Source organism: Capsicum annuum, chromosome 3, assembly GCF_002878395.1.
Source record: "Capsicum annuum cultivar UCD-10X-F1 chromosome 3, UCD10Xv1.1, whole genome shotgun sequence".
Lineage (NCBI taxonomy): Eukaryota > Viridiplantae > Streptophyta > Magnoliopsida > Solanales > Solanaceae > Capsicum > Capsicum annuum.
The window spans coordinates 264520614-264581977 of NC_061113.1; the positions used below are offsets into that span (position 1 = coordinate 264520614).

General features: G+C 32.8%; 5 protein-coding genes and 1 non-coding gene across 10 annotated transcripts; 5 read left to right on the forward strand and 1 right to left on the reverse strand.

Annotated features, from left to right (window-relative positions):
* Positions 1–19267: 19267 nt before the first annotated feature.
* Positions 19268–24644, forward strand: LOC107862208. Its single transcript, XM_016707700.2, has 4 exons — positions 19268–19892; positions 19991–21271; positions 23924–24001; positions 24083–24644. The coding sequence occupies exons 1-4, from the start codon at positions 19698–19700 to the stop codon at positions 24221–24223; spliced, it is 1695 nt and encodes a 564-aa protein (XP_016563186.1). The 5' UTR covers positions 19268–19697; the 3' UTR covers positions 24224–24644.
* Positions 24645–30187: 5543 nt separating this feature from the next.
* Positions 30188–44144, forward strand: LOC107862210 (probable serine/threonine-protein kinase SIS8). Of its 5 annotated transcripts, none has more exons than XM_016707701.2 (13): positions 30188–31272; positions 32861–33298; positions 35042–35145; positions 35555–36813; positions 36910–36950; positions 37904–37972; positions 40754–40854; positions 41016–41094; positions 41211–41309; positions 41397–41465; positions 42731–42780; positions 42963–43139; positions 43685–44144. In XM_016707701.2, the coding sequence occupies exons 1-13, from the start codon at positions 30814–30816 to the stop codon at positions 43809–43811; spliced, it is 3072 nt and encodes a 1023-aa protein (XP_016563187.1). In that variant the 5' UTR covers positions 30188–30813; the 3' UTR covers positions 43812–44144. The 5 variants fall into 5 exon arrangements, 3 of the variants coding, with proteins under 3 accessions (XP_016563187.1, XP_016563188.1, XP_016563189.1); XR_001671951.2 differs by lacking the exon at positions 43685–44144 and adding an exon at positions 41704–41833 and having other exon boundaries at positions 30233–31272; XR_001671952.2 differs by lacking the exon at positions 43685–44144 and adding an exon at positions 41704–41794 and having other exon boundaries at positions 30233–31272; positions 42963–43050.
* LOC107862211 (peptidyl-prolyl cis-trans isomerase FKBP17-2, chloroplastic) lies at positions 43687–45668 on the forward strand. Its single transcript, XM_016707704.2, has 3 exons — positions 43687–44720; positions 44816–44860; positions 45088–45668. Exons 1-3 carry the CDS (start codon positions 44359–44361, stop codon positions 45449–45451), a joined length of 771 nt encoding a protein of 256 aa, XP_016563190.2. The 5' UTR covers positions 43687–44358; the 3' UTR covers positions 45452–45668.
* Positions 45669–46900: 1232 nt separating this feature from the next.
* On the forward strand, positions 46901–48709 carry LOC107865891. Its single transcript, XM_016712084.2, has 2 exons — positions 46901–47328; positions 48113–48709. The coding sequence occupies exons 1-2, from the start codon at positions 47130–47132 to the stop codon at positions 48295–48297; spliced, it is 384 nt and encodes a 127-aa protein (XP_016567570.2). The 5' UTR covers positions 46901–47129; the 3' UTR covers positions 48298–48709.
* An 810-nt stretch (positions 48710–49519) lies between these two features.
* On the forward strand, positions 49520–54480 carry LOC107862212. Its single transcript, XM_016707705.2, has 4 exons — positions 49520–49978; positions 50950–51348; positions 52501–52912; positions 53628–54480. The coding sequence occupies exons 1-4, from the start codon at positions 49720–49722 to the stop codon at positions 53827–53829; spliced, it is 1272 nt and encodes a 423-aa protein (XP_016563191.2). The 5' UTR covers positions 49520–49719; the 3' UTR covers positions 53830–54480.
* Positions 54481–55012: 532 nt separating this feature from the next.
* TRNAL-CAG lies at positions 55013–55093 on the reverse strand. Its single transcript has one exon. It is a non-coding gene; the product is annotated as a tRNA-Leu (tRNA).
* Positions 55094–61364: the final 6271 nt, after the last annotated feature.

Here is a 61364-nt window from a genome sequence, read left to right on the forward strand (position 1 = left end):
AAAAATATAATTGGCTATCGTCGACACAAAACTCTGGACAAAGAGAGTAGCATATATTATTAAAAAAAATTATATAAAAAGTATTATAAATTACAATAGTTAACAACTTAAAATGTCTAAAAACAATTTAATATGTTATATATTTCAAAAAAAATTACATGAAAAATACTAGAAATCGCAATAATTAACATCTTAAAAGATTTAAAAGATATAAAATATTTGGTCGACTCTTGAAATTATATTAATGTCAGTGAAATTGGAATAAAAGAAAAGTATTATAAATCACAATAATTAAAAACTTAAATTATTTTTAAAATATAATTGACTATCAATGTCACAAAAGTTTGGACAAGAAAAATAATACATATTATTTGAAAATTACATTAAAAATATTATAAATTACAATAGTTAACAAATTAAATTGTCTAAATACCTATTAAAAGTATGATTGATTGTCTAAAATCTATTTGTGTCATATAAATTGAGATAAAAATTAATATATTGAACTCGTGCTAGATCTCGAATGAATCTTAAAATGTATATGCAATTCTTTAAAAAAACTTTTATTTAAATATATCAAAATCAAAAAGGTTAATTTTAATGCAGCATGTTAAAAAATGTATAAAAACTAATGTTAACATAAATAATACCAGCATTTACTAATAGAAGCATTACTAATACAAATATTACTAATTTATTCTATTCAAAAAGAAAATTTATACACTATAACAAACGACTCCTACGTTTCAATAGAAGGAATATATTCGAAAGAAAAGTTTGATAAAAAATTTACAGAAATATATTTTATAAGTATATTTTATCGTACCAATGAAAACATTTTACTGCTCAAACTTCTTACTCTAACATAAATTCTAAAACTTAAAAATTACAATCTACATATTTTATTGTTGGGTCCATGCTGACACGGGTCTTACACTTCTAGCAGCACGGGCCTTGCACTTCTAGTCTTTTCAATAAAACAAAAAGCATTGGGCCCCAAAAAAATTTTAATAAAAGCCTCCAACATATTTCTCAATTTTGATACCTTCTTCATCTTCTTCTCCACCCATCTTCCTCATTCTTTTTTTTTCTTCTTAAAACTTAATTCTACTGGTCATCCAAAAAAAGGAATAATCCATAAAAAAAAAACTCAAAAATTCACACAAATCTGAATCCATTCACCACCCAAAACGCTAATTCAACTAAATTCGCGAAATGGTAAACAGCCCAGCTCGATCCAAAATCACAAAAATCTTGATGAAATTCATAATCAAAAACTCTAATTCACCAAAAGGGTCATCCAAAAACGACCAAAAACGCTAGTGAATGATAAAAATATAAAATGATATTAAATGATACTATTCCCTGGAATATGTGTGTAAAAATGATACTATTTCCTGGGTATGGTTTAACAACTGGGTTGGGGTTAGATTCGTTTGTTGAAGCTTTGTTGGTGCATGTGTATGTGAATTGTGACTGTTTGGGATGTGCACGTAAGGTGTTTGATAAAATGCATGAACTAGATGTGGTTTCTTATCTTAAATCTGATCATCGGAAAAATGGAGAAAAGGCCTTGTGTATATGTATTAGAGGCCTTTTCTCCATTTTGAAGCATAAAATTACGAAAATCATTTATGGGTTCATGTAATAGAATAAATTTAGAATGGTAGAATTTTGGAGTTGATTTTCCGGCGAGTCTCGCCGAAAAATGTCTACCGTGTTGCTGTTCTCGTGTGTGTGTGAACTGTGAAGGACGATGAGTGTGTGTGAACTGTGTGTACGCCGGGGGAGGGGGTGTGAAGATGACGACGGGGTGGGGGTGAGGGATGTTTTTTTTTTTAAATTAATAAATTATTATTAAATAGAATAATAGAAAAAACAACAATTTCACGTAATAATTTATTTTTTGACACATGTTTTTTTAATTGGTTAATTTTACGCGAGTGTAACACACTCTCTAGGTACCTTTTGTTGTTTGTGTAAAAAGGCTCAATTGGATCAAAATTCGGGGGTTTTAGGGGTCTGATAGGTACAAGCCTTAGTTGAGGGATCTAAGTGAATTTTCGAAACAAGTTTGAGTCTCTGTCGATGACTTTGGCGTGACATCTGAATGTATTACTTCACCATATTTATGACATCTTGATAAAGAAATGGACTTTGGGCATAACTCAATCTCAAAAGCTAGCTCACGAGGGAAGGATTGCCCAAAATCATATAAGGAGACCAAAGACCCTTTAACCCACCAATGTGAGACTCTAACACCCCCGCACGCCCAGGGCTGAACATCTGGAACATGGACAATATAAGACGGGGGTCAAACATCGAAAACAATGAACTGAGTGGACCTGACTCTGATACCATGATAAAGAAATGGACCTTGGGCCTAATTTAACCTCAAAAGCTAGCTCATGAGGGGAGGATTGTCCAAAACCATATAAGGAGACCAAGGACCCTTTAATCCACCAATGTGGGACTCCAACACATCTCAACAATTGAGAAAAAAAGAAAGGTTTATAACTATGTTATTTTTTCCACGATAACATTATTTGTTTTGATTCTTTTACATGTTATAGTAAATATACAATATGATATTACATTAAAGGTTGGTTTCAAATAAAACATGGTTGTTGCAGTGTATGTTATAGATTTTATGAATTTGAATCCTATTTTTTCGAGAATTTAGGATTTCATATAATTCTCATCGCTAATGATAAAGAGATGCACATATAGCTCGGTGTGGAGTTGTAAAAAGTTAGCTATGAATGAATTTAAGAGAGATATTGGAATTTAGAGATATATCAAAGAAATATTTGAGAGAGATTAAATGAGTTATAATATGGTTGCAGTTTATCGATGACACATCACACTAGGTAGTAAGGTGCAACTATCGTGAATTAAATTAGAAGGTTAGGAGGTCGAAGTATATTCACACTAGTAGGTACGACTGTTGTCCTTATTGTAAGTGAAATATTTTATTTCAAAAGAATTTAATTAATATGTTTTAGAAGTTTCTTTAATTGGAGGGAAAGAGAAAAAAAAAGGAAAAGAATAGAAAAAGAAAGCCATACTTGGAGAGAAAGAAAAGGAAAAAAAAAAAGAGAGAAAGAAAAAAGAAAATCATTTTGCCGCCTCAATGATCTCTCTGTTTTGCAAAAACATAAACCAATAGCATATACTTCCCACTCTATCTAATTTCTTTTCCTTCGTTTCTTAGTTCAAATTTAATTTAACATCACCTTATTATTGTTTATGCTTTAATGTTTTAACTTATTGATATTTGTATTAATAATTTTATTAATTCCTATATTCTTTAATTAATTAGAGAATACTTATTTAACTCAAAATATCCTCTAATTAATTAGGAAAGTGTTTGTTTAATTCTGAGGAAATATTTCACACTGTTGAAATAGTTTTTTAGGGCAGTACCTAGCACGACTCAAGTATAATTAATATATTACTTAAAATCATATCATTATAATATTTATTTAATATTCAATATTATTAATTTGTTTAAAATTAATTGTATTATTGTTACTGTTATTATATTAATTATAATATTATTATCGAAGTAGCAATATTATACTCTATTGTACTACTATTATTATTATTATTATTTATTATTATTATCATTATCATCATCATTATTATTATTATTATTATTATTGTTATTATTATTATTATTATTATTATTATTATTGTTGTTGTTATTGTTGTTATTATTATTGTAACTTGTTGATACTACTACAGAAGAAATATTACTATTGTTGTAGTTTATTTATTTTCACAATTGATAGTAATATTTACTATTTCATCTTTGTCTCTTGTTGATATAAGTTATTAAGGTAGATCACTTGTAGTATTATTTTATGGTAGTGTTCTATTACTATGTTGTTGTGTTACTCCTTATTATCTTTAATATTTTGTTTATTTTTTTTTTCTTAACTGTATTTTCTCTTGTGAGGTCTACCAAAACAAGCTCTGTACCTTACTTCTAAGATAGTGGTACGTACGTATACACTCTATTCTCCTATTTTCCCCAGATCTCAGTGTATAGGAATGCATTTGATATGTTGTTGTTGTCTCTTCGGACTTCGCTAGTGTATGGCCATAGTTTTTCAGGTTTTTGAAATTTGTCTCCTTTTTTTTTTTCAAGTTTGAAAAATTGGTCTAAGCCAATTTCTGGACTCTCACTCATGAAACTTTAAAAAAATTTCAAGTAAAAGATTTGCATATCCAAATGCAATTTCAAAATACACGTAACACATCTACTAACTTAAATAAAGCACAAATGAAACCACGTTTATTTTTATTTTTACTTATTAAATAATAGTACTTGTTTTTTGAGTTTTCGTTATCTTAATTGTGACACTATATTTCAGCGTAATGCAATAATTTAGTTTTTCCACTTTTTTTTTTTTTTTTTTTTGAAGCTTCACTTGACAATTGCATCTTAACAAGAAAAAATAAAAGTTGAATTGAAATTGAAATTTCAGTACCCAAAGTATGCGAGCCTAATATTTGAATTGAAATTGATAAAAATGTACACATGACTTAAACTTTTTACTTCAACTCAAATTTTAAGTAAAATGACCTAGAAGACCCTTATACTCAACTTAGATTGTAATCCAAACCCTTTGATTTACGTCTTTGTCAACTAGATACTTAAAACATATTATTTTAAGTTATGTTGTTCATAAGTGACTCTCAAGCACGCTAATGTGAATAATACATCAATATCCGCATCAGAAAAAAATAGCCACATCATTTTTATCATTACAAATACCATCATCTAATTTAATATTTTTAAAATTAAAATTATCACCCTCGCTCACTTTAAAATGTGTGTAGCCCTGTATTTCATTTGATTCAATAAAATAAATGCCACATAAATTTAGTCGACGGTCAGAGGGTTTTAAAATAACGTGTTTTAATAATTTTAAGTGTCCAGTTGACAAAGACATGAATAGAAGGGTTCAAATTACAATCTCAGTCAAGTACAAGGGCCTCCGAAATCTATTTCACTTAGGTTTTATCTAAATGCATACTTAGGACCTGTCTTGCCATAGATATCTCAAGTAGTTTTTGAAATTTTTTCTAGCAAAAAGTGTTTGGCCATAGAATTTATTGTTTATTGATAGATATTTCTGACAAATAACCTAATTTTTTTTAAAAAAAAAATGATATTTGGGTCAAATTCTATTATTTAAGAAATTTTAAAAATTTGAATTTTACCCAAAACTTTCATATTTTATAAAAACATCCCATTATGTATAAATCCAAATTATTATTTAATCTATGAACTAATCCAACTAATAAATTTTGTTAAGTAGTATGTGATGGTATTATTGCCTAGAACTTGTTAACGTAATATAAAGAGAAAAATTGAATGCTCTTATGTGAATTGCGAAAATATCAATAGCCCATACATTGATCTATAAAACTATTTATAACCATGTTATAGCTTATAATTAATTAGTTTGATTTTTATTACGGAATATATTCATTATAAAATGCTAATATAAAGTTGTGAATATTTTTTAATATTTTTTAGAATTTATAGGTATAAAAAAATTTTCTTAAAAAATATAAATATTTTTGTAAATACTATAACTAAATATACGATGAAAGTTTAAATAAAAGCATTGGTGAATTTTGTTCCCTCCGTCCATCTTTGAGAAAGAAGTCCAAGTTTACTTGTATAATTTAAAAAAACTAAGAGGTATTTATTTTATTTTATTATTTAGTATTATTCAAAAATATTCTTTGTTGATATTTAAATAATTAATAAGATGATATTGTAAAGTTACTTTTTTATTATTATTAATAAGAGATGTGTCAAATCAAACATAGACAAACAAAAATAAATGAAGGAAGTACGCTTGTGTTTTATTTATTTGGCCTTTAATTAAATATAATTTTCTTTTCATTTATTTGTTCATTTTAATAAATTTTACAAATGTTTGTTATTTCTGTCTTTATCGTTAAATAATTATACACAGTATTAGCAGATAAATATATTAAATAACTATTTTCTTCGTCTATTCTGACCTGTTCACTGTAGTAAAAATATATGTTCAGTAATATTTGTCCAATTTGAAAAATCAGTGGATAATTTACACTTTTCTACCCAATTTTCCTGTTATTTATTACTCAATATATTTTTTAAAATATTAAAAATTATTATATTCAAAAGGTAGTGTAGTAATTTTACTCCATCACTATTGTTTCTTAACTTGTATACCAAGTTAATAGTGGTCAATTATGGGACGAAGGAGTACATAAAATAGTACTCTTTCTGTTTACTTTTACTTGTCACTGTTTCACTTTTCGAGGTCAGCTTATGTGAACCTTGACCAATATTTTAAGTTGTGTATTTTGATATTTTAAATTTAAAATTTAGATGGTCAAAAATAATACGTAAATGTTATAAGTTGCAATCCTTCTCATATTGATATGATTAAAAAATACATCTTAAAATATAAATCAAAATTCATGCAAATTGACCTCGAGACACGAAACAGTAACATGTAAAAGTACTAGAGGAGCATGACCCATGTCAGCACGGGCCCAATGTTAAGATATTTTTATCATGTACAGTAAGTTAAATTGATATTAATTAGAATTATGAATTATAAAACATGAATATACAAAAAATATTAACAACTTGGTGGTATTGTTCACGGCGTTAAGTCTTACAAGATAATTATGTATAACTACTCATATAAACAATAAAATTTGATGTATTTAAAAGTTTATATCTTTAATCATATGATTGAGATTTGTTACATTGAGTAAAAAATTTGAGATTAAAAATGATACATGAGACTTGAGAATAAGTGTTGAAAAGGATAAAGGGTTATATAGTCATTACATATTACATCACATGCGAATTGCAATTAATAACCCGCATTATGTTCCCTTACTAAGTTGCCATAAACATCACTTGCTTTCATTTTTCCCTTCTCTTTTATTTGTCACCTTGTTCTTTGAGGTTAAACTGAATTAATATTTTAAATTCAAATTTTAAGTGTTTCAAAAATTATATAGAAAAGAAAACTATAAGTTACCATCTTTCATATTAATTTAAATGATTTGACTTTGAGAACACGATAAAATATACTTATGTAGATATTTTATTGAACTTTGCTTTTATATATGTTCCTTACATTGAAACGTGAAATCTTTTGTTAGATACAAAATAATGCCGATAGAATGTATTAATAATGTTTGCATTAATAATGCTTGTATTAATAATATTGGTATTACTTATGCTAGCATTATTTCTTATGCACTGTTTGATGCATAGTATTAGAACTTGTATTTTCAATTTTGATATATTTAAACAAAAGCTAGAAAAAAAAAAGGTTGGATTGCATATAAATCCTACGAGCCATTCGGGATCTAGCATGAGCTTAATATATGTTTTTTTGTCTCAATTTATGTGACACAAATTAAATTTCGATAGTCAATCATACTTTTAATATGTTTTTAAATATTTTAAGTTGTTAATATTGTAATCTATAATATTTTTTATATAATTTTTAAATAACATATGTTACTCTCACTATTCAAACCTTTGTGGCATTGATAGTCAATTGTATTTTTAAAATAATTTAAAATTTTAATTATTGTGATTTATAATATTTTTCTTCTATTTCAATTTAAGTGAAACTGATACAATTTCGAGAGTCAACCAAATATTTATATCATTTAAAATTTTTAAGTTTTTAATTATTATGATTTATAGTATTTTTTTTAAGTAGTTTATAAAAATACATAATAGGTTAAATTATTTTTATATATTTCAAGTTTTTAATTATTGTAATTTATAATATTTTTAATGTAATTTTTTAAAAAATATACGCTACTCTCCTTGTCCAGAGTTTTGTGTCACTGATAGTCAATTATATTTTCTAAATATATTAAAATTATAATTATTGTGTAAAACTTTTTCTACTCCAATTTAAGTGACATGATGCTTAGATGACTATAATAATTAATTAGAGGTGATGTAGTAAAATCACGATTGAAGCAACGAAATAGACATGTCTTAAATGACTCACAACAACTAATTAGAAGTGATATAATAGAATTTCTATAAAAGATACTTGTGAAAAAAAAAAGTAAATGAAATCTCACTTAAGACGTCAAATTATTTTAAAACATCAAGAGTTGACTTATCATTTTATATCTATTTTATCTTTTTAATTAAATATTATTTATTTATTTAATACTTAGATGACTTATAATAATTAATTAGAGGTGATATTTAGTAAAATTATGATTAAAGCAGTCGATGCAGACATATCATAAATGTCTATTCTATTGTTTTATTAGATATTATTAATCTTTTAATATGTAAATAATTTATAATAATTACTTAGAAAAGATATAGTAAAATCACGGAGCAAATAACTGAAGCCGACAGATCGACGGAGAGTTGCTTTAAATATTTAGATGACTTATAATAATTATTTAGGGATGATATTTAGTAAAATTACGATTAAAGCAGCTGAAGCAGACATGTTATAAATGTCTATGTTACTTTTTATATTAAATATTATTAATTTTTTAATATATAAATTATTTATAATAATTCATTAAAAATTATGTAATAGAAAGTAAAATTACGATTGAAACAATTGAAATAGTCATGTCATAAATGTCTGTTTTTTCAAAATTAAATATTATTTTTTTAATATATAAATGTCTTATAATAATTAATTAGGGACAATATAATAAAATCAAGATTGAAGCAGTTGAAAAAGACAAATAAGCAGACATATCGAAATTTTCTCTTCTATATATTAGAAAAAAATTAAATTAGGTGAAATTGTACTAACAAATAAGAAAGAAAGTAAATTATATGTTTGATATGAAATTAAATAGAGAATGGAATTTATTTAATTGTATCAATAATTAATTTTTACAATAAATTATCATCTTACTAATCAATTTACTTAAATATTATATATTTGAAATAATTTTATACATAAAAAAAGATAAATAAAAATTAAAAATAAATGGAAGATAGAGGGGCCCACATATGTGGAAATATATGGAAGGCCACATGTGATGTCTTTATTGTAAATTTCTTACATAGTATTGTTGGTAATTAAAGAGAAAAGAATGAGTTTTTATTAAAACTTTAAGGAGGTTCAAAAAACAAAGCACAAAAGATTATCAAATTGAGTTTAAAACTTATTTTAAAGACCTTAATACCCTCAATATTGAATTTAAAGACAAAACTCATATGTTGAAACCACCTCTTTTAATATATAGAAAAATGGAGGAAGTACTAATGGTCAAACTTAGAGTATTAATACATCATTAATAAGATCCAATGAAGCGTCAGGTCAACGTGTTGAAATTCACCTTCAACTAAAACTTCTTTTAAAGTTTTCTCGGTCAATGAGTCAAATAATATTTTCTTAAAGAAATTGTCAAAGTCAATAATGACGATGCAAATGAAATAGAGGAAGTAAACTAGTTCACTCATTCATTTTTACTTGTTCATTATATTGAAAACGAATCTCCAAACGCCCGTTTGGTCATAAATTTTTTTTCCTTTTAAATTTTTTTTTTCACTTTTTCAAAAATTGTGATGTTTGGCCATGAAACTCCGAAAAATTATTTCAGAGTTGGATTCCAAAAAGTGAAAACAACTTTTTGTTGTTTTCACAATTTTTCACTCCCATATTCAACTTTCATTATTGTTATTATATATAACCCCAATCATTAAATTTTTACATAAACACCTCTTGTAACTACAACCACCAAGAAAAAAATTATTACTTGTTTTCTATGGTACAACATCATTTTTAATTGTTACATATATTCTAATCTCTTTTTCTTCTTTTAATCAAAATTTACTAACGTAGAGTAAAAAATAATAAATGACAATCTATGGCGAAAATATATCAACTTTGTTTTGAATGAACTATATTATAGAAATATATAAGACCTAATACATTATGTTATTGAAAAATGCAAAATTTAATATTTTTTTCTTGTCATTCTAATTTTCTATATATGTCATATAATGACTATAATGATTTTAATAAATTATTAAAAAGTGGTCAATAAAGTCGCATATCAAATATAACGTAAGAGTCCATATTGACGATTACCTTATTTTGGTTTTATGAATTTTGAACAGAGGCGAGTGTGATAATTAGCTTAACAAAAGTTGGTTCTCTCTACCAAGAAAAAAAGAACATATATATTCAAGGAAAATCAATATCATCAATAAAGAAAAAACAAAAAAATTAGCACTAATCTATTCAGAAATAATTCATTCGTAATTTTTTTAAAAAAGATCAAATTCAATAAAATAATTAATTCCAGTGAAAGTAATTAAGAACTTTCATCAACGAATTTAAGAATATATAAAATATATTTATATCGATTAATCATATTTATCAAAATATATTTTCTCTATTCAATCGATTATGGTTAGATAAACTTATTTAGCTCGTGTTTGTGATGTTTTTATTCAAATTTTAGAAGAATAACAATCATAATAATTATTAATTATTTTATAAATTGAAGACATATAAATTATTTTCTCAACATTTAGTTGTATGTTAGTAGGTAAATTACTAGTTGAGTGATTTTGATAATTTTTAAAAGTAGAGGGCATAAAATCATATTTTAAAAAAAAAATCAAAAGTCTGAAAAAAATTTCAAAAAGACATGGCCAAACACAACTATAATTCCAATTTCATCTTCAACTCCAACTCCAACTCCAACTCCAACTCTAACTCCGAAAAAAGTAGTTTTTATGGCCAAACGACTACTTATTCAATCTAAAAAAACTAGTGAATAGTTTCTACTCTGATCCAACGCATTACACTACTATTTATAATTTTTGAGTGTTAATAAAATACTCTCTAGGCAAAATGACTTGAAGACTGTGCTTCACTCAAATTGTAATTTACGTCTCTGTCAATTAGACATCCAAAGTTAATAAAATACTTCTTTTTAAACCCCGTTAACCACATATGTTTGGTTAATGACCAAAATAATTTAAAATAACGTATTTTAATAATTTTAAGAGGTCGTTTGGTAGGATGCATTAGAAAAAATAATGCATGCATTAGCTTTATGTATTACTATTATTTTATTTGATACATTTTTTTAACCCATGTGTAACTAATGCATTAGTTATATATTCTATTGTGTATTATACTATGCATGACTAATACTCCCTTCATTTTAAATTAATTGAATTATTGGGAGTATGTCACACGAGAAAGTTGAAGGAAAGATGTCTTTTAAATCTTGAATGAAGGATTGATGACATTGACCAACTTAAAGGGTCAAACATAATCAGGAAACCTGATTAAGTTAATTGTGAACTTGATTAATATTTTTAAAACTTTCTAATCTTTTCAAAAATACTAATCAACCCAATCCACACTCCTCTTCAATCCAAATCATCGACCGTCTCTCTCCTCTCTCTCGACGGCTTCTCTCAACCAACAGTTCTGCAAATTTCTTCTTTCAATCTCCGGCGACTTCAACCTCCGCGAAGAAAAAAAGTAAGTGGTAAATTAGTCATATTTTTTTTCATTTTTGTCCTTTTCAAACTCCAAAATATATATGATCATGCTAATCACTCTCAATACTCTCTTAAAATATTCATTTATTTCTAGTACTATGTCAAAAAAATGATTCTTAGAATAAATATATTAATTGACAATAATTTTTTTGAGGTAAAATCTTAAAAATTTAGATAGAGCTAAATTTAATTATTTCAATCGACTCTTCAAGATAGTGTCTTGAACTTTTTCAATCAAGTCTTTCAGGATCGTGTCTTGAATTATTTCAATTGAATCTTCATTCATGATAGTATCGTGAACTATTTCAGCCGGTCAAAATCAAATTCATAAAATCTCTTAACTCTCTTCCAAATTTGATGAAGATGATGAGAAAAGATGGGAAGATGTGAAATGTCATAGCCAATGAAAACTAAGCTATATTAATGTAAGAAGCTTCCAAGAAAATTAACGGCCCGTTTGGAATTGAAGTTACAAAACTGTTTATTTGAGAAATACTTTTATAAAATGACATTTCAAAAAAGTGATTTTAAAAAAAGTTGTTTGTGTTTGGTAAATTCATTCGAAAGGTGCTTTTGATAATCAAATTATGTTTGGATAATCTTTTTCAAGAAGTGTTATTTTGAGACAAATAACCAAAAAGGACATCTATCAATAAACTTTTATTACTAAAAATAATTTATAGAGAAAAAATATTTTAAATATCTATTATAATTTATTTATTTATTTAAAAAGTACGTACCCTAAAATTTTCAATCAATATTTATATACATAAATACATTAAAAAAAAATAAATGGTGATAAATTACTTAAATATTACTTAAAACATCAAACAAAAATGAATACAAAAGTTATTTCATAAATTAAATCACTACATATGAAAAAATTAACGACAAAAATAATTAGCCCTTCATACATCACAAAAATTGTCAACGATTTCATCCCTAATTTTCTCGCGCAATGTCCTCATACTTATAGAATATTTGTCTTGTATTTCTAAAGCATACCAAAAGGCTGATCTGCTTCTTCGATCTCTGTGATGATGTCTTCGTTAGCATAATAGTTAAAATCTTTATCAGTAGTAAAGTGTTGTCGTATGAAATTATGTATAGCCATAGTAGTTGTAACAAGATGAACTTGAGTTTCAAATTTAAAAGATGACATTAAACGTATGAGAGCAAATCTATTTTTTCAAACTCCAAATGGTCTTTCAATTGTACATCTCAATCTGGAGTAAAAAAAATTGAAAGTCTCATTTGAATTTCTGAAGTTAGAATTACATCTAAAATCAGGGAGATGATAACGCTCCCCTTTATATGATCCTAAATAACCAATCATTGTTGGATAACCCGAGTCTACTAAATAATATGTATCTACATCAATATAAGAAAAAATAATTAATTAATATAAAAATAATACAATTTATAAAAAAATGCAAAACATAATATTAAATTCACTAACCTGGTGGTGGATGAGGAATATTAAGATCTGATCTTTTAAGCGCTTGATCAAATATCCTAGCATTATGTGCAGTACCTTCCCATCCAGGCCATACAAATGTGAAACACACGTCCCAGTCACATACCGCCATAACATTTTGAGAAGTGAAACCTTTTCTACCAATGTATTTAATTTGATCCTTCGAAGGGACAATACATGACATATGTGTTCCATCTATAGCTCCAAGCCTCCAATGCAATTTTTAAAATATGGCCATTACCTTTTATCTTCTTTTAGTTTGGGATGTATATCATAAAAGGTTGAATCTTTAGGTTTAATAATGTCCAGAGCCAATTTCAGACATGCATATAAAACATGACGAAAATGTCTACTAACAGTTTCTCCCGAATGTTAAAACCTTTCCTGAATCATTCGATTTCCAACACCATGACCTACTACCATTAAAAACATAGCAACCATCTCCTCTATGGTCATATTTCTTGTTGCTTTTAAGCCATATTGTTCATTTAAAGTCTTGCACAACTCAAGAAAAATATGTTTTTTAATTCTAAACATTTCGTAACATCATCGATCATGTCCTTCAAGTATTTGTTTAATGAAATAAAAACCTGTATGAAGAGAATTTCTGCATGGAACCTTTAAGCAAAACTTCATGAAATATTTTTTTGCTAAAGTGATGCTGAAAATTGCCGCATCAAAGACAATATTATTATCATTATTTCTCTTATTTTTAATTAAAACCTCTTCATCAGAAACATCATCATCAGACGCATCACAATTAATTCTAGCTAATTACATATCGAAAAAAAAAATATTATTAAATTTAATAATGTAAGATTGACAATTTATTGCTCATAGAATCATAATGTAAATTATTCAAATACAAAAACTAAATAACTTGAAAAACAAACTTTTATAGCTAAAAAAAACTCAATTGAAAGAAAAAAATTTATATGTTTTAAAAGCAAATCATAATAAATAACGCCATAAATCTAATCCTTATGAAGCGTGGTCTTCCTTTCCAACCACTGCAATTACAATTTTGTATCTTCTTGTACTAAGAACATTTCTCTCATTGATTGTTTGACAAGTAAATCACTTGCTTTTCACCATAAATGACTACCAACAATCATACCAGACAAATTGCAAACTATACTCATTGCACTCTTAATACTAAATAAACTTTCTCTCAACTACGTTAAAGTGTGTGATTCAATGGTGTCAGTAATTTTCTCAATTGATGAACTAATTTTCTAACTAGGATTACTTTTTTTTGTTTATGTTGATACCTTTCTTTTTCTTCTAGTATCACTCTCACTGTTACTTTTTTTTTTTTAGTTTCAATTAATTCTTCTAAACCATCAAAAGTTATAAATTCTTCATTATTTATTGGAGTATCAAACTCAAATGGTTGCTCAGATTGAAATCATCTACTCACTTGTATACCATCTGGTAAATCTCGAGATGATGGTGCCCATGCATGTTCTCCAGTAGCAACAACATGTCTCCATTTGAGTTCGATACTATAAGCCTTTTTGTTTAAATTTTTCTATAGCTGAATTTTCCTACAATAATGAGAAGAAATAAGATATGTTATTAGTGACCGAAAATAACATAATAACTTATCAAGTTTAATTGAATAATATGCAATAAGATTAGAATTATCTTTATTTTTCTATCCCACCATTCAACACTCGCTTGAATGGTTTTCTTCTCGCTATCCCATCCTAAATAGTTTTCTTTCCAAATAAAGTGTCCCATTCTTTTCAAGTGTTTTTAAGATTATCCCATCTATTCTTCAATTTGACTTTGTCATAATTTTTTTTCGATTCTGACATTGAATTTTGTCACCAAATTAGTCTATCCAGTTTTGTTGAAGTGGGTAGCAGGGCGATTTCCAGCAATAACTTCACCCACACATAAATTTTAAAATAACTCTACGTTTTCTGTACTCCATTTAGACTTCTCAACATTACTCATTTTCTATGTATTAGAGATATATGATTACTAATAATAACATTACACAAAATAGTGAAATAAAAATATTATTGTCAAAATAAAACTTAACAAAATCTAAAAATTTCATAGACAACGATATTATTACATATGCTCTTATATGTATGCACATAAAAAACCTAATTATATCATGATAATTATTAAAAAACATACCTTAAAATGAGAAAATAATTTTGATTCAAAAAATAACTTATTAATAATAGAGATGATTTTATATTTCCGAGAGCAGTAAAGTATATGTATATATGATAAATATTATCTGTATTTATAGACGATGAAGAAGGTGTGCAATACGATAAACTCGTTGAATGAATAGAAGGTTTGAAGAAAAGGTCAAACAAATATTTGATTAGAATCTACCTTTTTTTTGTTACCTTGTTTTTTGGATTCATTTTACTGTGTCAAATTTACTAAAAGTTAGCAAACACTCTATTCATGCTTACAAATATCTAAATGAGATAATATTTATTATTTGTTACCTTTTATTTTGGATATGTTTTTACCGTTTCAATTCTAAAACTAAGTAACCAAATTCATATACGTATACTACCTGATGACAAATATTTAAAATAAAATTCTATCTGTTATTTGTTATCTTTTTTTAATATATTTTTACAGTGTCAAAATTTACTACGAAAAAGTAATCATCATATTCTCATATATATACACTATATTTTAAAAAATATGTCACTTTATGAATTATTTATTTAAAATTAAATATTCGAGAAAAAATTTGTATGTGATGTCAAAATATAATTTTGTAACGTGATTCATCTGTCAATTGTTATCATTAATAATAATAAAATAATTTATATATTCTTTAGTCATCATCATCAATGATATTTTCAAATTTATTTAAAGAAAATGGGTGAAAATAAAATAAAAATATATAAATCATAAAGAACTATGACGTAAATATCAAATGTAAAATTTTAAAAATCAAACGTTAATCAAACTTGTAAATTAATAAGGTATATGTATGTATGTATATATATATATATATATATATATATATATATATTTGTGTGTGATAGGGATATTTTTGTCATAAAAAAATAATTTTTTGTTTCTGCTTTTGTGAGAAGCAGAAATTTTCTACTTCTTCCCAAAAACAGAAAACTATTTCTGCTTATTTTTAAAAGTACTTTTGCACGTTTATCAAACACCCTTCTATAAAAAAAAAAACTTTTTTCCTCAAAATAAGTGCTTATTTTTTTATAAATAAGCAATCCAAACAGGCTATAAGTATCTTGAAACCCAACTTAAATAATGTAAATAATGATGGGTAAAATTGAAAAACTTTCCAACATGTATCTTGATTAATGACCAATTCTATTATTTTGAACATTAAAAAATATCTCAACAATTCAATTGTTTTGAGACACAGGGAGTAGATGAGAAATTCTTGATATTAGCAATGCAAGAGACTTTAATGCATATACTAGCATGGGTAAAGACACAATGCCCCTCAAAACCTATTCCACACCATTTTCATTGTATTTATAGAGATGCTTTTATAAATATTTTTTTTATTTAAACACATGTAATGCGAGTTATATTAATACACCAAATCAAACAATGCATAAGAACAATCTCCCCATAATTAGTGTAAATATAACTAATACTTGCATTACTAATGAAAATATTACTAATACATCATATTTTACACTATTTTTATACGCGATACAAAACGTTCCCGGAGTTTCTAGTTGACAAAGGCATGAGTACAAGGTTGAGATTACAACCTGAGCCAATTACAAGGACCTCCGAGGTCATTTCACTCAGGTTTTATCTAAACGCATATTTAAAATTCGTTTGGCCGTAGATATTTTAAATAGTTTTAGGGAGAAATTAGGCAAAAAGTGTTAGTCATGTAATTTGTCATTAATTGATAATCTTGTTGACAAATAATTTAAATTTTCAAAAACTTTTTAAGAAGAAAAGGTATATGGGCCAAATTCTATTATTTAAAAACTTCTAAAAGTTTTAATTTTACCTCAAACTTTCATATTTTATAAAAACTCTCACCATTTATTAATCAAACTAATATTTACCGATCAACCAACATGACTAATAAACCTTGTTAAATATGTAATGCCATTGTTGTCTAAAACTTGTTAAAGTAACGTAAATAAAAAAAATTGATTGTTCCTTTGTGAGTGGAGGAAACTTCAATAGCTTGTTTATTGATTTATAAAATTATTTATAAGCATGTCAAATTTTATAATTTATGAATTTAATTTTTATCACAGAATATGTTCATTATAAAATGATATTAATATAAAATTATAAATATTTTAAATAATTTTTACAATTTATGAGTATAAATTATATTTTTAATAAAAGTCAAATATTTTTTTTAAATATCATAATTAAATAAATGATAAAACTTCACTCAAATATTCATCTAAAAATAACTTGTCAAAAATATTTGAGAATCTTAAGCGCTTTAAAAAATTTCTTATTATAAGTAGTTGTTTGCCAAGTATAATAGTTGCAAGTGTTGAACACGTGGGACCTACCAAGTATAAAAGCATTGGTGAATTTTGTATCCTCCGTCCAGGGAAAAAAAAAAAAGAAATATATTTAAATTTATTTGTTTAATTTTAAAAATTAAAAATATCTATTATTTTATATTTATCATATTCTTAATATTTATTTATTATTCAAAATTATTCATTTGCCGATATTTAGCTGATTAATAATTAATAAAGGTGACATTGTAAGATTACTTTTCTAATTTATTATTTAAAAGAAATGTGTTAAATCAAACGTAGATAAATAAATATTGACAGAGAGAATACACTTCTATTTTTTTTTTGTTTGGCCTTTAATTAAATAATTCTTTTTACTTATTCATTTTAATAAATTCTATAAATGTTATATTTCTATATTTTATTATTAAAAATAACTATATAGGATATTAACATATAATCATAATATATTAAATTAATATTTTCTTCATCTATCTTTATTGTTCACTATACGAAAAATAGATGTCCAATAATATTTATTCAGTTTGAAAATTCAATAGATAATTTATACTTTTCTACCTAATTTGCCTATTTTCATTACTCAATACATTCTTTAAAATATTAAAATTTTATTTTATTCAAAGAGCAACGTAATAAAATTACCTCCATCATGTATTGTTTGTTAACCAGTATGTCAAGTTAATCGTGGTCAAGTATTCTTAAACGAAGGAGTACATAAAATAGTACTCCATTTGTTTACTTTTACTTGTTACTGTTTCAATTTTTGAGGTCAACTTATATGAACTTTGATCAATGTTTTAAGGTGTATGATTTAATATTTCAAATTTAAAACTTAGAGGGTCGAAAACAATATGAAAAATGTTATAAGTTGCAATTCTTGTCGTACAAATAAGAACAGAAAATACATCTTAAAATGTAAGTCAAAGTTCATGCAGATTGACCCTCAGAAGCGAAACAGTAACATCTAAAAGTAAATGCAGAAAGTACTAATAGTAAAATCTAGAGTTTCAATACATCATTAATAAGATTCAATAAAGTATCCGGTCAACGTGTTGAAATGTACCTTCAACTAAAACTCTTTTTAAGGTTTATCTGGTTAATAGGTAAACTAATATTTTCTTAACGAAAATGTCAAAGTCTATACATACGCTGTAAATGAAATAGAGGAAGTAAACTAGTTCACATATTCATTTTTACTTGTTATTATACAACAACAATAACAACAATAAATCCAGTGTATTCCCACAAAGTGAGGTCTGGGGAGGGTAAGATGTACGCAGACCATACCGCTACCTCTGAAGAAGTAGAGAGACTGTTTTCGATAGGCTCCCGGCTCAAGCTAAATTTTTTACTTGTTATTATATTTAAAATAAATCTCCAACAATATTTATTAAATCAAAAAGAATCAACGAATAGCTTTTAGTGTGATATAACACAATATCTTATTATTTATTATTTTTTAAGATATACTTTTTAAAATTAGTAATAACGAAAGAAAAATAAACAGAGGAAATATTTAAAATGGTTTGGCATTGAATTCATTAACTTTCAAAGTGAGGGCAAATTTCAAGTTGCCTCCGCATTTCAAAATTTCATGAAATTTTTTGAAATTCCGCCATGTAAAAAGGGAGGTAGATTCAAATTTAAGTCAAATTAATTTGAGTGAAGCGGTCCAAAAATAATCCACGAGAAAGCAATAAAAAAAGGTGAGGAGGGCTGAAAACGAAAATACATAAATTCAGATCTAAATCATAATAATTTCATTTAATAAAAAGGAAGAGCAGATAAGGACATACTTCATCATCAGCATAAAAATTAAATCCAATAAAAGTTTCTTTTTAAGTCCGATCTTACCTCCCCCCCCCCCCCCCCCCACCACCCTTAGCCCTTAGGTCTTTTTTTTCGGCTGTGATTTTACGCCCCCCCCCCCCCCCTTATATCTTTACCCCAACACCACGCCCACGCCCACCCCTACCCCCACCCCGCTCCTCCAACGGTCCAATCCAAATCCATTTCCTCACCAAATACCCATCTAACCCTTGTTCCCCTCTTTTATTTTTCTCTCTCTACACTTCTTTTTCTTGAGATTTCTCTCATATTTCACCATTTCTGTATCTCCTAAAAAGCTTATTTTATAAAAAATCTATATACCATTTATGCCCTTATGGACCCATCATCCATGGATCTACCGACGACCATCGAATCGACGTTTAACCCTGGAGCTCAACTCGTTAACCATGACCCTATCCCTACCCCTACTACTACTACTACCACCTTCCCCCCTCCTCAAACCCTACCCCCACCCCAGCACCAGCCCCCGTCCCCTGATTTCTCCTCTACCCATCCCGATTACGCTGAGGTACAGATAAATTTTATGGTGGGTTTGGTTATTTTCTACTTCTTGTTGTTGACTAATGGTTGATTTTTTTTTATTTGGTGCGTGCGTGTGTGTGACAGCTGATAACGGCGGCGATAACGGCGTTAAGGGAGAAAGAAGGGTCAAGCAGGATAGCTATAGCCAAGTACATAGACCGAGTCTACTCGAATCTTCCACCCAATCACTCGGCCTTGTTGACTCACCATCTTAAGCGTTTGAAGAATTCTGGCTATCTAGCTATGATTAAGCACTCTTATGTCCTTGCTGCTCCTGGATCTGCGCCGCCGGAGGCGGCGGCGGCGGCGGCCGTTGATTCTAACGGGAACGGGACTGATGTCGCTAAACGAAAACCTGGTCGTCCTCCTAAGTTGAAGCCTGAGGCCCAGTTTCATGCTCAAGCCCAACAAGAGCATCAAGCCCAGTTTCAAGATCAATTTCAAGATCAGTTTCAGGCCCAGTTTCAAGCCCAACAACACCAGCAACAAGCCCAGTTTCAAAATCCGTTTCAAGCCCAGCCCCAATTTCAATACCTTCAACAGCAGCAATTCCAGCCCCAAATGCAGTTTCAACCCGACCCGTTGCTGCAAAATCAGCTCCATTTCCAGCCCCATCAGCCACAGGCAGCGTACGCTGCTCCTGAATCTCAGAATTACTCGAATCTTGGGGCTGAGTCTGTGTTTGTTTCTCTTGGGTTAGCTGATGGACCCGTTGGGGTTCAGAATCCATCTGGTTCTCTTCCTCCTGCTACCGGAGCTCCGGCCCCTCTGGCTCCGTCAATTGAAGGGAGTACCACAAAGAGACGCCCCGGTCGTCCCCGTAAGGATGGTTCCTCCGAAGCCAAGCCGGTGCAGCCCAAATCACCCGTCCCGAGTGGTATGAAAAAACGACCTGGTCGTCCTCCTAAGACCGCAACAGTCAATGCTTCAACTTCTCCTGGATCAGCTGTGGCTTCCAAGCCTAGAGGGCGCCCAAGGAAAAGTTCTACTCCGGGACGAAGAGGACGACCTAAGAGAAATGTGGCTGCCGCTACTAATGCTGGTGCCAATGCGGCCAACTTTCCTGCTGGTAATCCCAATGTTGCTGCTGGTGGTGACCCAACACCGACCCCCAAAAGGCGGGGAAGGCCACCAAGGTCTAGTACTCAAGGTGGAGTCGCTGCTGTCGGTGTGACAGATGTGCCAATTGCTGCTGCTTTTGATTCCGAGGGCTTCCCTAATACTGCTGGTGGCGCCACAAATGGAACTACGCCCCTTGGAAAGCGACGTGGACGGCCTCCAAAATCATACAGCAGTCCAGCCGTTTCTACTACTGTTAAGAAAGCAAGGAAGCTTTCAGGAAAACCTCTGGGTCGACCTAAAAAGGTATTACTATTGCTTTGGTATTTACCTGCCTCATTTAGCTGTATTGGTATTTCAGCTATGGTATAGCTGTTATGGTGAATTAGTGTTCTTTAATTTCAACCCGCCATCATTTTATGCTATTAAAAAGACATTTATATATAAAAGATCTTACTAATATGCTTTATCATAAACGAGGAATTCTACATTTCCATATGATTATTTGTTTGTGAGTATATTATTTTGTAAGTATAATTAATAAGTAAGATTGCACAAGCACTAATATGCATTTTGCAGGCTTCCCAAGGAGAAAAACAATCACCTAACTTTTAGGAGGAAATGTTTATTTTCAAGATAAGCATCATATTTAAGTATTAACTTATTGGATGGCCGCAAAAATAGAAGTATTAATCGTAATTTTTTTTCTTTTATACCGGTATAAGAGGATATATTTGTTACAAAATAGAACAATAGAAATCGTCTATTATAGTTTATAGAAGTGGGGATGATCACTACTTGACATGAAATATTTCACAATATATCCTCCCCAATATATTGGGTTTTTTTAAGATCCAAGTATGACGTTATATTCTTATTCTATATTTTTTAATTAACACATGTTTTGGAACAATTAACGATTACAACTAATATAACAATTAACATGAACATATAGTGTACTCATTATATGATGCAGTTGCTATTTGCAGAGAGATAATTTTTTCTTTATCCGAGATTTTTTCCGTCTTTTAAATATTTTGAATTGTGAATTATGAAACCATTTATGTAGTTTCTAAATATGTTAAATAATTGAAAAAACTTGGAAGATTTTCTGAATTCAAGCAGAATATTAGCTAGTTTGATACTTGGTACTCTGAATCTGACGTAATGCGGGATGGAAGGAGTAACGTAATACCATGTACTTATCATGTATGATATTATATTCTTATTTTATATATAGCAATTATTAATATGTGCAGTCACCTAACTTTTAGGGAAAATAATTATTATACATATTCTTTAGATATTAATATTTACTTGTTGGATGATTGCCAAAGCTCCTATTGCTTTGGCTTAGTGGTAAGAGCATAACACATGACGTTTGGCTTGGCTGAACGTTACGGGTCAAACCTTTCTGCATGAAAAGCTTGGCCTTTGCATTTTAACGGTTATTATAAAGAAGCGGGTACACCTTTCTGTATGAAAAGCTTGGTCTTTGCATTTTAACGGTTATTATAAAGAAGCGGGTACACCTTTCTGTATGAAAAACTTTGTCTTTGCATTTTAACGATTATTATAAAGAAGCGGGTACACATGGTCAGTCATCTATGAAGCTAAATTAGAGCACATGTGGGGAGCAGTCATTGTAAGGATTTAACTGATTACTTGCTGGTTAATTGCTTTTTATAACTGATTACTTTCTGGTTAATTGCTTTTTATAACTGATTACTTGCTGGTTAATTGCTTTTTATAACTGATTACTTGCTGGTTAATTGCTTTTTATGGAATCCTGTTTCTGGTTCATTGACTTTTATGGGAAACTGTTTATTTAACAAACACATCAAATATAAATATTAACTAGGTGGATAATTGTCCAACCACTTGGTATTTAAATGAAGAAAGCTTAGAGGTGCAGGCTCATTATCCACCAAATTCTGGACCTTGTACCACTAGATCTCAGCATTTTGTTGGTCATTTAAAAAAATATAAGTATTTATTCGTAAATATTTCCTTTATTTTATTTTTGAAACTGGTAACTTGATTATTTCCTTTATTAAGTTACCAGTTTTAAATAAAATATTTACTTTATTGATAAAAGTGTATTAATTATTAGTAAATCAATAGAAATCTTGTATTATAGAAATGAGAATGATTGCTATCTAATAGATAGTGTCACACAATATTTGCTCCTCAATATATTGGGTGTTTTTAAGATCTAAGTACCGAGTTATATTCTTTTATTTATATATAGTAATAATTTTATTTGGCGGTTCCTTTTGCATCTATTTATTTGAGAGAATAAAGTAAGCTGGTTTACACCTGTTAAAATGTTTCCCAACACTAAAATGAAGACCGACAATTATCACACTAGAAGAATGTTTTTTTGTTTTGGGGGGTGGGGGTGGGGGGTTGATTAGAAAGATCCAGCTTATGGAGATGCCTTAATGCTTCAAAATATAATTTGTCAATAAATAAAAAGATTAAATCAATTGAACTGAATTAGAAGCAGAAAGTTGGTAACTAAATGACTGAGCCTCGTAGCTCGACTCCTGGTTTTAGATTCCACCCAATTCTTTCCCTCTGCTGTAATATGTTTTTTGTTGAATGAAGCAAGATTCTTTATTTGAACTTGTTTTTTGTTGGGGATGGGAGAATGATATGATCTAGTCTATGCTTCAAGCAAAATGAGCAGAATACAATTTGGTTTATTTGGCATCAATAAGATATAGTGAAGATACTTACTGAAAATAAAGTAATAGATAAAGGAACAAAGAAAATATATAATGATGCATTTATTGCTTTTCGGGAGACTGGTCCCTTAGGAAATTGGAATTTGCTTTCTGAAATGTTGTCTTTCCAATTTTGTTGTGCTCCTCTTTTGGCTTTTGAATGAAAATGGCAATGCTGTCTTGTTTGAATTATTCCTTCTTTAATCCCTACAAATGTTTTGGTTCCTAGAATGTGACATCCCCTGCAGTTATGGACCCCAAGTTGGTGGTGGCTTATGAAGAAGTAAAGGGCAAACTTGATCATATGGTAAGTCACTGTGAAACAACTATTTTTAGGTTAATCTACATACGGTTGTGTTGATACAAGCAATTTTGAAAATATTGGCAGCAATCAAGAATCAGGGAGATAGCAAATGGGCTGAGGCCATGCATAAATTCTGAAACACCAACAACTGCTCTGGCAGCATTTCAAGAGTTAGAAGAGTTAGCAGCACCACCGGCAGGGGTAGATTCTATGCAAGAAAATTGATAGAAAAGATGCTGAATAGATGGAGGCAGTGTTTAAAACTCAAGAGTGTAACATTAATTAAGGCTGGGAACCGTGAAAATGAAGGAAGTTTCAGTGCAGAGCTAGTTGTTGGCAACAGGAGGAAGATGCGTGCGTTCTAAGACTTGGAGACAGTGTAGCTACCTTTGAGGAATGTATTTGTTACTGTCAATCTATTAGGTTAATCAGGATTTGATATTCCGTTGCACAGTATGCAGTATGTTGTAGTTCTAACTGTATTAGTAGTTGATTTGATGAGTACCTTATCTGCTAATTTTGTTGATGACATTCAAGGGAGACAAAGACGACGTGCTCTTGAGGGCTAGGTGTACTCTTTTGAGTATGCTGGATGGATTGAAATGCCTTTTGCCAGATTTATAATGCCTCTCTTTTTGGATCTGAATAAGTAGGCTCCTCAATCGCGTGCTGCACCTTGAATGTTTGAAATGCATTTGAGATCATGTGGATATTGTTGTTATCTGCTACTAGCTTGAATGGAGCAACACAGGTGGTGGTGATGATTCATATAATTGATCCCATCTCACTTGTGATTGAGGTTCAGTAGCAGTCCTTGTGCTAAACCAGCTTTGCACCCTTGATGCAGTGGTTGCATTTTTTTCTTTTATAGTAACCAAGAAACCAGAGCAGGTATGTTCGACAGTCTTGAAAACGCACTAGCATATCCAGAATTTGAGGTCTAACGGGGAAATATTTTTAGCCCTTTTGTCGAAGAGGTTATTTGACCAATCCTCGAACGATAACTTTCCTTGTTATCTAAAGGAATATTTGAGCAATGAAGGAGTCTAGGGAACGATAGATTCATTTCTCCGCTACTCAACTAATAATCTAAGGATAGTTTCATTTCTCCGCTACTCAACTAATAATTTATAGATACAATACAGCTTGTGAAATTATTTATAGGAATATTTTTGGTTAGTCAAATGTATGTGTCAAAATAGATTTAGTCATGGCTTTTGACTTCTTCGTACATATACTTTTATATATTTTAGACCCTCTTAGTAAATATTCTAATTTTTAGAAATATTTTAAAATCTCTAAGTAAATATCCTAATTTTTTTTACTATTATAAAATCCATTGTCAAATATTAACTACTAGTTTCCAAAAGTGACGGTGATGCAAGCAGGAGCCAAAAATAAATGGTCCAATGGGAGACTACAAGTGGTAGCCTATAACTTCCAAACTCACTTTTCTCAAACAGAGGTTACACTTTTAATTTGAAACCCAAAATAGAAAAAAGGAAGAAAAAAAAAAACTACTGTAATAAAAGAACAATTAATATAAAAATTAATAATGTTTGAAAAAGAGAATATAATGTTTGGACAAATAAGGTCGCCCATTACATGTCAGACTCCACCTACTCTTCCTCTCTAATAAATTATTATTAGTACAATTTTTGTTTTTTTATTCCTTAGCACCTTTAACTTTTGCTTATGTCATTCTCTTCCAACAATCACTACTTGTAAATTTTGTAAAACTAAATCCAAAAACATAATGCATTATCATATTCTGCAAATACAATTCATTCAAACTTTTTTACTAAATATTTTTATGTTTAACAAATTTAAGAAGTTACTTATCAGTATCTTTTTCTTCACCTTTTTACCATTATTATTGCAATTAATTTAGAATTAAGTGAGATCATTAGATAGAGAAACAAATTTTAATATCCAAATAATAAGAGATATTTTAGTAAGCTCAATTTTTGGGTATATGTTTAATGTCACCAAAAAATGTGGTGGACTAAATGTAGTTCCTCAACTTTTAGTCAAGGATCTCAAATTCAAGTGCTATAAATATATAGTAAAAATTTTGTGAGAAGCACTTAGGGGTGGTTTGGTAGGTAGTATTAGGAGAAATAGTCCATATATTAAGTGTGAGATTAATTAATACTATGTTTGATGGGATTTTGGATCAATGCATTACTAATACATCACATATGGTGGTATTAGTAATACATGAGTTTTAATACCATGAGATTAGTATCTGTAAAGACAAGAATATCCCTCAAATTCTTTTAAACATTTTTTTTTATTTTCTTAATTTTATTTTTTATATTTGTATTAATAAATTTGTTCAAATAAACTAGTTTACAAATTTTATTAATTATTTACAAAAATATCCTCAAATTTCTTTAATTTTTTTTCTAAATCTTTTTCAATTTATTCAATATGAATTACTTCTTTTCAATTTATGAAAATAATAATATTCCTCCAAATAATTTTAGTTATACAAAAATTACTCCATTAACTCAAAAAAATATTTATTGGTCAAAATCCGAAAACAAATTGGTTTCAAGCTCAATTTTGGAAATAGGATATTTGTAAATAAAAATAATTTTTCTACTTAGTTTTAACACTCTATAGAATACAATTTTATTTTAATAATGATTTTATTATCTCATCCAAAAGTTATACGTACCTCCGTCCAACTTAAAAACAACACAAAGTGGGAACAACAAGTAAATGATGAACAAACAAAGAAAAGATAATAAAAAAAATATTTTTTGTAAGTGAATGATTAAATTTTAAAATTCTAAAGTAAATAATTAGTTATATTGTTAACCTTTTTTTTTATTTTAAAAAAAGAATAATAAACTTTTGTAAAAAAATACACAAAGTTATAATATGTCGAGGATATTTTTGTAAATAAACAATATTCTTTTTAAAATATAACAATACATATTATTTTCAATGTATCAAACTAAATACTGTATAAAAATAATCTCAATATTATTAATCCCTATACTCCTAATTTCAATATTATCTTATACACTCTACAAAACGAATCCTTTAACATCAATTTTTTTTAATAAAAACAGTTAAGTGGGGATGAAGGAAAAGGTGTAGAAAAGAAGCGTTGATATGGTTGGTCAATATTCGGGCCTACCAAGAAATGATATGCAGCTGAGTAGTAGCTGACGAGATAAGGATGATCATCGTAGATCAGGGTTGACCTAATTTACAGTATTCATTACTATACTATACTATATTACTATTATTAAAACTGAAAATTTGAATAATCCACGAAAAGAAAAAAAATATAATCAAGAACTATAAAAATAATTAGGGGGAAATACACCAATACATTTAAATATTAACATTATATTTGTTAAATTTAAATTCTAGATTCATTCTCTTTTTTATATGATCGATCTTACAATATAAAATTTCAATTTTTCTTTTCTCCGAAATTATTAAAGCATAGTACTAATAGATTAGCAAAGTGAAGGGGTGTAGGTAGCACACCTTTGAAAAGTGCACGCCACCACATTTGTCATTGTATATTATTTTGGGATATTCACAGCCACAAAATATACATATAAATTTACTAATACGATACCCCAACAGCACGTCATGTTTAAATTTATGATGTGTATTAACAAGTATATTAAAATAAAGCATCTCATATAATTAAAGTCATTTTCATCTCCTCTTTCCTCCATTACTTTTATCCTTTTTAATCTGATTGTGAAAAGTAGGAGACATTTATTTTATTATTTTTGAGGAAAATTTAAGTGCTATAATTTATGCATAAAAAAGTCAATTAAGAACTAATAACAATACCAATAGATGAGAAAAGTGAGTTAATTCCCTAAATTGTTATTCAACTTATGTAAATATCCCACTAAAGTAATTATTTTTTTTTTTAAGATAATACTATCATTGAACTATACACATCTTTTTAATAAAAGGTAAAGTTAAAAAATATTTAAGGATGTATTTGGAAAACCACAAACGAATTGAAATTAGATATAATTACACAACTTTATGCTCAATTAGAGGTTGAGAATTGGGTGCAATTACATGATGTAATTACAAGGATACATTTTATTTATATTTTTGTATTTTAATTTCGTTTTTATTTCTATTAATTTTTTTTTTTTGAATTTGATTTATATTGTTCATATTTATCTCTTTTCTATTAAGTCAAACACTAGAATAATAAGGTAGTTATATGTTAATGAAGAAAAAAATATGAGTGATTATATTTAATCATAATAATAAGGTAGTTATATGTTAATGAAGAAAAAAATATGAGTGATTATATTTAATCATAATAAGTAAAGGTTGGAAAATGAGAAGAAAAGAGATGAAAGATGAATAAGTAAATCGATTTTTTTAAAAAAATTAATATAAATAAAAAAGAAATTCATAAAAAAGAAACTAAAATACAAATAAACAAATAAAATGTAACCTTGTAATTACATCACGTAATTACACCCAATTCTCAGCCCCTAATTGAGAATAAAATTGTGTAATTATATCTAATTTCAATTCGCTTATGGTTTTTCAAACACATCCTTAACTATTTCTTAGTTTTACCTTTTATTAGAAAGATTTGTATAGTTCAATGATAGTATTGTCCTAAAAGAAAATAATTACTTTAGTGAGATATTTACATAAGTTCAATGACAATTTAAGGAATTAACCGGAGAAAAGTTGGTGATCTCAGAATTAATTTTTAGTTAACGATAAAAGTAGGAGAGGATAGTGGTGACTATTTTTCCATTCAACCATATTTGCTTGGAATCACAATCATTTATAATTTAAGACATAAAAGGTATAATAACATTCTTTTTATTTTGATCTTTTTGATGACTAGGTATTTTTCTTTCAATAAGAATGAAGCATATTCAAAATCCAAGATCTGGAAAGTGGAAAAGGTAAATAATACCCACCTCTACCCATTATTATTTCTTTGATAATATCACTACGATTGTACAAGTATCAAACAATTTATGATTAAGATATAAATTAATAAAAATAAAATAACTTAATATATTTATCTCGATTGAAATTAAACTCGAGATACTCAATCACCTCGATTTTTTATGTGAATATTTTTCTAGTTCCATCAACTATATTGCCTTGTCGTGAAGTAAAAAATACACCAAAATTGCTGATGTACTACTTCGAGTTTGCCCCCTTCACTCATGGGACATAACGATATGAATCCAATGTTTTTTTTTTCCCTCACTTGATATCCAATACTTGAATTGAAGTTACGATTATATTGAAATCGCACATTATATTACTTTATTTTTGATTCATGCCACGACCCATATCGACGAATCTATCGAAGCAATAAGCATAACTTGGCTTAAAATATTTGAATATTGGAGAGCAATATTTATGAATCATTGCCCATCTTGGATCCTGCCAAAATTGTGAATCATGAAGGCAAGTTAAGTTGGCTTTGGATCCTGCCAAAATTGTCTAGTTATCAATTTTATTAAAAGTACTTATTCAAAAATAAAATATTATTTTATAAAGTTAAAATAAAATGTTTTTTTTTTTTTTTTTTTTTTTTTTTTTCATTTTGTGTGCTTTCATCTAATTTTAAGTGTCATTTTAAATATTTTACGCTCATTAAAAGTTAATAAGTTATAACTATAGTTTTACTTTTCATGTTGGCATAATATTACTCTCTGCATATTTATTAGAGTATAAGGATAAAAGTAAATGAAATATGTTAAATCTGTCTTAATTTCTTTAATTGACAAATATTTTGAATCAATTATTTTTAATAATCATAACAGTTAAAATAGATATACTTTATTTAAAGTCTGAGGATTTGTCATAAATAACATCTTTTATCTTCTGTTTTTATCAATCTTGTATATGATAAAAGGATAGCTCCGCATACTTAAAGTTCTCACCATGCGAGTTTGGAGAAGGAATTCACCATAAAAATGTATTGTATATAGTCTTACCTTATATTTTTATCTAATATTATTTTCAAGTCTTAAATTTGTGACCTTTTAGTCATATAACAGCAACTTACTCTAAGACTCCCTTCCTTCCCATACGATACATATTCATAAATTAGTAGATATATAAAAAATACACATTTTAAGGCTTTGGTATTATGGGAAATCCCACTAAGGTATATGTGCCTCAAAAATGTCAAGGGTGTGGTGGGTCATGTCTCTTTATTACACCTATATATGTGTTAACTCCCACTTGTTGGTCCTTTGCTGTCTTTTGCCCTCTCCCTTTTTCCAAAACTCACCACTTGGAGAACCCCCTTTTGGCTTTTAATTACAACACAACTACCCAAGTATACAATTTGTCATTCTTTCATGTAACCAGTAAGCTCCCAAAATCTTCCTCTCTGTCTCCTCACACAATCCAACATCTTTTCTTGATTTGTTATTCCTAAGTTTACGAGAAGACAACCTTTTGCCTATTGTGGAACTGTTCTTTTTTGTCTCTATGACCCAATACATATATGTACATATACATGAGTATTCTGTCTGGTTGAATTCTTGATTGTGTTTCAAGATTTGAATTTGCTGACTGGGTTTTGGTTATTATAAAGCGAACTTTAATGGGTGATGATGTTTTCTGAGTTATGGATTTGATTTGTCAAGTTCTTGGATGTTGACCTGAAAGTTGTTGTCAAAGGAAGCTTAAATTCTGTCCATTCTTGTTGTTATTGGGTGATTTTTTGTGTATCAAGATTCATGCTTGGAGTGAGACAATGGAGAGGTTTATGGCCTGCTTTCCATTTCTTTGACACTTTGTTTAGAGGTTTAGTTTAAGACAAGATGAAAAATCTCTTGAAGAAACTTCATTTCTCCAGTCAATCAGAGGATTCAGAGGGGTCTAAATCATCAGCAAAGAGCAAGAGATTAAGTGACGTTTCGTCGTCTGATAATAATAATAAGCCCTTTTCAGCTATTTCAGGATGGTTGAATTCTGTTACCAATAGGCAGAGTCCTAGTCCACCATCTTCTTCAAACGTGGTTAGAGGGAATAGGATGGAACCTTCTGATTCTGCTAGTAGCAGTGGCTTAGAGGCTGCATTAGATGCTTTAAAGCGTGATTCGGGGTCTAGCAACTCGAGGGAGCCTGATATTGAGGAGGAATATCAAATACAATTAGCTTTGGAGTTGAGTGCAAGGGAAGACCCTGAGGCAGTTCAGATTGAAGCTGTTAAGCAGATAAGTTTAGGCTCGTGTGCCCTGGAGAACACTCCAGCTGAAATTGTAGCTTATAGATATTGGGTAAGTTTGTTTCATCTAGTTGGTTGTTTTTATATTGCTTTCCTTTCGCTTGTTTCCCTCTTGGCATTAATGGACATTTTTGTGCACTGGTGATCATGTTTGTTATATTGTTTTGGTTGGTTAGCAGTTAGTTTCAGCTAAGCGATGGTCGAACTTGCTCCAATATTCGATTGCTGTTAAGCAAATTCAGTATTAGCAGTGCCACTGTTGTCAATATAATGATAATGACACTTGTCATCATTATGTTGCTGTTGATTGTAGTTGGTATTCCTCAAGCTGTTGGTTATTGGATCATATCCTAATGCCAAATCAATTGCTTAGTTTCATGGTCTTCATTCTTCTACATCGAGTGTGGTTTCAAGATAACTGGAGCTCAAAATTTTCATGACAAAACTATGAAGACGTTAATAGTGTCAATAGGGAAGTTCATTCAGTAGCATTACGTGGAACATAACACACTTTGACACTGGAATACTTGTATTATAGTGTGCTCTCATGTGGTGTATTAAAGGCCTTGTTGAACATGGATATGTTATCCTTTATCAAAAAGAAATAAAGGGACATGCTACATCAGCAAAAGATGTCGTGAAGAAATTGTTACTGAAATAAAAGATTCCAAATGCTGGGGTGAAGTTCATGGAAATCTGAAAAGTAAAAGAAAAATAATGCACATGCTTGATGGATATATTAAGTGGAGAAGTCATAGTAAAGGGAAGTTCCAACTCATCATTTGCGAAAAACATGCTTCTAGTGGAGAATGTATTTTCCCGACAAGACTAGTATGTGCATGGTGGTCGTCTTTCAGACTCAAGGAAATGACTTGAGTTGAGTGGTTTCTTCTCATTTTCACTTCATTTTCTCTTAGATGCCCCCAGGACTTTGGTCTTGTGGTAAGATTGTAATGTATGATGTATAGGTTACGCGCACGCGACCCTCCCCATGGACAAAGCTTGGTATTTCAGTGGAGAAGCGTAGAGGGGCTGACCCATTGTCAACTGAAGTTTGAACCTTGTGCCACTGGTCTCGAGGATTTCTTGGTTAAAAAAAGAAGAGGCCGTCGATGTAGAAGCTGAAAAGAAGCAAACCTTGTAGGAAAAGCACTAGTACAAACTGGATGAGTGAACATTCCAATCGAGTTCCAGAGAAGAACCTAAACTTTCTTTTGTCATTTAGATACCATCCCGGCAGGTAGTTAGTCATTGAAGAGTTATTTCCATTTACTTCCATGTTGCTATTTGGGTGGTTGGGAAGCCTTAAATCTGGTCAGACCAGCTGCCATCTGGTGAAAGACTAGCACTATCCCTGCTTCTAGCGATAAAGTTCATTTTGCAGATGATTCTAAGTTGCTAATTTTCAAAAACAAGGTTCTCTATCTCTATTATTTTTGTCAAATTAATTTTCAACAGAACAAGATTTTATTGGAAGCTAATTATCTGACGTTTGGAGAAATTGGTTTGTGAACTACTATTTGCTCTATTGTTTGATCGACCACTGATGCTTATTTTGCACAAAATATTCCTGTTTCTATTCCGTGCTCCTCTCTAACACATGAATTATCTCATATTATAGATTTATGAATGCTTTTCAGAATTACAATGCTCTAAGCTTTGACGACAAGATCCTGGATGGCTTTTATGATCTGTATGGGATCCTGACAGAGTCTGATCCCTCAAAAATGCCCTCCCTTATCGATCTACAAAGAACACCGGTAGCAAACCAGATCACTTGGGAAGCCATCCTTGTTAATAGAGCTGCGGACTCTAAGCTGTTGAAGATAGAACAGAAAGCTCTAGAGATGTCTGTCAAGGTCAGGTCAGAATCCATTGGTTTTGCTGGTGGCAATTTGGTCCAGAAGCTCGCCGTACTAGTTTCTGAACACATGGGTGGTCCAGTTGGTGATCCTGACAGCATGTTAATAGCATGGAGAAGCCTTAGTCATAATCTAAAGGCCACTTTTGGGAGCATGGTTTTGCCTTTGGGTTCTTTAACCGTCGGACTGGCTCGTCACCGCGCCTTGTTATTCAAGGTACTATGCTCTTTTAACCTTCAAAACCTTTAACAATATATTTGTATATATATGAGAAAATATAAGGCTTAGTAGTATCATGTTAAATTGTTTGATTCTGAGACAAGGAACGAGTTCCAGTTAACTCCAATCTTGAGATGTTTGAACTACCTTATCTCACTTAGGAAGCGTAATTTGTTTTCAAAGTTGGATCGTGACAGTGATGATACCCTTTTTTTTAATCAAGCAATGACTACATAACCACACATAAAGAAGATTTATTAGTTTTATAGAGAGAGGGAATAAATTCGTCATATTAAAGATGGGACATATTTAGGCAGAACAACAGCAGTGTGCCTTGGATATGTTATTGGCTGAGTTTTGTTCAGTTTTATTTGGATGCTTCTCAAATATTTGTTTGAAGTACTTGAGTCAAAACGTGAGTTAAATCCAATACCTCGTCTCCATATACTGTTCAGTATTCCACATCCATTATTTCTGCTGTTGTATGGAGGTTTGCTATATATATCCATCCTTTATAGATGTCAATTGCAAGTGTGCTGTGCACTAATCAAATATCAGTTGAATCAGCAACGTCCCCACATTCTGTGCAGCACTCTGCCTTTTCTTTACCGTTTGTGCATAATTGATGTATCTCCATCTTTTCTGGAGAGACAATGATAAGTGTCTGTATGATGTCCTTGTCACTTGTCAGTAGCCTTTCATATCAAAGATGATGCCTATTCATATGTTTGATGCATGAGAATAACCTAGAGTATGTTTTCCTTTGTCCCATGTAATTGTTTTGACTTGGGAATATTTGACAATATCCCCCTCGTCTCCTACCAATTTGATTGAAATTAACTTTTGATGTGGTCACTAAAATGTCGAGCCAAGAAATGATCTGGCTGAACTGTATATTAAGCCAAAATGACTTGAAAAGTGAGAAGACACTCGTGTTTTTAAATATGTTCCATTAACACCCATTAGCTAGCACATTCTCCCAATTTTTTTTTTTAAATTGAAAAGTAATTTTAGTATTGCATATCTCAGTTTTACTACTAAAAGTCAGTATTTTATGTTTTCAAGAGTTAGAATAACAAGAATTTATTGAAAAGTATTTTTAGTAGTGCATATCTCAGTTTTACAACTAAAAGTCAGTATTTTATGTTTTCAAGAGTTAAAGAATAGCAAGAAACATGAAAGGAATTAGATCATACCAAAATTTCAAGGTAGAGTTCGTTTTATTTTTTTCTCTCAAGGAAAAAAAGATTCTTTCTGTCCTTGCTTTTTCCTTTCTTAAGTAAGAAAGCTTAGATCTCCATGTCTTTGCCTTTCTTAAGTTAGATAACGATCGTCATATTTTTCTTATTGAGCAGTGTTTTTTCCGTCAAACAAAATATATTGTTCCATCAACAAAAAGATGAGTATCTTGCTTAAGAAAGGAAAGCCTATATTTCCTTAAAACAACTTATTCTTTCTGTGTGTGTGTGTGTGTGTGTGTCTCTGTATACATGTCTGGTATGTATGGTGGATGTACATTATTTTCCTTCAAACAAAGTAAATAGTAAAACATACTGATGGTAAACTTCCTCTTAATAGAGCCCCCCCAAAAAGGAAAGAAAATGAAAATTTGAAAATAGCTAAAAATGATTTGTTGATTTTCTATCACTGTTGTGTTTGATTCTTCATCTTTTGGCATGATGGTCAACTGTGGCCTTTCCTTTTTGCTATGATTAGACGTACTTCTGAAAATTTATACAGGTTTTGGCTGATAGTCTGGGGCTCCCGTGCCGATTAGTAAAAGGTCAAGAATACACAGGTTCAGATGAAGTTGCAATGAACTATGTAAAGATTGAAGATGGAAGGTTCCTCCCCTTAGTCTTCTTCCTTATTCAGATTTTATAATTTTATTTCTGATTCCTATCTTTTTGTATCATAGTTGGTATACAGTCAGTTTGCATTTCCACGGCAAGGAATATCTTAAATTTTCCTGGAAGAGTGTTGATAAATCTTCTTTGGTTTTGGAAAATACATCTCTTTTTTGACATGTCAAATACACAACTTTTCTTTAAAGTAGCAAGGTGATCAATTTGAAACAAATAACTGTTTCTCCTATTTCTTCCATAATTTGTAGCTTTTTACAGTCTTAGATTGGAGCTGTTTTTATTTGCTGGAATTATAAATTTAAATTCATCTTGGTGGAGAAGTTTGTTCAATCATATAATTACTCTGCCAAAGTTGCTTCTTTTGCTTATGAAGGCAGATGCTTTGCAGGGAATATATTGTTGATTTGATGGCAGATCCTGGCACACTTATTCCCTCTGATACAGCTGGAACACCGGGAGACTATGAGGAATCCATCCTCTCCATTAGTCCACCCTCCAAAGATGTTGATTCTCATATGGGTTCTTCTAGTAGTGGGGTTGCTTGTTCGTCAGAAGATCATTCTGAGTATGGAATGGAAGAGAAAAAATCCAGGTTTGGTGAAACCAGTGCAGGAAATGAGTCTCTCTCTTCGGGTAATTCAGAAAAGCAGAAACGAAATAATAACTCTGATGACTTCAAAAAGCTTCGCACTATGAAGGAGCAAGGGCAGGAAACTTCATCCAGGATTGGGCATGCAAGATCTCCTTATTCACATACAAGATCTCCTTCCTGGACTGAAGGCGTTAGCTCCCCAGCCGTACGACGAATGAAAGCAAAGGATGTTTCACTCTACGTGATTGATGCTGCTAAAGAAAATCCACAGCTAGCTCAAAAACTTCATGATGTTTTACTTGAAAGTGGGGTTGTTGCACCGCCAAACTTGTTCTCTGAAATCTATACAGAGCAATTAGATGCTTCCCCTGTGGAGGGAAATTCCATACCAGAGGATATGGAAAGTAAGGAGAGGGATGAGGTTGAGAAAATCAAGAGTCAAGTTGATATAGATTGTAATAATTTCTTGCCTCCTTTGCCTTATCATGCCACGTCGAAGGTCAATCCCCGTGGGCCATTTGATCCTCATCTGGATGGTGGAGAAGTTAGTGGGCAGCAAGTTTCCTCACACTCTGAACTAGCTGCAGCAAAATTCACGAAAAACATGCCTGTTGCTGCAGCTGCAGCTGCTGCTGCAGCTGTGGTTGCCTCTTCAATGGTAGCTGCTGCAGCAAAGACCACATATGGTTCAAAAGCTGATCTCCCTGTTGCTGCTGCTGCGACAGCCACAGCTGCAGCAGTGGTGGCAACAACAGCTGCTGTCGCTAAGCAATATGAAAACTTGGAGACGTCTGCTCTTTTACCAAATAATCCTGCTTTCTTCCTAAGTGTGATCGACTCTGGAAAAGTTGATAGAGATGCAGATGGTTCTGCGCCTGAGGAACGGGGTAGTGGTGATAAAGTGCACGAGGCAGTAGGGGTGAATTCTGAGGGTGAAAGAGTATCAGATAGGTCAATCGGTAATGATAGTGCGAAATCTGATGTGACGCTTGATGATGTCGCAGATTGTGAGATTCCATGGGAGGAGATCACCTTGGGTGAGCGTATCGGACTTGGTATTGAGCTGCATTGAATATTTCCAATCATACAAGCAGCCATGAAGTAGATAAAATCTGTGTCATCTTACATTTTCATTAAACTTCTCGTTGTAGGATCTTATGGGGAGGTCTATCGTGGAGACTGGCACGGAACTGTAAGTTTCTCTAATTAGATTTCTTCTTTTTGTATTAGGTGTTGCTGTAATGAATTTTTGCATTTTATTCTTTACAAAGCTGAAAGCTAGAACTTATTGTATTATCTGACTATCAGATGCAAGTTGTTTGATCAACTTACAGAGTAATGATATATATATATATATGGGCACCTGAAACTTGGGGATACTGTTACTGTGTGAAGTAAATGAAGTACTTGAAGACTGCCAAGTTTCGGTTATACTTGTGTAGTGTGGTGTTTGAAGAGTCTCCAGAAGATTTTATAATGCTCTTTTGACAATGGTAAAGCTTAAAAGAGTTTATAATGGTCTTAGGCTAATCCACCCATTGACTTGAGGTTTTCCATTGGATCCTTATATTCTTGATAAAACTATCTCTCGCTCATGGGGTGAAGGGTGTTAGAGATATGCAGTTTCTCATACGGCGGGGTATTTAAGGGCATTAGAAAACCTTTATAAACGCTTATACCCGATTTGGGATCTAGGATACCAGGGACAGCGTGACTGCTTTAAGTTGGTTCAACATAGATGCATCAGCAGAAACTGTAGATAACAATTCAATTACAAAAAGATTGCTCTTTCTGAAGTTTTTGGAATCTTCTAACCTCTGTCATTTTACCAAAACAAATAAATATAAAGTAGACTAGTAAGAAACTGTGTCCACTGTGAACTAGATTTTGTTTTGCACTCCATTTTTGATAGCTTTAGTATACTCTTTTATAAATTCCGGATGTCCATGCCTCTTAGGAGAAAGTGTCCAACTGGATTCATGTGTACTGTTTAGATATGGCAGATCACCGGTGGTATAGCTGGGTTATTCAGTCATTCTTCACTTGCATCAAATATTAATGGGAAAAGTCCATTGCTCTTACAAACATTCATCATTGTCGTCAACTTAAAACTGATACAAATAGATGGAACCTTCTTATTTTCAGGAAGTTGCTGTGAAGAAGTTCCTAGACCAAGATTTAACTGGTGAATCCCTTGAAGAATTTAAGAGTGAGGTATACCCTTTCTTTTCCAACATTGCCCTTTTTCCTTGGATTTTCAGCAAACTTCTAAAAATTGAAATTCATAGCATTACTATTACACCTAAGATATCTTTCAAAATCGTGAATGAATTATTTTTTTTCAAAAGATACATTGAAAAACCTTTCCAAAAGAATTTGAAAAGCTAACGAATAAATGCCAAAGGAAGTTCTAGTTTTCTTTAAATGTTCCAGAATAAGAACATTAGGATGGGCATTCTGGATATATGCCCTAGTACCACTGACCCAAGAATAAAAAATTTAGCTTAATGCATGCCCTAGTCACTACCTTGTTATAACTCAGCAAGAATACTGACAGAAAGTAATGGTTACTTGAACGGTACAATTACAACTGATGGGATCAGGGAAGGATATCCTAGTGGTGAAGATCCTATGCCTCTAATCATTCAAAGTAGTTGGATATGGCCACTGCTGGACTTCTGGAATTTTTTTAATGGATTTTGCCATATCAAAAGAAGGAATTATGTTGTTAGATCTTTTAAATTTTTTCTATAGAATGTCTGGTCTTTGTGTGAGAAAAATATATTTGATTGATCAAGAAAGAAAAATGGGGAAGTATGCTGCAAATATGCTTAAATAGTGTTGAATTCTTCCAACTAAAACTCTTGCGCATCATGTTGTGGTTTATAATAACTGACTCAGAGTCACCATAACTGATAGTCGCCTTCGTATCTCTGGGTGGTTTTATAATCACGTAAATATATTCACCTTGTGCGGAGACTGGTAGAGCAGTATAGAGAGAGGAAGAGGGATCTTCACGTGGTGTTTATTGACTTGGAAAAGGCGTATGACAAGGTCCTTAGGGAGGTTCTTTGGAGATGCTTGGAGGCCAGTGGGGTCCCGGTGGCGCACATTAGAGCAATTAAGGACATATATGAGGGGGTGAAGACTCAGGTAAGGACTGTGGGAGGAGATTCTGAACATTTCCCGGTCTTAACAGGGTTGCATCAGGGATCAATTCTTAGTCCGTTTTTATTCGCTTTGGTGATGGATGTGTTGACGCGGAATATACAAGGCGAGGTGCCTTGGTGTATGCTTTTCGCGGATGATATAGTTTTGATTGATGAGTCGCGACAAGGGGTTAATGATAAGCTGGGGGTCTGGAGACAAACCCTGGAGTCTAAAGGTTTCCGGTTGAATAGGAGCAAGACGGAGTACTTTGAATGCAAGTTTAGTGACTCGAGGCACGAGGAGGAGGTGGTAGTGAAGTTGGATTCTCAGGCGGTTTGCAAGAGGGATAGTTTTAAGTATCTCGGGTCTATGATTCAGGGAAATAGAGAGATAGATGAGGATGTATCTCACCGTACTGGGGCTGGTTGGATGAAATGGAGGCTCACTTCAGGTATTTTATGCGATAAGAAGGTTCCCACAAGCTGAAAGACAAATTCTATAGAATTGCAATCCGACCTTCTATGTTGTATGGAGCGGAGTGTTGGTCGGTTAAGAATTCTCATATCCAGAAGTTGAAAGTAGCGGAAATGAGGATGTTGCGTTGGATGTGTGGTTTCACAAGGGCTGATGGGGTTAGGAATGATATTATTTGAGAGAAGGTGGGAGTGGTATCTGTGGAGGAAAAAATGTGGGAAGTGATATTGAGATGATTTGGTCATGTGATGAGAAGGGGTACGGATGCCCCAGTTCGTACGTGTGAGAGGTTGGCCTTGGAAGGTTTCAAGCGGGGTAGGGGTAGACCTAAGAAATGCTGGAGAGAAGTGATTAAGCATGACATGGAGCAGTTACCGCTGACTAAGGACATGACCCTGGATAGGAAGATATGGAGGAAAAACATTAGGATAGAGGGCTAAGAGTGTGGATGAGTCGTAGCCAGTAATTAGGTGGACTTTGGTGTTCTTTGTTTGGCAATGTACAATCTTCTGTGGACGTCGTACCTATGTTATTTTATCATGTTCCTTGCTTTTGATGCTTTTGTATACTGTCTTTAATCTTGAGCCGGGGGTCTATCGGAAACAACCTCTCTACCTCTTTAGAGGTAGTGGTAGGGACTGCGTACACCCTACCCTCCCCAGACCCCACTTTGTGGGAATATACTAGGTTTGTTGTTGTTGTTGTTGTAAATATATTCAATAGGTGTGAATTTATTTCCTGGCTTACTATCAACTTTTACTCAGATCTATTTTAATTCTGGTAATGAGTTAAGATTTATTAATTTCGAGCTTCCAGAAAATTGAGAAATTTTCATTACTTTGTTTTACAAATTGATCCCTTTCTTTTTTGCTTATATATTGGAACATAGAGAAATCAAAAGCTACATGAAAAATGTAATGTTCACTGTTTTTTCAGCTATATTGTGGTCCTTCTGATAGCTCCACTACCCTCTTCTTAGTTTGTAACTCTTGGTAAGAAGCTCACAGTGTGTCAACTAGCAGGATGATGTAGTTTTTTCTTTGAGCTGTTCCTCTCTATCATCCAAGTTGGTGAAAGTTTTTTCCACCAAGTTCAATTCTTTGATCAATTTGTGCGATTCAAACTATAAATGATGCAGCGCCTTAAGTGATTTTTACTAAATTCCTTAGCTTTCCAGTTGAGATTCTTCTTTTTTCTTTTTACTCTTTATAGAATTCTTTCTGAATGTTGTTGCAGATATATTTTGCGCACTTATCCATTTGTAACCTGTTTTTACACTAACAAATTCAGTAGCCATTGCTGTTATCTGATGTCTTATTTAACATAAAGGGAAGATTGTAATCTCATTCAAACTTAATATTGCCTTGGAAGGTGATGATCATGAAAAGACTCCGGCATCCTAATGTAGTCCTGTTTATGGGAGCTGTTACACGTTCTCCAAACCTCTCAATTATTACCGAGTTTCTTCATAGGTACATCAAAATACTGAATATTTAGTTTTGTGGTAGTTCTGGTCCGCCAGGAAATTTGAAGTTGCCAAGTAGCTGTTGTGAAGCTAGGAAATCTAAAATATCTGTGGTTTTGATGTATAACCATTCGCATGCTGGAAATTAAATTATATTTTGGTTTGCAGAGGTAGTTTGTATAGATTAATTCATCGCTCCAACAATCAATTAGATGAAAGGAGACGATTGAGGATTGCTCTTGATGCTGTATGCTATGCTCTCCTCTCTCTCTCTCTCTTTCTTTTTTTTTAAACATCTCCATTGATTCCATCCTTCTATAGTTCATAATGACTTCTGGTATATGTGATTTATTGAACTAACAGGCTCGAGGGATGAACTATCTACACAATTGCACTCCTGCGATAGTTCATCGTGATTTGAAGTCTCCAAATCTCCTTGTGGATAAGAACTGGGTTGTGAAGGTGGAATTCCGTTAACTGAAACCCAGTGAATGATACTGCATCTTATAATAACTTCCCATTTAACACGTAACTGTTTTTGACTCTTAGGTATGTGATTTTGGGTTATCGAAGATAAAGCACAGCACCTTCCTTTCTTCAAGATCAACTGCTGGGACGGTAAGCAGGAGGATTTGATTCAAATAATCAGAACATGCTTCTTTCTTCCCTTTTCGTTTTGTGTCCCTTTATTTTCTATATCCATTTAGCTGTTGTATTGACATTCTAATTTGCTTGATAATCTTCTCCTGTGCTTCTTTTTCCCACGACGTTATTTCATTGCGGTGCCTTTCTTAATAGAACTTGTAATATTCCAGTCATGCATACCTGCTAATCTTTGTACATCATTTTATATCAGCCCTTTGGTAGAAGATAGCTCCATGCTGTTGGTCTTAAAACAATTCAGGCTTTTGGAGATGTTTTCGTTGCCAAGTTTCTCCTTCAAAAAGGTGGTCGCTGTGATCCATGGTTCAAAAATAAATTTAAATGTATGCCATGTTTACCTCATCTGAGAAGAGTATCAAGGCTTCCAATTACATATTTTAGCCCTTTCCAACATCATCAAGACTTAGTTTTGAAGTTGTGAAATGGTTTTACCTTGTTATCTGCGTACATGCTGAACTCTTGTAAAAGTAGGACTCCTGTTCTTTGATGCTATTAATTGGAAGGAAGTCAATGAATATATATGGTGGAGATAGTTCCAAAACGACAATAATTTGCGTATTTCTACTGTCATTCATAAGTTCTCATAAACCTAAATGCATAAATATAATTTAGTACTTTCTGTTGTTTGCTGATGTTCACATCTTATATAGTGGTTGTAGTATTCTTAAGGTAGAAAATTTTTAAGTTTTGTATCTAATACTAACTGTGCTGTATTGCATTCTTCATAATACCATGTGTAAATTTTCTGCTGATATTTTGTGGAAGCGGTTACTGTGGAATATTCTTGCTTCATTCTGACGCTTGCTGAATCTGTCGTTTTTTGAAACCATACGTTTGGTATATTGGAATTAACTTGGATGACTCTTTTTCTTAGCGTGTGCTGCACAAAATGCTTGCAGTTTCAAGGGTAGAAAATTAGCACTTGTAGAAACATGCATTTGCTTTTGTTAGTAATACTAGGTAATGAACTGTTGTATGCATACGAGAAATTTTCCCACATCAGAAGATACTAGGTAATGGAATTGCCGCTTTTTGAAAGTTTCTCTGGATTTCCATTATTCATGTATTACATATACGTTTTGGTCTAACTAAATACTGCAGACAATTCAGTATTTTCTTCATCATGGTTCTTTTGTTCATCCCTGCAACAGTTTCATGAGCAATACATTTGACTCTTGTTGTTGCTGGCTTACGAATCTGCTGCTACCTTTTGTTTTCAGGCTGAGTGGATGGCCCCAGAAGTGCTGAGAAATGAGCCTTCGGATGAGAAGTATGTTTTACAAACCATATTACCCTGTTCAAAGTGTTGAATAAATAGGTATTAGTGAAAGCAACATATAACGCAAGAATCAGAACAATCCTACAAATATCTGGGTGGCATATTTCAATAATGAGTTCTTTCTCCGACTTTTATATGGTTACTGATATGTACAATGATTTCATGCCTTACAGATGTGATGTATATAGCTTTGGTGTCGTGCTATGGGAGCTCTGTACTCTGCAGCAGCCATGGGGAGGAATGAACCCCATGCAAGTAGTTGGTGCAGTTGGATTTCAGCATCGCCGTCTTGACATACCAGATGACATGGATCCCGCTATTGCAGACATTATCAGAAAATGCTGGCAAACGTGAGAACAATCTATCTTTCAGTCATTGTTCCCCTAATTAAGCTTCGTCCATTATCTTTTTTTCACTTCTTTAGGGCTTGTCAGGCTAATCCATGGTTTTGGTTAATACTAGAATCAGTATTATCATATGGTTGTTGGTGTAATCAAGGCACCAGGCGACCCTCTTTGTGTCAGTCTGGCAACGCCTGAATTTTTAGTGCTTCTGTTAATATCTACCCATTGGTATGCGTAAAAAGATCAATTAAGCGAGTTGATTATTGTTTCAAAAAATATTAGCTAAACATCCTAATATCTTCCCTTAACAATTTCATGCAACAAATGATGTTCGGTGGTATTACTGAGGTCTGAGCAAATGATCAAATCTTTTGCTCTATATTCTTCTTTCTTATCCATGGTTACTTAGAAGTTAGTCTCGAGGTCTGATTCACCTCAACTTGTGCCTGAGTTACCGGCCTGTTTGTGTGTTGATACAAGGTTATCTCTGGTTTACGTGATGTAAAAATCTTATATTTTTTGTTTTGTTGCTTTTCCTGCTTAATATGCAGAGATCCAAAGTTACGGCCTTCATTTGCTGAGATTATGGCTGCTTTGAAGCCACTGCAAAAGCCTATAACCAGTTCACAAGTACCAAAACCACCGGTAAGCAGAGGTCAAGAAAAGGGTCGGTCATAAAGAAACGTGGATGATCCACCAGCATTACAGGTTTAGGACAGAAGGGAACACGGAATTTTATCTTTTGTTTGAAATGAAGACAGGTCCGTATTTGTTCAACCAGAAATTGAAGGAAGACATAAAAAGATCTGTCAACAAACATATACTTCATGTTGAGTCAATTGTTGTGATTCTTTTTCTTTTTTTATTTTCTGGTAGTTGTCATCCCACAGTCCTCAACATTGTGCATCTTATCTCATGTGTATTCATTTTTGTAATCACTTTGTAATTAACACAGATTGAGAATACTTTCCACATTTTCACATCAAATACTTTGAGATGCTTGATTATCCACTTGCAGCAGCAGAGGAACAAATTTTTCTTTTTTTTTGAATTTAAAGATTACTAAATCACACTGTTGATTTAGTTTTTAGTTGCAATAGCATGCCTGGAGAAAACTGTGACATGTAGAGATAAGGTAGGGACCATTTACTACTACTGTATGCAGTTGAGTCACTACAAATATCTATCTGCTACTTTCTGATATGCTCATTTCATATCCAAAAACATGGCCACTTTCTTTGGATCCACACTCTCTGTGTCTCATCCCATTACACGAACCAACTTCTCTTCATCCTCCCAAACCCCTCCTCCTTCTCAGCCACCAAATCAACCTCAACAACCGCAAACTCCGCCACCATCTCAGCCGTTAAGTGCGAATTCTGCAGAGCTTCCATCACCTGTTAATGTGCCTAGTAAATCTCCCCGACAATCAACCACCGCAGATTCCACTGATTGGATTGCTTCCTCCTTAACAAGGAGATTTGGCCTTGGTGCTGGACTTGCTTGGGCTGGTTTTCTTGCTTTTGGTGTTGTTTCTGAGCAAATCAAGACTCGCCTTGAAGTGTCTCAACAAGAAACAAATACAAGGTAAAATTACATTTGTAATGTCAATATTCTATTTGTTTCATGTGCTTTGTTCTCCATATAATCATCACATTAACTCTTCTTTACTTAATCCTCAGGGTTGTTGACAAAGAAGAAGAAGTGGTATTGCCCAATGGGATAAGGTACAATACCTACTATGCTAATCGAACTTTTATCCATTACTTACAACACTAAAGTCAAAACTGTTTACTAAACTTTACTATCACTAAACTTTACCTGTTATAATCACAAAACTTACTCATCAAGGTCACATTAATATAACAGCATTAGATAAAGTTTTGTAACTCTACTATTACAGCAGGAAAAGTTTAGCATCCATACGTGAAATTAATCCGTATCCATCTAACAGGTATTATGAACTGAAAGTTGGTGGAGGCGCAACGCCACGACCAGGGGACTTGGTTGTGATAGATGTGAAGGGAAGCATAGAGGGCAGTGGACAAGTTTTTGTGGATACATTTGGAGGTGATGGCGAGAAGAAGAAGCCACTGGCATTAGTAATGGGATCAAGGCCTTACAGTAAAGGCATTTGTGAAGGTATAGAATATGTTCTAAAAAGTATGAAGGCAGGTGGAAAAAGAAGAGTGATAATTCCTCCAAATTTGGGATTTGGAGAAGAAGGTGCAGATTTAGGAACAGGGTTGCAAATTCCTCCTGCTGCTACTCTTGAGTATGTTATTGAGGTTGAAAAAGTTTCCATTGCACCTGCTTGAGATTAGGGTATACAAATTGGAATATCAGAACAAAACCATAATTAGTATAACATCCAAGTGTTTGTTATTAAAGGAAAATGCAGAATAGCTAATTTGTACTGTTCTTTAGTTGGGAAAAAAGATGTGTGGAAGTATGTGATATGGTTTTGAGGATGAACCGGATATGGACAGTTTCGATAAGATTTCATCCTTGAAATAAAGTTCATTTTTTGATTTATTTCATCTATTTCACGACTGAAACAAGATAGGATTTACTTTTACGCTACGATTATTTTGAATCAGAAGAGAGATTTCGATTACAACATTTTGGAGATGGACCATTCTCACTTTCTACATTAAGAAGTAGTTTAACCATTCTTGCAATTAGCTATATTGAGAGTTTTTTTTCCCTGGTTTAACTTTTTGATATTTGTGAATTTATTGATCAAATTTAATTTGAATTTACATTGTGTAAGACTCATTAAAAAAGAAATGTTCTCTATAAAGAGTTTTTACATTCTTAAAGCTCGAGATTAGAATCATCTCAAAGGTGGTCTTGAACTTTCGTCACTGCTTAACGAAACTTTTAAAAAAAATGGTTGCGCAGAACTTATGTTTGCTCATCAAGGCATAGTTCTAGTTGTAATAATGCGTGCATAAGTTAGTTTGCCTATGAAGTACAAGTGTTAAAAGACATTTTAATAAATTACGTCCATTAAAGATAGTGTGATGTTGTTGCCTAATTGGTGAAAAATTTTAGTTGTAATAATTGACTTACCTTTTTTAAAAGATAAAATATTGAATTCAATTCCACTTTTTCAACAATTATAAACAACATACAGTTTGTGAATGATAAGACACTACACCCAAATTTTGTAAATGCATCACAACTCGTGATCAATTTGACACGATAGATAGGATGAAAAGTATCAAGTATTGCTCGTGCATCATAACTTGTGTACAGTGAGCAATATAGACAAAATTTGTGGTTAATTGAACAAATTCATTATCTGAAAAATTTTAAGCACCTGCTTATGCCAAATGAGCAATAAAATTTTAGCCCAACTAAATTTGTAAGCACACCTATTTCGTAACAAAAAATATTTAACGAGGTCAAATATTCAACCCCACTCATTCTTGCAGATCAACCAGCTCTCTTTTTTCATAAAATTGTATGTTTTATCTTTTTGTCTTTTCACTATCAAACTTATACCTCATGACACTGTTTATATCATGATACGAAAATATAAGTTTATGCTCCATTATGAAATTGTTTGTTACGAGACACAAAAGTTAAAGATCGGGACAAAAGCGCAATTGGCTCCATCTTAGTTGGCGTTTGGCCATAAGTACCCAAATATTTTTGGAAAGTCATTTTTGAATGGAGTTTCAACATATGTTTGTCCATAGTATTTGAGAAACACATTCACCTTTAAAAGTTTTCAAAAAATGAAATTTAGAATTTGGATCATTTGCCAAATACTAATAAATTATATGACCAAACACTATGTGCTAAGTTTTTTTCCCCCAAAAACTAGTTGGCCAAACGGGTCCTTAACGTGTTGGCATAGGATTTGGGCTTTGATCCAACCGGGCTGAACCCGTAAAGAAGAAAAACGTTGAACAGGTAAGGAAATTCATAGAAGCTCAATAACAAAAAACCCTCCTTAAACCCTAACCCCACCCCCAGAAAATCGACATGAAACGATCACTTGCGAAAAATACCCATCTGTATTGGCGCAGTTTTTTAATGCCGAATCGTTGCTCTGCTGCTGCTGCTACTTCAGTTTTACCCAGCTGTAGGCTTTTCACATCCAAAAGCTCAAATCAAGCTGATGCTGGATCAAATGATACCAACGACGATAACCTTCAACACGAAGATGACATCAGCAATAAAGGTCTCATAATTCTTACCATAATAACATAATCAAAATTCAATCTTCATTTGTATCTTTTGTTTCAATTGATGGAAATTTTGATTTTCAGTAGCTTCATAATTGGGGAAACTTTGATGTATTTTGTTTCTCTATTTGCTGGAAAATTTAAGCTTACTAACCCTATGGTTTGCTGATGCTGAAAAAAAGTTCTCGAATTTGTATCTAAATATGTTTCAGTTTCAGCTGAAATTAGTTTTTTTTGCTCTATTTGTTAGTAGTATTTAATTTCTATTGTATCGTATAGTCAAATCCATAGTTAGGTAATGATTAAAAATCACATTTTGTATAACTGACGCATTTGTTGTAGTTATGTTTTACTTTATTTGGGGGTTGTGTTGTAAAGTTACATATTTTACCTTACTTTTCTTTTAGGTTTATTCTTCAAATGATTTATGTGACACATTATATAATGATAGAAAACGATACAATCTATTCAAAAATTGTATTCATTAAAACAAAACAATGCAATACAATACAATAGAATAGCGTACAATATGTAACGTCCATCCAGATAGAGGGTTAAGTCATACTCTATTCAAGTAAATTTCACTGAAAAGTGAGAGATAATACTAGGAGAAATTTTGACGTACTGAGATTTGTTTTTTCAAAATTATTGTGATTAGCACTAGTTTAAAGGTTTCCCTGTGATATTAAAAGGGCGTATTATGTCAGTTATGGATATAGTATCAGAATAGGGATTGAATTCATATTCAAAATTGAAGTTGGTTTCTTGTTCCTATTACAGCGCTGAAAAAGAAGATAGATAGGTTCTATGAAGGAGACGATGAAGCATTCTCATCAATATTTGAAGCCATATTGAAAAGAAAACTGGCCGGAAAAAGTGAAGAGTCTGATGAGGAATTGATGAATGAAATTCAGGCTCAGCCGCGACAGCAAGATGTTTCCAACGTAGAGTCTGACTCCGATTGAGTTGAAGTACAAGAAGTGCACCTGTATGAGTAGTGCAGTTGTTGATTATTCATTGATGAGAACACAAGGTCGTAGATCCACAATTTTCATGCAGTGAGCTGTTAAGAGGATTAAAAATTTATATATTCGTTATGCCTTACTGTAATGTCTTTTCAATATCTAGCAGATTCATTTTGGATCAGCTGAATGAATTTCTATCTGATCTATACTTAAAAAGTTGGAAGCACAGGCGTCCAATCATTGTGTGCCATAGCCTCTAACTGATGTATTTATGACCCATGGACGACGTGTTTTCTGAGTAAATTTCATTATCCCCTTAACCTTCTAGTATAGGATGAATGTCCAGACTTTGTAATGCCAACTCTTTGTACCTTAATTCTGCATTAATAGAGGTGGTTTTCTTGCTGATTCAGACTGCTATGGTTTTCTGGAGCTCACTCTACCTTTGCTTCCTCATTCTTTTGTGCTAAGAATGATCCAATTGAATTAATTCTGAAACTTATGTCTTACCTCCTTCATTGTATTATTGGAAGTAACCCACCTGCTGGTTGGCTCAAATGGAGCATTGTGGCTGCACTTTTTGAAGTTTGTGGTAATTTTAAAGGGTTGATTGAGCTGAGCTGTCTTTCTTCATGAAGCTCTTCCATGGGCTTAAATATTGATAAGAAGATTGTTGAATTCAATTATCAAGAATCAAGATGTGCTGAATCAATTAAGAAAAGGAAACAACTAATAGTTGAAATGTGAAACTACTAGAAGGAAATTAGAATAACGAGGCACAGGAGACTTGTTTGGTGACTTTTCCACATATTTTTTGGGGGAAAAATTGAGTAGTCTGCTAAAAAGAATGCATTTCAGGTATAAATTCAAGAGTGTTTTGATTCTTGTGGATGAAAGAATACTTTTTAAATGAAAAACAGTTTCCCGTTGAGAAACTGATACAGAAGCAAAACCATTTTTGTTAGTATAAAACACTCTATTAACAAGACTGTTGTCCATTTAAACACACGAATGTTGGATGAGTTTGCAAGTTACAACCCAGCAAACAACACGGAAGTAATTTAAGAACAACTTATAAGTAGCTCAAGCACGCAACTTGCAAATAGTTTAATCAAGGTGTCATGACATGTAGCCTCCTGCATGATGTATCGTGAACTTCTCTTTTCACTAATAATTTCTATTTTTCTATAAATAGAAACTCATTTACCTACAAATTTACACTGGAATCTCTCTCTCTATTATATTATACTACTAGTGTTTATTTCATAACAACAATTGTAGTTTTTATTTTCATATATTTTTCTTTTTTCTTTCACTTTTTATTTTAAATAAAATAAAACATATTTGGCTTTCCAGCACCCTCCCTCCGTCTAATACTAGTACTAACTGAAGAGAAGACAAAAAGTGTGAAACCCTAAAGCGATGAGACGAGCTCTTTGTGTATGGTCCCGCACTTGCCATGTCTCTCAGTACTTCAAATCAAATCCCAATTGTCTCAATAGTAGCAGTAGCAACAGCAAAATCATTCAATGCCCAGTTGTTGTTTCTCATTTTGCTTCTCCAAAGATTAGATTTTTCTCATCTTCAGAAAATGATGATGACAACAACCCGGAGACTAGCTTGACTGAATCTGCAGAAAATCAACAAGTCCCCCTCAATGTTAAAGATGTCAGTAATAAAGGCAAGTTTTTTTGGCCATCTGCAATGAATTTTAGTGGTAATTATTTGTCAATTATGAGCAAATGGGTGTGGCGTTTAAGAAAATTTGGGGGTAGAGGAAAGGGAAATGGGTAAGGGGATTACGAGGTGGAGAATCGGGAGATGATTTCAGTGGTGATTATTTGTCAATTCTGAGAAAATGCATTGGGTGGGTGGGGGATTTAAAGAAGATTTGCAGGTAGGAGAATGGAAAACGGGGGGAAGGGATTACAAGGTGGGGAATTGAATCCTAATTAACAGGTAGCCAACCAACTAAGCTACTAAGATTTTCCGTGAGGGGGATAAGTTATCCTTTCCTTTTTCTTGCTGAAAATGTGTGGATCAACTTAGGTTTTGGTCTAGGATGTACCTAATATACCAGGAAACCCCAATATTTATTGATTTTGCTGATTAATGATTATGTATTGGATCTCTCTTGCTATGATTTATGTTGATTGTTGACAATAGAATATTGGAGAAAATATAATGAGTAGAATCAGGGTTGTTTTTAATTTCCAAAAGAACCCCACATCACTGAGTCAATTGATCCAATTCTCAAACACCCTTTTCAGTCCATCCCCAAAAACAATTACCCAAATCAAAGTTTTAAACAAAAATTACGAAAAAAATAAATTGAATCTTTGCATTTTTAGAAGAAGAAAAAACACCAACATCACTAAATATAAGCTGTAGGATTTTGGGTTTTAAATGACTGTCTATTCCAGGTTTATTGTTCCAACAAAAATGTCCCTAGAAAAAGGACCTTTTTTCAACTTTCTTGGTGTTCTGTTGATGGAAATCACTTTATTATACTTAATGGTGCGTCAAACGACTTATTTTGCGGATTCTGCTGATAGAAGATGGTAGTGTGTAAGATCAGGGATTGCCCATTTTGAATTTTAATGGGTTTCTTGGTTCCGTAATATGCAATCTCATTTGTTATATCTACTCTAGAGTTGAAGCTGCGGATCGAGGAGTATTTCAACAAAGGCAATGAAGAGGCGCTTCCATCAATTCTTGAAGCAATTCTAAAGAGGAAATTGACGCGAAAGCATGAACACACAGACGATGAGTTATTGGAGGAGATGCAATTGAAACCCCTGGATGATGTAAATGATCAAGAGTTTGAATCAGATCTCGAGGAAGCTCACAGCACTGATGAAGAGATTGAAGATATATATGACGCGACAGATATTGTGCAGAAGAAAATGGCGTCTGATCCGTTCTTCAACGTGGATGACAGAAAGTGGGACGATATGATAAAAGAGGCTACTGAGCACGGGCATCTTAAGGATACAAGGGAGTGTGAGGAAATTTTACAGGAGATGCTTAGCTGGGATAAAATTCTTCCTGGTACAACTTTTGTATGCTCTTCTGGCTTCTTAGTTCTTATCCCAGTTTGTAGAAAAATCATTCTCTTGCATCTTGATGTTAATTTCGACTAGGCTTTAAGCTTATTAAATTTCCAGCCCATAGTATCTCCTTAAGTCTTATGATGACCTTCTTGCAAATGAATAATATAAGTTGTCTGTTGAACTGGGAAAGGTGCCTAAGTGTAGCTCAAAATCATCCACTCAGCTGCTTGGAGGGGTTGCTGGTGCATATTTTTAAATCATTAAAAAATTTGACATCTGTTTCAAAAGAATTAATACCCATCTATTTCTAAAATATTTGAGGCCCTTCTCCTTGAAGTAAATGATTCTAGATCTCAATTTGGATTTCTTACATGTGTTTTAGGCCTAAATTTGCTTCATTAGTATTGGATTGTGACTGGCCTGTGAACGGAAACATCAACAGTGATGACTTTCATTCCATTTTCTGTCTTTTCCCGCAACATAAAGAACTGCGGTGAGCACCTTTTTAACTTGTTCCCATCACCTATTAGGCTATTAAATATAGGGTAGGGATAATTTCTGCCTATTAAAGTGAAAAGATTTCGGCTTAAAAAGTTTTTTGAAGTATGCAGGTGAATAATGTGTACTCCAATTAACAATCAAAAGATCATATCTGTGCTCCAATTCAGCAATAACTGATAATGTCTGACCTTAAATAGGCAGATGGGTGCGATTTCCACAATAATTTTTTAAGTTGATAAATTTCATTTTCCAATTCCTTTCCTGTTAGGTTTATGAAATTGTAATGGTGGAAAAAAGGAAGGGTTAAACTTCAAAGGCAATGAAAAAGTAAGTTAAGGTTTCTTGATCGAGCAAATTACATCTTACCTGGGTAACAAAGTTCTTTTAACGCTTCAGTCAATTATAATTGTCACTAGCTATTTCTCTAATAGCAAGTTACCGTTTTAAAATAAAAGAGGCTATATCTCTAATAGCTTCTATGTAGTAGTTATAAGCTTTATTATAGTTCAGTCTGACATATTGTTGTCTCTTTAGGACGCTATTTGAACTTAACTTTTACAGGATATTAGAGTCAATTTTCAGTGATCTATTTGATGTCCAAATCTAATGTTTGGATTCTTGACTCATTGGGTATTTTATTTCTATCCAGATGAAATTAAGAAGAAGGTGGAAGTGAAGTTTGATGAGATAGGTGAAATGGTTGAAAAAGGTGAGATTACCCCTGAAGAAGGCTATGCATTGTTCAAAGAGTTTGAGGATGGGGTGGTCGTGGAGTGTGCAAAACTTATGGAGAAGGATGCTCCACAGTTTGATGGGACTAATTTGCCAGATGACAAAAAGGATTTGGATGACCCACCAGGTGAAGGACCAGTTCTTAGATGGTTTACAAGGGTGGTCTTTGCTCCTGGCGGTGACGCATGGCATCCAAAAAACAGGAAAGTCAAATTGGCTGTTACAGTGAAAGAGTTGGGTATGTCAAAGCATCAATTTCGTCGCTTAAGAGAATTGGTTGGAACACGCTACCATCCTGGTAGAGACGAGCTTACCATTACTAGTGAAAGGTAAGGTTACATTTTGGCCTGTGGGTTTATCTAAATTACTACTATCCTAAGTTGCTCGGACTCGGGTGCGGGTGTCCGATACGGGTACGGATATAGAGGTCGGATGCTTCACTGTCTCAATTTAAAGATTCAAGGATATGGATCTAGAGATGGATACAAGTGCGGGGATTTGGCAAAAAATAATTTAAATATCTAAAAATAGAGTTATAAAACATAAATTTTGAGATATTATGTGGAAAACTTAAGGAGAAAATATTTTTCAAGAAGAAAATCCTGGAAGGAGATTTAAAAAAACCAATAACATAGAAATTTTTGTATACAAGTATTCCATTTCCTTCAATTTCACCTTAGCTTTTATTTTGATTATAGAATTTCTTAAATCTGTCCGGACTTTCCCAGTCGATTTTGGTCAATGTACCCAAAATCGGTTGACCATATTGGGTACGGATCCCACACCCACACCCACACCCATGTCGTGTCGACACGGGTGCGGCATTGAAAGTGAAGAGTCCGAGTAACTTAGCTACTATCTGATTTTGTTATGGGGTCACTCTAATGTATGTTTCGGCTCATCTTCCAACTGAGCTTTATTAGTGTGTAACTATTGTTAGAACAATTATTAGGAGGTATTTAACTGCTGGTTATTGGCGCTCCTCTACATTGGCATTTGAAGTTTCAGGAACTTACCATGATTAAAATGTTTATTTTTGCTCAGATTTGAACACCGCGAGGAGAATAGGAAGGACTGCCTGAGGACTCTATTTGCTCTCATTGAGGAGGCTGGAAAGGCCAACAAAATGGTAGAGGATGTTCGAACTTCATATGTGAAGCAGAGGCTCAAAGCAAATCCTGCATTCATGGAAAGGCTGCGGGCAAAAACCACAAAATTGAAAGAATCTAGCTTGCTGCATGCATGAGACAAGCTGTTTGCAGCTTTCATTTTCTTGTTGAAGATAAAATGAAGGGTTATTGATGTGCCTTCTCTTTGACATTTCAAAATCCGCATTCACAGTTAATACAGGTTTGCGCTTTTCTTACATGGTCTGGTGCAAAAGAATTACCACTTTTGGTGGCACGTTTGTGCATTAGCTGCCCTAGTTGTCAAATCACATCAGAAGATTGGAACGGCAAGAGTCAAAGACAACCGGAAACCGTGTGAAGAGATGATCGTTTCTACTTGAACTACGGCTTCTCATCCGCCCCCAGCTGAAAGAGAAGGGAACTGACTTAAAATCCTCATCTTTGAGAGAATTGTAGTCAAACTACAAACTAAACTCTTTCAAGCTGCTTTTTCCATCTACGTTCTAGTCCATTGTCTTAAAGTCCTATAAGTTGTCTGCTAATCTAGTTTGGTAGGGTGTGAAGCATGGCACTTCTTGTTTGGGATGTGGTTTTTCTGGATGCTGTGTCCTGCCTTTTCGTTATTTTTGTTAGCATTCTTCGTTGCTGTGTAACTTAATTTTCACTTGCGAATAATGGAATTCATAGTGGTATCGTAACTCAGAACCCCCATTCAGGGGAATCTAACGAGTTGAGGGATCAGCAAATATGTTGTCCTTCGTTTTGCACATTTCAAGTCATTGTTTACGAGATAGCCGTACAAGTTGTGACAATAAAATACAGTAATAATCCTCTTGGTTCTCCTCATCGTTCTTCTCGTCCTTCCATGATCAACCATCGGCCGAACGCTGCCTTGGCTTGTTGGATTTTGATATATATGTTGTTTATCATCCACCCTAAAGAAGGTTTAATTCTGATCGTTATGTAAATGCAATTTTGTTGCACCCGGTGTGTCTGAGCTACATGAGTTTTGTCTAACTAGCATTGATGATTAAATCAGAAAAGCTTGTACTTTTTCTTCTTTGGGTTGTGGAACTTTTATTCAGAAACCGACCTCTATGCAATAGCTCGCAAACCACCTGGGATGTAAGCAACCTCTGTGCAATAGCTTGCAAACCAGTACTAGGCAAATGAGTGGTATATGAGTAGTATTATGTATTCTTGGGTTATTTGTTGAATAGTTATTTGCATATTAACATAAAATTGGGGAAGAGAATCACACACACACACACCAACCAAAAAAAAGGAAACATTTTTTTGTGTCAAGAATGGGATTCGAACCCATGCCCTTTCGGACCAGTACCTGAAACTGGCGCCTTAGACCAACTCGGCCATCTTGACAACATGATAAATACAATCAAGAGACAATTATATATATTACTTTAATCCAAAGTCTGCATCCACTTTTTTTTTTTTTTTTTTAACATTCTTGGTGGACGTTGGACATACTTGTGTAGGAACAGTATGAGCTCAATCTAAGTGTAACTTTTTTATTTCTTATCAGGAAAAAAGGTGTTTTGACTCTAATAAGAGCGTTTGCTCGGATGGTAATGATAAGTTTCTCTAACAAGAGGACTTGCTCGGATGATAATGATAAGTTTCTCTTGCAGTGCAGTCTTCCCTTGAACCATTTTTTCCCTCTTTCTCCTTTACTTTTGCCCAAAGTTAAAAAGAGAACAGTAGTAGTAAAGATAGACCCTCTGTCGCACCCCCTTTTTCAACTCCGGAAAAGATTCATTTTAAGGTTTGAAAGGGTTTTATTATTAAAGTGACAAAAGATGAAAATTTGTTTCAAAAAAGGACCTTTTATATTTAAAACTCAGAGTCGCCACTTGACATAATCTGGTGTGCCAAGTCACCTTTGAAAAATCCTTTTTAAAACGGTTTTGACTCTAAAACTGATCCGCGAATAGAGATTCTGGCTAAGGAATTCTGTTGACCGAGGGAAAGGTGTTAGGCACCCCTCGATCCCGTGGTTCGATCACGGTCGCATGGCGGAGATATCGGCTAATTTAAACACTACGAATGTATAAACCACACAAAGCATGCAAAACAATCAATCAAGAAAAACAAAACAAAACAATCCAAAATTTAGTGTTCAGTCCAATTATACAGTCCAAAATATAAAAATGCAAAAAAATATAAATCATATCCTAAACTAGTCCTAGACTAAACTCCAATGCTTCACCGGATGTCTCGAGCCTTCATCACGAATGTACTCCAAGTACAAGATACTTCGGGACATTCCCCGGATAAATCAATACAAATCACTCGAGGCATTCCCCTGCCAAATGAATACATTTTATCAAAATGCGGTAAACAAGACCATTCGACACATATTCAAATCATTCCACAATCCACAGGTTCTAAACTTGCCTATTCGAACCCATCGTTTGCCTACTAGTTTCGATCTAAAATATGATATTATTCAAATTTAGCAAATACGATGCCTATTTTGCATCAAACAAACACCAATTGATCAATACCAACTAATCACACTCATTTTTATACGTTTTCAATTCTCAACATGATTAAACTAATTCAATACGCCATTCATCAATCAAGTTTTCAACTCCAAATCCAACATCAAACAAACAACAAACAGGGATTCAAACAGCCAACCACACAAATCATTCATAATCACATAAAAATTAGAAGAAGAAGAAAATGTAGAATTGGACCTCAAGAGCTTTCGATTGACTAAATAGAGGACAAGAGCCTTCCCGAGAACCTTGAAGACCAGAACCTCGAATCCCCCGATCGGTTACGAATCAGCCCCAAAGAAAACAAATCCAAAATCTGATTCGAACGAAGAAATCCAAGAAAGAACAGAGGAACACCTGAAGCTTCAAAAATAAACCCAAAAAATGTATGACCCTTTTCCGGCGAGACTTTGCCGGAGTCAGCCACGATTGGTTGATTTACATGATTTTACAGTGGGATTCAACTGAAATCTAGAAAAGGGCAGACCCTTGAGCGCGACTTTGGGTCAGGATGAAACTGTTGGTACCGTTTTTTCGGCGAGTTTCACCGTAACAGTAGCCGAACCAGGACTTTTAACATTTCTAGGGGCAATTACGATGGACTTCAGGCAAAAAATCGCTGGAGAATACCTCCTTCGCGATGAGATCTGCTTTCGCCGACACCTATCTTAGCTTGCTATTCGACCCTTTTTCGTCTCTCTCTATCGATCTACTGTCACGCCCCAAAATCCCATCGGGCCGGACTGGCACCCGAAGCCGAGAAGGCCCGGGAGAACCCGTTCAAATACCTGTACTTTCACTTATATGTCACCAAAAATTTGGACAGCACTTCGTTGCATATAGAAGGGTCTAATTACCTGTATCAGCACAACACGCACAAATATATATATATATATATTACGTAGCCGTCGGGGCCACCACATATACAAATATAACATCACTATATAAACTTCTATGACTTTACCCTTCCTTATGTCTACAAAGCCTCTAGGATATACTTGACATAACTAGGGTCGGGACAAACCCCCCGCCCACACATGACTCCTGTACCATAACAAAACATAAGGAACCGACTCGAAAAGCTCCGAAGCAAACTGGAGCTCACCAACAATAGCTGTATGACCTGGCTCCTATCTATGCTATGAATGAGCTGAGGTACCTGTGCCTGCAGCATGAAATGCAGGTCCCCGTGGGGGACGTCAGTACGAAATATGTACTGAGTATGTAAAGCTGTAGATAATCACATATGATATAGGAGCTCAATAGAAATCAGAAACAAGTGAATAAGTCGTAATAGGAGTGTAATCATTACTGTACTGTACTATGACCATTAGGCTGCCTCCAGTACAAATCAACTGGGATCGACCCATGCTAGGCTTATGCCCCTGGGATACCACCCATAAACACATAAATAGGGATCGACCCATGCTAGGCTTATGCCCCTGGGATACCACCCGATAAGAGAGAACTTCCATCACTTAGTTCCATTAATCTTTGAGATTGTTATTTTGGTCGCCACTACATTTTTGATACTTTGAAACAATGATACATCAATAGGAACCAAGTAATAGACCTTCTATACAATAACGATGTAATAAAGACTCATTGGTACATCAACAATGTGTTTCAGAATCATCAATATCACAACAATGAAATAAGAGCCTTTTGGTATATCAATGAAACATTTTGACACTTTATAGGATGGAAACAACTTCGTTGGTAGCGTAGAACAATACATGTTTTAGGACAACCTCAGAATCTTACTTGATGGAACATTGGTGTTTTCATGCCAAAGAACATTGTTAGAGTATGCTTTACATACCTCGTTGTAGATTCGGATACCAATTCAACACAACTTCCCGCCTTTACAAATCACTTATCTACAATGAAATGTTTGGCATCTAGTATTAGCAACCCAACACCACAATTCTCTTCCATAATTTCATACTACCAATATTTGCAAAACATTCCAAAAACCAACTTGAACAATAGGTTTATGTGTGTGTATATATATATATATAATCATCATTTCAATACCACATCATCAATACCACATCATCACACCAAATTCCTTCACAATTCAACATAATCCAACATCATTTCCCAATCATCTTTCAACAACAATCAAATAACATACTTCTTATGCTCACATGCATATATATATATATATATATATATATATATACATATACATATCCATATAAATAACACCAACATAATTTACATCCTTACCATAAAATGGCCCTTTTGATTTCGAAGTCCTGTTGGCACAAATAAGGGGTGCTTCTCGAAGCCCTCGAGACGGTGAACACAACTACGGAATCAATTTGGATTTTCTACAGTTGAATCACAAGATAATTGGAGTTGAAATTAGGCTAGGGTTTCTTATTTTCAATAATTTGATGATAATTGATGGATATGAGACTAATTATATGTATATAATGACCAATTTTCGTCCATGAGGTGATGGAAAATGACCATATTGCCCTTAAAAATTTAAGTAAATCCGAATCTGTCCATGATGGACTGTTTTGATAGGCTAAAGTAAATCGGCCATAACTCTTTGCTCCGATATCGGATTTGGGTGAAATTGGTATCGTTGGAAAGATAATTCAAAGGTATTTCATTTATATAAAGTAGGCCACCCAGTTATTCCTGTACAAGTAGTTATGGTCGTTTGAAGTTGACCCTAAAAAACTGTTTTGAGAGGCTGAAGTAAAACGAGTATAACTCCTTAATCAGATGTTGGATTTGGATGAAACCAATTGCATTGGAAATAATACTCAAATATCTTTCTTTTGATAGGTGGTAGCTCTCCCAGTTCATTATATTGAGGGAGTTATGATCGTTCAAAGTTGACCCAAAAAACTGGCAGGCCTCAGTAGTTTGTGTGCAGGAAATTTTCCTGCCCATTTACTGTTCACAACATCCCGGCCACCGTTTTATAGTTTCGAACGTGCTCGATTATATCCGAAACTTATCCATTTTTGGAAATCTTTATATCGTTGGAAAGCTTATTCAATAACCTTCGTATGGAACCATCGACGGGCAAATTCCGGTATAAATAAAGTCGATTCCTATACACATATAATCAAACTATACACTTGAAACCATCTCAAAATAATCAATACTCATACTTAAACTCATATATACCTAACTTAGGATCAATACATATACTCCAACACATATAGAAATGGCTAATGCACGTAATTAAGTACGGGGTGTTACATCTACTCCCTCCCTCTCTTCTACTCTCCCTCTCTCTCGATCTACCCCATTTTCTGTGCGTCGATGGAGGAGTGTATTTACTGACTATTTTTTAAGAAGGAAAAAAAATTATGTCTAGTGTGTGTACCCTATTTTTCTCCAGTAGGCTGTGTGAATTCTGGTGATCTCTCCCTTATTCCATGGAAAAAACCATTATCTCATGGGTGTAGTGTGAAGGTTCTTACATAGTTTTTCCAGTGAATTCTCTTGAAAAAAAATGGAATCGGGAGTATGCCTATGTGAATTCTATATATGGCTTGTATTTTGTTCCCCTTTTTGATTTGTGAACAAGAAAAAGAGAGGGTGAGGGTCACGTGAGATGGGGTGGTGGTGAGGTGGTTTGGTGAGTGATGAGGTGTTGTTTTTTAATTGGAGGGGTAGGGGTTAGATGTCCATTTTTTATTGGGTGGGTTGTTGGAATGTTAGAATGAGACAAATTTTGTTATGACTAGTTATTTGGATAAAAAAAAAAGTAAAAGATGGGGTGGTTATTTATCTTCTTGGGGAAAAATTATAAGAATGGGGGTTAAATTGTGTGATATAGGAACAAGAAATATTATTGATGGGATAAAATTACGTGTCTACATCATGCCCCCTTTGAATGTAAACACCTAGTATTTTCATACAAAGAAGTAGACAACGAGACTGAATTTTGTCTCAATCTTTATTCAAAGAAAGGAACAGAAGAAAGAAGGACAACTGAGTCTTGACGGACATCCTACCTATTCAAGTATGAGGGAATCAAGTGACAGGTATCTTAAAAGATCGAAATGAGGCGGACTATACCGAGTTGGAGAGTCGAGTGAGGTTCCATCGAGGTTCCAGTCCGCAGCTCTGTCGTTACATCAAAATAAAAATTTCAAGTTAAAACATAAATGAAATTACAAAATCCTATCTATGCAGCTTTCCTTGACTCTTTACTTGAGTTTTATCACCCTATTCTTCAGGTGGGCTCCTAACTTGCAATTTCTTTCAACTTGTTGCTTGATTTTCCATTGCTTCACTTCGTTGCTCGACTTTCATTTATTCGTCTTGCTCTTCAGGCGGGCTTCTGACTCTCCATTTTTGTCCTTCAATTTGATCACCGTGTTCTTCAGGCGGGTTCCTGACTTGCAGTTTCTTCAATTTCCCGTTTCATCACCCTGTTCTTCTGGTGGGCTCCTGACTTGCTATTTTTCAATTTGTTGACTTTCAATTTCTTCACCTTGTTGCTTGACTTTTAACTTCTTCACCTTGTTGCTTGACTTTTTATTTATTCGCCCTATACTTTGAGCGGGCTCCTGACTTGCTATTTTTCAACTTTCGATTTCTTTACCTTGTTGCTTGGCTTTCATCTTCCTCACCCCGTTCTTCAGGCTGGCTCCTGACTTTCAATATTCATCACCCTATTATTCAGGCGAGTTCCTGACTTGTAATTTCATCACCCTGGTTCTTCAGGTGGGCTCCTGAAATCAAAATCAAAACTAGAACGAAAATATCTAAACAAATGTTATGATAAAGAAAGAATTCATTTTCCTGAAAGTAAAATCTCATTTTTTAGGAGGGACCTGAACAAAAAGTAAAGTCCCATTTTTCAGGAGGGTCCTGAACAGAAAGTAAAATCTCATTTTTCAGGAGGATCCTGAACAGAAAGTAAAATCCTATTTTTCAGGAGGGTCCTGAACATAAAGTAAATTCTCATTTTTTAGGAGGGTCCTGAACATAAAGTAAATTCTCATTTTTCAGGTGGGTCCTAAACATAAAGTAAAATTTCATTTTTCAGGAGGATCCTGAACATAAAGTAAAGTCTCATTTTTCAGGAGAAGTCCCATTTTTCAGGAGGGTCCTGAACAGAAAGTAAAATTCCATTTTTCAGGAGGGTC

What these genes read in the sequence shown, in the direction of transcription:
- LOC107862208 (XM_016707700.2), top strand. Translation starts at nt 19,698, where the DNA reads ATGGACCCATCATCCATGGATCTACCGACGACCATCGAATCGACGTTT. An exon ending in CTCTGGGTCGACCTAAAAAG is followed by an intron (nt 21,272 to 23,923) that starts GTATTACTATTG and finishes TTTGGTTCCTAG; the next exon opens with AATGTGACATCCCCTGCAGT. An exon ending in AGGGCAAACTTGATCATATG is followed by an intron (nt 24,002 to 24,082) that starts GTAAGTCACTGT and finishes AAATATTGGCAG; the next exon opens with CAATCAAGAATCAGGGAGAT.
- LOC107862212 (XM_016707705.2), top strand. Translation starts at nt 49,720, where the DNA reads ATGAGACGAGCTCTTTGTGTATGGTCCCGCACTTGCCATGTCTCTCAG. An exon ending in CTGGGATAAAATTCTTCCTG is followed by an intron (nt 51,349 to 52,500) that starts GTACAACTTTTG and finishes ATTTCTATCCAG; the next exon opens with ATGAAATTAAGAAGAAGGTG. An exon ending in CTTACCATTACTAGTGAAAG is followed by an intron (nt 52,913 to 53,627) that starts GTAAGGTTACAT and finishes ATTTTTGCTCAG; the next exon opens with ATTTGAACACCGCGAGGAGA.
- LOC107865891 (XM_016712084.2), top strand. Translation starts at nt 47,130, where the DNA reads ATGAAACGATCACTTGCGAAAAATACCCATCTGTATTGGCGCAGTTTT. An exon ending in AGATGACATCAGCAATAAAG is followed by an intron (nt 47,329 to 48,112) that starts GTCTCATAATTC and finishes TTCCTATTACAG; the next exon opens with CGCTGAAAAAGAAGATAGAT.
- LOC107862211 (XM_016707704.2), top strand. Translation starts at nt 44,359, where the DNA reads ATGGCCACTTTCTTTGGATCCACACTCTCTGTGTCTCATCCCATTACA. An exon ending in CAACAAGAAACAAATACAAG is followed by an intron (nt 44,721 to 44,815) that starts GTAAAATTACAT and finishes CTTAATCCTCAG; the next exon opens with GGTTGTTGACAAAGAAGAAG. An exon ending in GTATTGCCCAATGGGATAAG is followed by an intron (nt 44,861 to 45,087) that starts GTACAATACCTA and finishes TCCATCTAACAG; the next exon opens with GTATTATGAACTGAAAGTTG.
- LOC107862210 (XM_016707701.2), top strand. Translation starts at nt 30,814, where the DNA reads ATGAAAAATCTCTTGAAGAAACTTCATTTCTCCAGTCAATCAGAGGAT. An exon ending in TTGAAGAATTTAAGAGTGAG is followed by an intron (nt 37,973 to 40,753) that starts GTATACCCTTTC and finishes TTGCCTTGGAAG; the next exon opens with GTGATGATCATGAAAAGACT. An exon ending in ATCAGAAAATGCTGGCAAAC is followed by an intron (nt 43,140 to 43,684) that starts GTGAGAACAATC and finishes CTTAATATGCAG; the next exon opens with AGATCCAAAGTTACGGCCTT.